Source organism: Rattus norvegicus, chromosome 13 (assembly GCF_021556685.1).
Source record: "Rattus norvegicus strain SHRSP/BbbUtx chromosome 13, alternate assembly SHRSP_T2T, whole genome shotgun sequence".
In the NCBI taxonomy this organism is placed as follows: domain Eukaryota; kingdom Metazoa; phylum Chordata; class Mammalia; order Rodentia; family Muridae; genus Rattus; species Rattus norvegicus.
In genome coordinates this window covers 20,429,077-20,501,165 of record NC_141546.1, presented here as the reverse complement: position 1 = coordinate 20,501,165, position 72,089 = coordinate 20,429,077, and positions in this window count along the sequence as shown.

Sequence of the window (72,089 nt, the reverse complement as noted above, 5' to 3'; positions counted from 1 at the left end):
AAATATCACTATTTGCAGATGATATGATAATATATTTAAGTGATTCCAAAAATTCCCCCAGAGAACTACTAAGCCTGATAAATACCTTCAGCAAAGTGTCTGGGTATAAAATTAACTCAAATAAATCAGTAGCCTTCCTCTACAGAAAAGAGAAACAAGCCGAGAAAGAAATTAGGGAGATGACACCCTTCTTAATAGTCCCAAATAATGTAAAATACCTTGGTGTGACTTCAATCAAGCAATTGAAAGATCCGTATGATAAGAACTTCAAGCCTCTGAAAAAAGAAATTTAAGAAGATCTCAGAAGATAGAAAGATCTTCCATGCTCGTGGATTGGCAGGTTTAATATAGTAAAAATGGCCATTTTACCAAAAGCGATCTACAGATTCAATGCAATCCTCATCAAAATACCAATCCAATTCTTTAGAGAGTTAGATGGAACAATTTGCAAATTCATCTGGAATAACAAAAAACCCAGGATAGCTAAAACTATCCTCAACAATAAAAGGACATCTGGGGGAATAACCATCCCTGTACTCAAGCAGTATTCCAGAGTAATAGTGATAAAAACTGCATGGCATTAGTACAGAGATAGACAGATAGACCAATGGAATAGAAGTGAACACCCAGAAATGAACCCACACACATATGGTCACTTGATTTTTGACAAAGGGCCCAAAACCATACAATGAAACAAAGATAGCCTTTTCAGCAAATGGTGCTGATTCAACTGGAGGTCAGCATGTAGAAGAATGCAGATTGATCCATGTTTATCACCCTGTACAAAGCTTAAGTCCATGTGGATCAAGGACATCCATATCAAACCAGATACACTCAAACTAATAGCAGAAAGAGTGGGGAAGCATCTCGAAAACATGGGGACTCGAGAAAATTTCCTGAACGAACCACCAATGGCTTATTCTCTAAGATCAAGGAATGACAAATGGGATCTCATAAAACTGCAAAGCTTCCATAAGGCAAAGGACACTGTTGTTAGGACAAACTGGCAACAAAGATTGGGAAAAGTTTAGGACAAAGATTGGGAAAAGATAGTTACCAATCCTATAACAGATAGATGGCTTATATCCAAAATATACAAATAACTCAAGAAGTTAGACCACAGGGAGACAAATAAACCTATTAAAAATAGGGTTCAGAGCTATACAAAGAATTCACAGATGAGGAATGCTGAATGGCTGAGAAACACTTAAAGAAATGTTCAACATCTGTAGTCATAAAGGAAATGCAAATCAAATCAACCCTGAGATTTCACCTCACACCAGTGAGAATGGCTAAGATCAAAAACTCAGGTGACAGCAAATGCTGGGAAGGAGGTAGAGAAAGAGGAACACTCCTCCATTGTTGGTGGGATTGCAGACTGGTACAACCATTCTGGAAATGAGTCTGGAGGTTCCTCAGAAAATTGGACATTGAACTACTTGATGACCCAGCTATATCTCTCTTGGGCATATACCCAAAAGATGCCCCAACATATAACAAAGAGATATGCTCCACTATGTTCATAACAACCTAGTTTATAATAGCCAGAAGCTGGAAAGAACCCAGATGCCCTTTAACAGAGGAATGGATACAGAAAATATTGTACATCTACACAATGGAATATTACTCAGCTATCAAAAACAATGACTTTATGAAATTCATACGCAAATGGATGGAACTGGAAAATATCATCCTGAGTGAGGTAACCCAATCACAGAAAAACACACATGGTATGCACTCATTGATAAGTGGCTATTAGCCCAAATGCTTGGATTACCCTAGATGCACAAAACACATGAAACTCAAGAAGGATGATCAAAATGTGAATGCTTCACTCTTTTTTTAAAAGGGGAACAAGAATACCCTTGGCTGGGAATAGGGAGGCAAAGTTTAGAACAGAGGCAGAAGGAACACCCATTCAGAGCCTGCCCCACATGTGGCCCATACATATACAGCCACCAAACTAGATAAGATGGATGAAGCAAAGAAGTGCAGGCCAACAGGAACTGGATATAGATCTCTCCTGAGAGACACACCCAGAATACAACAAATAAATAGGCAAATGCCAGCAGCAATCCACTGAACTGAGAACGGGACCCCCATTGAAGGAATCAGAGAAAGGATTGGAAGAGCTTGAAGGGGCTCAAGACTCCCTATGTACAACAATGCCAACTAACCAGAGCTTCCAGGGACTAAGCCACTACCCATGGACTGACCCTAGGCTCCAACCTCATAGGAAGCAATGAATAGCCTAGTAAGAGCACCAGTGGAAGTGGAAGCCCTTGGTCCTGCCAAGACTGAACCCCTAGTGAACATGATTGTTGGGGGGAGGGTGGTAATGGGAGGATGATGGGGAGGGGAAGCCCATATAGAAGGCGAGGGGAATGTCTCAGCAGGATGTTGACCTGGAAACCGGGAAGGGGAATAACAATCGAACTGTAAATAAGAAATACTCAAGGTAATAAAGAAAAAAAAATGTTGTATTTAAAAAAAATCAGCCTATAGAACTATAAATAGATTGGACCAGAAAAGAAATTCCTTGTTCGCATAACAGTCAAAACACCAAATGCACAAAACAAAGAAAGAATTTTAAAAGCAGTAAGGGAAAAAGGTCAAGTAACATATAAAGCGGACCTATCAGAATCACACCAGACTTCTTAGCAAAGACTATGAAATTCCGAAGCTCCTGGGCAGATGTCAAACAGACCCTAAGAGAACACAAATGCCAACCCAGGCTACTATATCCAGCAAAACCCTCAACATAGATGGGGAAACCAATATATTCTATGACAAACCCAAGTTTACACAGTCTCTTTCCAGAAATACAGCCCTACAAAGGATAACAGATGGAAATCTCCAATGCAAGGAGGGAAACTACACCCTTTGAAAAGCAAGAAAGTAATCTTGTTTCAACAAACCCAAAGAAGAAATCCATAGACCACAGGAAGCTCAAAAAGAAGGACGACCAAAGTGCGGATGCTTCAGTCCTTCTTAGATGGGAGAACAAAAATATTCATAGGAGGTGATACAGAGGCAAAATTTGGAGCAGAGACTGAAGGAATGACTATTCATAGACTGTTCCAATTGGGGATTCAGCTGATACACATCCAGTCACTAAACCAAGTTACTATTGGGGATGCCAAGAGGTGCATGAGGACGGGAGCCTGATACAGCTTTCACTTGAGAGTTTCTTTCAGAGCATGACAAAAACAGAGGCAGACTCTCATAGCCAACCATTGAACTAAACATGATATCCCCATTGGAGGAGTTAGAGAAAGAATTGAAAGAGCTGCAGGGGTTAGCAACCCCATTAGAACAACAATACCAACCAACCAGAGCTCTCAATCTTTGGAAGTTGATGATGAAAGGGAACTTGGTCAGAGAGTGGATTTGGAAATGAACAGTGTAGGATCAGGAATCAGATGTTAGTAGCCCAGAGGATAAAGGCCCAGGAAAGTGAACAGAATTTGATGGGGGAAGAGTGGTGTGTGTGTGTGTGTGTGTGTGTGTGTGTGTGTGTGTGTGTGTGTAAGAGTGGTGTGTGTGTGTGTGTGTGTGTGTGTGTGTGTGTGTGTGTGTGTGTGTAGGGCTCAGGCTCCCAGGGGTTCTTCACTGCCATCTCTAGCCCAATTCGGTGAGGTGGAGAGAGTACTCAGGCAGTGAGGGGGAACAACTTTCAACTCCCCCAGAAGCCAGTCTTCTTTCTTTCTGCTGCTGCATGCAGCTTCAGTTGCTCAGGCTGGGCTGAGCCAGCAGGAGACTGAGACTGACTAGCCAATTAGGGGTGCTGGTGAGCTTAAGGCTGTGATTTCTGGAGAACAGACTCTCCCATGACTGAACTGTCTTGAGCCTATGTAACCTGTGGAGGAGGGGCTTGGGCATTGCTCTATGTGACTGGTTTGTCTCAAACTGTCTACAGGGGTTTGTGGTGCAACTAGTGAGGCCCTGATCTGGGAGGCCTGCCATCACTTTTAGGGTTTCTTGGGTATTAGACTTATCTTGACCAGGAATCAGGGTACCTTTAACTGCCCCCTAACCACACAGGTGTGGAAACATCTCTAAGGGGTTCTAGACACCTGGGGTGTGAAAGGTTTCAGGTACACTACAAGAGTGACTCTAGCTGAGACTCCTAGCAGCGGCAGATATTGAGCCTGAAATGATCACCTCCGGTACTTAGGCAGGTCTCCCAGTAGATGAATTAGATACTAACCCACCCATAAAACTTTGACCTAAAATGTGTCCTGCCTACAAGAAATAGAGAGACAAAGATGTCACAGAAACAGAGTGAATGGCCAAAGAATGATTGGCCCAATTTGAGATCCATTCTATGGGCAAGAACCAATTCATGACACTATTAATGATAGCCTGTTATTTTTGCAATAATAGCTTTTCATAACTGTCCTTTGAAAGGGTCTACCCAACATTTAATGGAAACTGATGCAGAGACAAACATTAGACATTGTCCAGGATGTCTTGTGGTAGAGTTGAAAAGATTGAATAACCTGGAGGGGATAGTATATCCACAGGAAAACCATAAGAGTCAACTAACTAGAACTTTGGAGTTTCCCAGAGATTGAGTCACCAACCAACCAAAGTGCATACAAGGGCTGGACCTAGGCCTCTGCACATATGTAGTAGATGTGTGGCTTGGTGTTCCTGTGGCTCTCACAACTAATCTGAGGCCTTACTCTGATTCTATGGCCTACATATGAATTGGGCTCCCCAGTGGGGTCATGTTGTTTAGCCTTAATCAGAAAGAATGTACCTAGTCTCACAGTGCCTTGAAGTGCCAGGATTCCTTTTTTTTTTTTCAGTTAAAAACAATACCAAGTCCCTCTTAAATTCTTGCCAAAACACTTCTAGACAACAAAAGACAATAATTATTGCTTAGTCAATTATTTAGGCAAAGTTTGTGAAGATTTAAAATACCCTTAATTCTTCAGTCCCTACCAAGAAATTTCTGTCAAGGACTATCCTCTACTTGGAGAGGGGTTCTGAGGAAGGTATGTTCCGGAGCTGTTAAAAGAATAACTCAAAGTCAAAACTTGGGTAAAACCTGAGAGACTACGTTCTGCATGAGATAACTTTCTCTGGAGATCTCCAGATAGCTCCTACAAATAACACAGCTCTTGAAGATCAAACCTAGTCTTTTATTCACTTATCAACTCAGTCATTTATCCCATGTTCTTCTTTGATTATTCCACAAATCACCATTACCTATTCCCAGGCTCCATATTCTCAGGAAAAAGACAGCAAGTACATTTTTCTGTCATTTTTTTAAACACTGAAAATAAATTCAGACATTAGCCTTTCTTGCTAGCTGCCTGGCATCTTGCCCTAAGATGCCTATTTATACCATTTCGAGCAACTGTCAACACTCATGGAGGCCCATGCCTTGCTTTCTCTGCTTCAGGGGCAGGAACCATGTAACAATGTCTTTTGCATGGCCATGCAAGACTCAGAAAATTGCCACTTACTTGAATTCCCCAGGAAAAAGGGGCTTTCTGTACCAATGTTCTTCTGTGTATAAAGGGCTCACCTGTGAAACTGTCAATAATTCCTATGGAAGAAACACCTGCCAACATGGAGGCCCCTGCTGTGAAGACCTTAAACACCTTGGCTCTTTTTGCCCTGTTGGATATTTTAGACAGTTGTGGGGGAAACATCACAGTAATTGTACATCCAACCCCTACCACAATGGGTCGGTATGCCTGGGTAGAATCAGTGGTTATTCTTGTTCCTTGTCCCTAGATACCAAGGCAGGCCTTGTGACTTGGAAGGGGTTGAATATGATTCTGATACCTGTATGAATGAGGTTTTATGTCTCAATGAGATAGGAAGACACACATGTGTCTGTCCTCAAGAGTATTCTAATGTAAAATGTGAGTCAGAAATCAATGAATATGGATCCCAGTTGATTATATATATATATATATATATATATATATATATATATATATATATATATATATATATGTCAGGACAGTCTTCAGGTTCATGTCTGTGACTATGTAACCAAATCCCTAGGCAAACACTGTGAACTCAATGTTGATAATATACTAGTAAGTGATATAGTCTCAATATAGTCTATACACATATAGAAAAAAACATCTACTACTATGACTACCTAGTAGTGAATTTACTGGGACATAGTGTGAGACTTGGATGCTTCTTTGTTATTCAACACATTTTCCCAATGATAAAACAGATGAAGAAACTGTTGACAGTTATTTTTGTCACTGTGGACTGGGATACACAGTTTCCCTGTGTGAGACAGACATAACTGAATTCAGTAGCAATCCTTGTCAATTTGGGTGTCGGGAGAGTTCTGAACTGTCTTCAGAAGATCGATAGGGATACATTTCAGGCCTATCTTCCTCCTTTAACTACCTTGGGTCCTCCATCTATGATTCTGTCTATCAGTCTGATTAACAGACAGGAGCCTAGCATAACAGTTCTCTGAGAGGCTCTGCCTAGCAGTTGACTGAAACAGATACAGAGAGCCACAGCCAAACAAAATGGATCTTGGCAAGTTTTATGGAAGATTTGGGGGAAAACTGAGAAACTCAGGGGAGGATAGGGATGCTTCTAGACAAAAAGAATCAACTAAACTGGATGTGTTGGGACTTCCAGAGACTGAGTCACCAACCAATACATAAGTTGCAGATAAGCAGCTTTGTTTTCAGACAAGACTCTAATAACTGGAGCAGGGGCTTTCCTTGACTCTGTTGCCTGCCTGTGGAACCTGTTCCCCTAACTGGTTGCCTTGCCAATTCTTATTGGGAGAGAATGTGCCTAGTTCTTTACTGACTTGAAGTACCAGGGTGGGTTGTTACCCAGAGGGAGACCTCCTCCTTCTCAGAGATGAAGGGAAGGGATAGTTGGGGGTATAGCCATGTGGGGAGGGAACTGGTTAGAGAGTGAGGTTTGAGCTTATGATGTAAATAAATAAATAAATAAATAAATAAATAAATAAATAAATAAATAGCATTATATAGAGTATAGTCTAACATTAATATTTCCAAACATGAAGATATTTGATTTGGCCTCTTCCATTTACTAGTCTTTAAATTTTTCTTATTATTTTTATGTTCTGGAAGTTAGCAATTAGTTTAATGCATATTAAATGATTTATTCATATGTTATCTTAGAAAACTGTGGAGATTTATTCTGTAGTAATCAGTTTTGACTTAGTTTCATTTAAAATTTAACAGATGCAATCTCTAAACCAGAGCAGAGTATCCATACTCACAAAGCCCAAATCAACCTGAAAACAGCTGAAACAGATGTTTGAGTAGTACCATGAAAGGAAAGCAGGATCAAAAGCCAACATCTAGCTCTTTCACACTGATAGGCAAATATGTGAGAATTAATTGAATACTAAAAGATTCTAAATGATTTGTAAAATGCAAAATAGACTTGTTTGTAAGATTTACTTTATTGTGAAACAAGTTATAATTGTCTGTGACTATGTTTTAAATGCCAAAATTGTTTATTATTATCAGTACCACAATATTTTTGGGGTTAATTCAAATAACTCAAATGTAGCCTAAGAATTAATACATATGTGTTAAATTTAAAAGTAAAATTTTTTGAAATGCAGCTTATAATTTTCTAAATATCTAAAGAATTTAGAAAGGAAAGTGGACAATGTTTAATGAAACAAAAATAAAATGTATATAAAAATGACTCATATTTTATAATTAAGTATTACATTTACCAATAAGAATGGTTATAATTATAATAGTTTCATTTTTATTCCTTAAAAATTTATTATATGACTATATCAATTGATATATTCTCTACTCTCCAATACTACAGAGTATTTCTGATATCACAGTGATGATTGTGCAAAGAAAATGGATGGATTTTCTGCAAGTCAAACTTGGGAAGATCACATATAAAAATTGAACACCCAGAAATAAATTTCATTTAAGGTACTTTCAAAAGGTAATTTGTTTTTGAAAATGTATTCTTTCGGCACTCCCTTATGCCCAACCTCTGATAATACACAAATCTAGACAGACAAAACTCCTTCCAGAATCAGCCATATAGATTTCAACCTAGCCATCGGCATTTTCTCATTTAATTTACAATGCTCACAATTCTATGTCCTCCCGGCCTGCCAAAAAGGAACAACAATATGGCATCTTACAAGTGACAAAAATTTACCTAGCTGTCATTGATCCACTTTAACTGGAAATGTAATCCTTAGCAGTAGTAATCTTCCATCTAGGACTCTCCATCTCAAATATTCCTGCCTTTACTACACAATTTGGATAGCTTTCCTCCAATGCTCAGCCTTGCTTCACGTTCCTGATGATATCTGAGCTAGTTTGTACTCATGTGGCAATTACTAGAGTGTGGATAAATAGCAGAAGTTCGTTACTCTCAGTTCAAAGTCTAGAAGACTAAGGCTGAGGTGCATTCTCAGCCAGGTTTGCTAAAAGCATTTTCTGCTTTGTACATGGTTTTTTTTGCATTGTGTTCACAAGTCAGAAGATAGAAAGGAATGTGGCAAACTATCTCTTATTAAGCTAGTAATACCGTCATGAAGGTTCCCACACACTCACATGGTTGCTTTCAGTGGCCTCACTTCTTAATGGCACATTCATGACTAGCATTTTCTTATATGATTTGACAGTATAGACATCTTATACATAACATTGAGTTTTGCTTTTTTTCTTCAACTACACAAAAATTATCTGATGCTTTTATTATTTGAATATCGATACTTTACCATAAACCACCAAATATATTGTTATCATAGGAATAAAAGTTTTGTTTTTAAAAATAGACAAAAATTTCATTTTAATTTTCACACACACACGCACACAGTGGATTAAGAAAATAATTACCCAGTATTATTTTTTATCCCACAGCTTATCTTTATTTTTTCCTAAATAACAGCCATAAATTCTTTACTTTTTCATCTTTGTGCATTTTTAATGGTAGTCCCATCTTATCTATATTTGTGGTTTGCATTTGGATTCTTCTGTCCATCTTGTTTTATAGGTGCTGACAGGGGTGATATTGCTTAGTTAATTTAATGCTTTTGCTACAGCACTTTTTCCTTTTATAGAGGCAGAAAGAAACAAACATTTTTCAGTGTAACAGTTGATAGTAGAACAAAATACCTCACAAAAAAGCTAAAATTGAAGCAGATACTATATCAAGAGGAGAATCATATCAAATTGTTGAATATTCTCCACAAATTATCACTGCATTTAATCATACTGAATTGTTTTATACTGTATTGGTTTGATCTGTGATGCCCTGAAGTTTATAATGTACAGCTAGGAGAATGTTTCATTAAGTTATGAGTTTTTGTCAGTAAAACCCTACAGTGCCCTTCTGCACCAATGTGTTCTGCCATGTATGTGCACACACCTATAAATATGTATAGTAGGTTAAATCATCAGAGAATCAAGTCTATATTCCTCAATGCGGTTCCTCATTTCTCTTAGCATATATAGCTGACCGATGCAAAATTTAAATTTGACTTAAACATACATATTCAACCCACTAAGTAGTCTCTGAAATAATTTATTCTATCTAGGCATATCTGATCAGAAATTAGGAGTGTAACTTCTCAATATGAGTATTATTTCCCTCTACCAGTTGACATCCCTTTTAAGGGTAAGATTAATTCTGACCACATGGTAAAAATTTAGATCATCACTTATGTAAAAAGCTTTTCCACATCTGAGCTACAATTTTTTTTAATGACTATATATTAATATAGCTTAACCTATGCTGCCCTGTGGCATCATCACCAATATCTTTAGTATTTTCTTGAGCTGTTTGCTAAAGAGAAAGTTTTAGGGAGGTCAGGGACAATGTTCTTTTCATTCTTTGACTTTATATTCTTTTTTTCTTTCTTTTGTTTCTTATTGTTGCTTGTTTTTAATTTTTTAAACAGGGCTTCTTTGTCTAGTTTTTGCTGTTCTGGAACTTGTTTTGAAGAACAGGCTATCATTAAAGTAACAGAAATCTAACTGGGTCTGCTTCTTGAGTGCTAGAATTAAAAGTTTGTGCCACCAGTGCCTGGCTTGAATCCATAGTCTTAAACATTGTGTTGCACATATTTTTTTCTGATATGAGACAGTTATGCCTAAAGCTCAGACAATTTTTACTTTATTCTTAATTTAGGATGTTACATTCAATTTATCCGCAATATATGTAAATATCCTTGAAGAAACTCATGAACATTGTATTCTGGCATTTCTAGATATGTAAATAATTTTGGATGTGTCATCTAAGTACTCTTGACTGAATGTTTGTTTAGAGGCTTGGGGGTAAAAGGTATTAACTTAAGTATTGGGGGATGGGAACAGTTGGAGGAATGATACTTGGGATTAGCTAGAGGGATGATAGTGAATGAGAGAAAGTGATGTAATACGATTTTAGTTAAATTTCTATTTTAAAAATAAAACTCAGGTAGTACTGTGTTCAATTTTCTAAGGAACTGCCAGAATGATTTCCAGAGTAGGTGCAACACCTTTCAACCTTACCAACAATGGAGGAGTGTTCCTCTTTCTCCAAATCCTAAGGAGCATCTGCTGTTACCTGAGGTTTTGATTTTAGCCATTCTGAATTGTGTAAGGTGGAATCTCGGCATTGTTTTGATTTGAATTTCCATGATGCCTAAGGAGTTTGAACATTTATATAGGGGATTCACAGCCATTTTGTATTCCTCAGTTGAGAACTCTTTGTTTAGTTCTATACCACATTTTTAATAGGGGTATTGGTTCTCTGGAGCCTAACTTCTTAAGTTCTCTGTAGATATTGAATATTAGCCCTCTATACCACTCCTGTGCATATACCCAAAAGATTCTCCTACATATAACAAGCAAACATGCTCCACTATGTTCATAGTAGTCTTAGAAAAGCTGGAACGAAAGTAGATACCCTTCAACAGAGTAATGGATACAGAAAAATATGGTACATTTACACAATGGAGTACTACGCAGCTATCAAAAACAAAGACTTCATGAAATTCTTAGTTAAATGGATAGAGCTAGAAAATACCATCCAGAGTGACATAACCCAATCACAAAAGAATTCACATGGTAAGCACTCATTGATAAGTGGACATTAGCTTAAAACCTCAGAATACCCAAGATACAAATTCACAGACCACAGGAAACTTAAAAAGGATGAACAAATTTGCATACCACACTTCTGAAGTTAGACTCCAGAGAGACAAATAACCCTATTAAAAATGGGGTACATAGCTAAAAAAAATTCTCAGCTGAGGAATAGCAAATGGTCAAAAAGCACCTAAAGAAATGTTCAACATCTTTAGTCATCAGAGAAATGCAAATCAAAACAACCCTGAGATTCTACCTCACACCAGTCAGAATGGCTAAGATCAAAAACTCAGATGACAGCAGATGCTGTTGAGGATGTGGAGAAAGAGAAAGACTCCTCCATTGTTGGTGGGATTGCAAACTCGTGCAACCTCTCTGGAATTTCAGTCTCTAGGTTGCTCAGAAATTTGGACATTCCACTACCTGAGGACACAGTTGTAACTCTCCTGGGCATATAACCAAAAGATGCTCCAACATACAACAAAGACACGTGCTCCACTATGTTCACAGCAGCCTTATTTATAATAGCCAGAAGCTGGAAAGAACCCAGATGCCCTTCAACAGAGGAATGGATTAAAAAAATATGATACATCTACACAATGGAGTACAATTCAGCTCTCAAAAACAATGACTTTATGAAATTCATAGGCAAATGGAATGAACTAGGAAATATCATCCTGAGTGAGGTAACCCAATCACAGAAAACACACTTGGTATGCACTTATTGATAAGTGGATATTAGCCAAAAAGCTCGAATTACCCAAGACGCAATCCACAGACCATGGGAAGCTCAAGACAAAGTATGACAAAAATGTGGATGCTCCCATTTCTTTTTAAAAGGGGGAAAAAATCCATAGGAGCACATATGGAGCAAAGTTTAGAGTAGCGACTGAAGGAACAGCCAATCAGAGCTTCCCCACATGTGGCCCATATATATGTGTGTGTGTGTGTGTGTGTGTGTGTGTGTGTGTGTGTGTGTGTGTGTGTGTGTGTAGTTAATGATGAAAGGGACTGGAAATATATCTCTCCTGAGTGACATATCCAGAGCATTTCCAATAGAGAGATCAATGCTAGCAGCAAACCGATGAACTGAGAACAGGCCCCATTTTGGGGGGAATTAGAGGAAGGATTGAAAGAGATGAAGGGGCTTTCAACCCCATAAGAACAACAATGCCAACCAAAAAGAGCTTCTAGGGGCTAAACCATTACCAAAAGACTATGGACTGACCCAGGGCTCCAACTGCATATGTAGCAGAGAATAGCCTTGTTGGGACACCAGTGGAAGGGAAAGCCCTTGGTCCTGCCAAAGTTGGACCCCCAGTGTAGGAGAATGGCAGAGGGGTGTGTAAGGTGGGAGGGGGACTGTATGGGGGAGGGGGAGGTGATAGGGGTTCTTACAGGCAGGAAACTGGGAAAGGGAATAACATTAGAAATATAAATAAATATATCAAATAAAACAAATAAAATTTCTAAATAAATAAATAAATAAAAGTAAGAATTAAAAAAAAAGACAAGAAGGGGTAAAATTAATTAAGGGAGGAAATACAGGACAAAGTGTGTAACAGCGTCTGAATAAAAGGCCATCCAGAGACTGCCCAACCTGGGGATCCATCCCATACACAGAGCCCAAACCCAGACACTACTGGGGATGCCAAGAGGTGCATGCTGACAGAAGCCTGATATAGCTGTCTCCTGAGAGGCTCTGTCAGAGTGTGACAAATACAGAAGCAAATGCTCACAGCCAACTATTGGACTGAGCATGGGGTCCTTAATGGAGGTGCTAGAGAAAGGTCTGAAGGAGCTGAAGAGCTTACAACCCACAGGAAAAACAATTTCAAGCAACCATATCCACACAGCTCCCAGGGACTAAACCACCAACCAAAGAGTAGACAAAGAGACCCATGGCTCCAGCCCCACATGTAGCATACGATGGCCTTGTCAGACATCAATGGAAGGAGAGGTCCTTAGTCCTGGAAAAGCTCGAAACCCCAGTTAGAGAAATGCCTGGGTGTTGAGGCAGGAGTGGATGTGTGTGTGTGTGGGGGGGACACTCTCATAGAATCAGGGGGAGGGAACATGGGGTAGGGACTTTCCAGATGAGAGACAGCAAGGGCTACACAGAGAAACCCAGTCTTATAAAAACCAGACAAAACCAACAACAACAAAACAGAACAGAACAAAAAAAATCTTGGGTTCTCATAAAAAAAAATACTCAGAATTTTCATTTTATTTTAAATAGATTCCAGTGTCATCTTCAAAAGGAAATTATCACCCTATTTCTGTGTTGATTCTTTACTTCCAGTTTTTAAAATTAATAAATGATACCCAAACTCAAATTAATAAATGTTATTACGTTTCTATCCTCTCTTTTCTTCAATACTTCTGAGAGCTGGCCCCAGGCTTCAGGTAAGGTTCATTTCTGTGGCTTTAGCTCTTCAGTTTACATTGCCTACTCACTTTGCTTTCTTGTCTCTAGTGAATATAATTTAGATCTATAGATAGCAAACAATGAAATAATAGATAATGGTAATCTCCAAATATGCACACTCAACATGGTTTTACCTAAAAGGTAACTCACTACTCCCGGACAGTATGGGCACAGAAAGACAGCCATTGCTGCATGCATGGAACTTACTTTCTTTGAATTTCCTTCATGTAAAACATTAATGAACAATATACATTGTGCAGCTTACAACTGAGAAAATGATTTCATGATATTTTTCTTTCTTTTCTTTGCAACAAATTGTTAAAAAAGATAACAAAACCTACAGAATGTTTGATTCCCTCTGCTTTTATCATTCTCTATGCATTTGTTCAAGCAGATGTTTCTTTTTATCTGCAATACTCAGTCCCTTATAGTTATTACCCCTTTTTAAGACTCTATTGGTTTTCTTCTTTTCTGCACTCAGAAAGATTCTAACTTTTAAATTAATTTAGCAACTTCACACCTATGATCAGCTGTTGATAAAAGTGGCTCAAATCAAATGTGAGTTGCCAGATGCTACTTTTCTAAAATGTATATTGTTCTTTTTCACATACACACTGAATTTTTTAAATACACCCATCTAGTTTCTTTGTGAAACACATAATCAAAAATGTAGTTGCCAGAATTTAGCCAATGATTTCAGTGATATAAAATCCTATGGGTACTTCTCAAGAGTTATTTTTTAACCTGTGTTTTCTACATAATCTCCTGCATGCTGTATCTATCAATCTGACTACTTCTCCAAAGGTCCTTTAACTCACAATATCATCCCTAACAGAAATGTTTGTATGTGTTCATTTCTGGCTTATCAATTCTTTCATAATCTTACTTATACCATGAATGGTTCATCAGTTTCACTGTCTTCAGAAACCATGAGGTAATTGCCCCTCAAAAATATTCTCCTAGGCTTGTAATCACCTGTCTATGATCCTAAGCTATACTAGATTGAGTTTTTTTTAAAGAGCAACAGATAAAACAGTGTTATGAAAGATGACTCAGCTTGATCCCATATGCAAATCTTTAAAATGAAAATTGAATCTAACTATATTCTAGGTCATAACATTAAAAATCTTTGGGAAATGAATATTTATCAGAGTAAAAGTTCCATCCTCTTTTTCAACATATATACTTGGTAATATATCTTAATTTATACTATAAATAATCCCAAAGTAGATTTTTTTTAAAATAAGGTCACCCTACCACTTTTCTCTATTTTTTTCTGGGTAAATTATTATGGCTTTCATTATGCCTGGACTGCACTTAAGTGTCTTTTTTTCCCTGGGTGCATTTCTCTTAGCTGTACACATTTCAATCCAAGCAAGTCTCATAGTTTTTTTCTGATGTAATTGCATGTTGATAATATTGTTGAGGCATGATTCTTGAAATTGTTCTATGTCTGTAAGAAGTATTATATTATTAAGCTTTTTACAACATCTATGTAAGCAGATTTTGACTGAACATTGAATGTCTTTATGAACTTATTTCAATCCTTGGATTATATTTTCCAATAATTCAAAAATTTTTGAAATTTGATGAATTATGTAAAGATCACAAATGGTCGTTTCCTTAACACTAAATTATTTTAGTTACTATTTGTAAAACAATGGGGGTACAAACCTGCTTCCTTAGACCTGAGATTAGATTAGTTAAAGAGGATATACGGTATCTATTACTCCTAATCTAGATTTCAAGGTATCTTTCTTTGAAGTGCTTCCTTAACATATTGGTGTATTTGTAAACTGATATTTTTGCCCAAATGTGCAGATTTTTATGATATTTCTTATTAATATATAGTTTGTTTCTTATTTCTTCCATGAATAATGATGAAAATTCAGTATTTTCTCATTTGTATTTCACTTTTATGGATTAACACATATTTTCATAAAAATACTACTTGTATGAGAACATCTGCAGGACTTGGAATAGTCCACTAGTAAATAACATGCTGGTGACTATATCGGATCGGCTGTTCAATCACAGATTCGGTTACACATTTTAGCATTAGAATTCAAACAATAGTATCAATCTCTTCATGAGAAATCTTTTCTCAAATCATAATAAATCATCTGTATAGACCTGTATGAACACCTTTAAAACTGATATCATCTAAAGATACAGTTATATTGATTTATTTAGTGGTGCGTGTGTGTGTGTATGTGTGTGTGTGTGTGTGTGTGTGTGTGTGTGTGTGTCTGTAGGACCTCAATGATCATTTATAGTTTAATCAGTTTTTAATCATAAAAACTATTCAAAATGTAAAAGCAACTGTTAGTTTTAGGGACATGCACAACCAGGCAGAAAGGAATAGTAGTCTATAGGCTGAAGCTGTCAATCTATTCTAGAAGGTAATCTGTTATGTATATTTCATTAATATTTCTTTCAAAGGCAAAGAATATATTTAGATTTATTTCAAGTCATAAAACTTAACACACCATTGCTATGAAATGCAGCATGTAATTTTGTACTAGATTCTACTTACAAAAGTCTGCTTAGATGGTAATAATGAAGCAGTTAATGAAATTTGAAATAAATTATAAATTACATAAATATAAACAAGTGTTAAGTTTTCTGTTTTTGAAATTTTTTCCTTTAATTTGGAGGATAATATTTTTGTTTTTGATCAATACATTTTGTTCTATGAGATGATGTCGCACCCAACCTCAACCAGCAAGGAAGACACAACCAGCGAAGATCTTCTTCAAGCAGTTTTACTCAGGAAACTTGATACAATCTTCTGACCCTGGGGAATCCCCGCACCACACTTAAATAGCTAGCGCTGGCCAATCCTAGCAAGCCACATGGGGATAGCGGATAGGTTGTATCTATGTGGAAGTGACCAGGCCAAGCAGGAACAGTCAAATAAGGACTTGTTTTTCTCAAGGAGCAGAAGGCGGAAACCGGAGCCATCTCCAAGGCCCGGGACCTCGCATCTCCCTACAGTTCCCCCTTTTTGTTTTATTGGCACCCAGATGACACTGGCATATACTGAGCGCGACAACCCCCCTTGTCTTAGGATCGTCCCTTCGTGTACCCTTCATAGGATTACCTTGTCATCCTCAAGGCTCCATGTCTTAGGTGAGAAGGGAAGTTGCCCGTCACTGAGTAGGGTCACTCAATATGCTCAGGGACAATGGAATATGCCAGTGGAAACAGGGCCCAGTAGAGTAAGGGTGGCTATATATCTTATATGACTGTTAGCCACGGCTAACAACCCTGAGATTTCACCTCACACCAGTGAGAATGGCTAAGATCAAAAACTCAGGTGACAGCAGATGCTGGCGAGGATGTGGAGAAAGAGGAACACTCCTCCATTGTTGGTGGGATTGCAGACTGGTAAAACCATTCTGGAAATCAGTCTGGAGGTTCCTCAGAAAATTGGACATTGAACTGCCTGAGGATCCAGCTATACCTCTCTTGGGCATATACCCAAAAGATGCCTCAACATATAAAAGAGACACGTGCTCCACTATGTTCATAGCAGCCTTATTTATAATAGCCAGAAATTGGAAAGAACCCAGATGCCCTTCAACAGAGGAATGGATACAGAAAATGTGGTACATCTACACAATGGAATATTACTCAGCTATCAAAAACAACGACTTTATGAAATTCGTAGGCAAATGGTTGGATAAGTGGCTATTAGCCCAAATGCTTGAATTACCCTAGATGCCTAGAGCAAATGAAACTCAAGACGGATGATCAAAATGTGAATGCTTCACTCCTTCTTTAAATGAGGAAAAAGAATACCCTTGGCAGGGAAGGGAGAATCAAAGATTAAAACAGAGACTGAAGGAACACCCATTCAGAGCCTGCCCCACATGTGGCCCATACATATAGAGCCACCCAATTAGACAAGATGGATGAAGCAAAGAAGTGCAGACCGACAGGAGCTGGATGTAGATCGCTCCTGAGAGACACAGCCAGAATACAGCAAATACAGAGGCGAATGCCAGCAGCAAACCACTGAACTGAGAATAGCTCCCCCGTTGAAGGAATTAGAGAAAGAACTGGAAGAGCTTGAAGGGGCTCGAGACCCCAAAAGTACAACAATGTCAAGCAACCAGAGCTTCCAGGGACTAAGCCACTACCTAAAGACTATACATGGACTGACCCTGGACTCTGACCCCATAGGTAGCAATGAATATCCTAGTAAGAGCACCAGTGGAAGGGGAAGCCCTGGGTCCTGCTAAGACTGAACCCCCAGTGAACTAGCCTAAGGGGGGAGGGCGGCAATGGGGGGAGGGTTGGGAGGGGAACACCCATAAGGAAGGGGAGGGGGGAGGGGGATGTTTGCCCGGAAACCGGGAAAGGGAATAAGACTTGAAATGTATATAAGAAATACTCAAGTTGATAAAAAAAAGAAAATTCTGCCCTAAAAAAAATGTTAATTTGTGACTTTTATGGGTTAAAGTTTAGTTTCATATGTTTTCATATCTGCATTTAAAGAAATACCTCAGTTTAAGTTTCAGCTATGTTTGCAAGTCAAGCAAGGATAAAGTCACTTTTGCAGCCTGAATGGTTTTTGACTCCTCTGGAATTCCTCATGCCTGGTCTCCATTTGAATTTAGCTCAAGTGTATAGACTGTTATTTGCTACCAATTGCTATTACTGTAGATGAGATATTTTCCACTCTAATGGAAATATGCAGTTTAGTTATTGAGGGCAAATACTTTTTAATATTCTTATACCTCATCATGTACTATCAAGATAGCATATCTTAGGTTTGCCTCTGTTCAATTCTTCATTTAAGGAATATCTGTTCGAGTTGCTGACTTTGAGCTTCATAAAAATATATATATTAAGTGAATTTTGCCTTACAATTCAGACAGAATTTCCAACAACATCTGAAATGATCATGAACTGCCATTTTGTACCCTATAGTTATGGAAGCCACACCCTAAGTACTGATTATTATAAAAACCAAAATATAGATGAACTCTGAAACATGTTGGAAATGCTCTATGTTCTGCCATATCAAATTCTTTTCTTTTTTTTTTTTTCTTTTTTTTCGGAGCTGGGGACCGAACCCAGGGCCTTGCGCTTGCTAGGCAAGCGCTCTACCACTGAGCTAAATCCCCAACCCAATATCAAATTCTTAAACAAGATTTAATGCTTTATGCAAAAACAAAAATGTGTATTCAGCTCATTCGTGTGGAGCTGTTTGTCCTTGGTAAATGATAAATTTTTATGTATTCAAAAAAAAAAAGGAAAGAAAAAGAAAAAGCACGACAGGAGAATCAATTAAAACAGGGCTGAAAACACTCTATTTAAGTGTAGAACTCAATTTACAAGGTTAAGAGAAATGGATAATGATTGACTAAAATATTAATAAGGAAGAAATAAGAAATTTAAAATTTCTAGCACAAACAACAATGTAAAAATAAATGAGATTGTAGTAAGAACTTGGAAAATATTAACTCAACTAAAATTCAAGTTATTATAACATAAAAAATAAAAGAAAAGGACCAATAGTAAAAAAGGCTAGAACTGATGGGAGGCCAGGGAATTATGCTGCTTATTGGCTTTCTTCTAATGACTTGCTCATTCTGCAGTCTTATAGCACACAGGACTACAATTGAAGGTGTAGTGTCACCCACAGTAGGTGGATCTTCTCATATCTATCACCAACTAAAAAATGCTCTTCATGTTTGATCAGAATCCAGTCTGGTATGGGAATTTTCTCAAATGAGATTTCGTATTCCCAAATTGTTCTGTCTTGGGACAAGTTGACAAGGAAACACTGTGCATCAACTATCTGCACTGATATTAAAATTTACCAACCTAATCCTAGACAGTTCACTATGGTGCATCATCATCACAATCCTAAAATATGACCTGGAAAGTTTTTTTTTTTATTAACTTGAGTATTTCTTATATACATTTCAAGTGTTATTCCCTTTCCTGGTATCCGGGCAAACATCTCCCTCCCCCCTCCCCTTCCTTATGGGTGTTCCCCTCCCAACCCCCCCCCATTGCCGCCCTCCCCCCACCAGTCTAGTTCACTGGGGGTTCAGTCTTAGCAGGACCCAGGGCTTCCCCTTCCACTGGTGCTCTTACTAGGATATGCATTGCTACTTATGAGGTCAGAGTCCAGGTTCAGTCCATGTATAGTCTTTGGGTAGAAGCTTAGTCCCTGGAAGCTCTGGTTGCTTGGCATTGTTGTACATATGGAGTCTCGAGCCCCTTCAAGCTCTTCCAGTTCTTTCTCTGATTCCTTCAACGGGGGTCCTATTCTCAGTTCAGTGGTTTGCTGCTGGCATTCGCCTCTGTATTTGCTGTATTCTGGCTGTGTCTCTTAGGAGCGATCTACATCCGGCTCCTGTCGGTCTGCACTTCTTGCTTCATCCATCTTGTCTAATTGGGTGGCTGTATATGTATGGGCCACATGTGGGGCAGACTCTGAATGGGTGTTCCTTCAGTCTCTGTTTTAATCTTTGCCTCTCTCTTCCCTGCCAAAGGTATTCTTGTTCCCCTTTTAAAGAAGGAGTGAAGCATTCACATTTTGATCATCCGTCTTGAGTTTCATTTGCTCTAGGCATCTAGGGTAATTCAAGCATTTGGGCACTTGTCAATGAGTGCATACCATATATGTCTTTCTGTGATTGGGTTAGCTCACTCAGGATGATATTTTCCAGTTCCAACCATTTGCCTACGAATTTCATAAACTCGTTGTTTTTGATAGCTGAGTAATATTCCATTTTGTAGATGTACCACATTTTCTGTATCCATTCCTCTGTTGAAGGGCATCTGGGTTCTTTCCAGCTTCTGGCTATTATAAATAAGGCTGCAATGAACATAGTGGAGCACGTGTCTTTTTTATATGTTGGGGCATCTTTTGGGTATATGCCCAAGAGAGGTATAGCTGGATCCTCAGGCAGTTCAATGTCCAACCTTCTGAGGATTCTCCAGACTGATTTCCAGAATGGTTGTACCAGTCTGCAATCCCACCAACAATGGAGGAGTGTTCCTCTTTCTCCACATCCTCTCCAGCATCTGCTGTCACCTGAGTTTTTGATCTTAGCCATTCTCACTGGTGTGAGGTGAAATCTCAGGGTTGTTTTGATCTGCATTTCCCTTATGACTAAAGATGTTGAACATTTCTTTAGGTGTTTCTCAGCCATTCGGCATTCCTCAGCTGTGAATTCTTTGTTTAGCTCTGAACCCCATTTTTTAATAGGGTTATTTGTTTCCCTGCGGTCTAACTTCTTGAGTTCTTTGTATATTTTGGATATAAGGCCTCTATCTGTTGTAGGATTGGTAAAGATCTTTTCCCAATCTGTTGGTTGCCGTTTTGTCCTAACCACAGTGTCCTTTGCCTTACAGAAGCTTTGCAGTTTTATGAGATCCCATTTGTCGATTCTTGATCTTAGAGCATAAGCCATTGGTGTTTTGTTCAGGAAATTTTTTCCAGTGCCCATGTGTTCCAGATGCTTCCCTAGTTTTTCTTCTATTAGTTTGAGTGTGTCTGGTTTGATGTAGAGGTCCTTGATCCACTTGGACTTAAGCTTTGTACAGGGTGATAAGCATGGGTCGATCTGCATTCTTCTACATGTTGACCTCCAGTTGAACCAGCACCATTTGCTGAAAATGCTATCTTTTTTCCATTGGATGGTTTTGGCTCCTTTGTCAAAAATCAAGTGACCATAGGTGTGTGGGTTCATTTCTGGGTCTTCAATTCTATTCCATTGGTCTATCTGTCTGTCTCTGTACCAATACCATGCAGTTTTTATCACAATTGCTCTGTAATACTGCTTGAGTTCAGGGATAGTGATTCCCCCTGAAGTCCTTTTATTGTTGAGGATAGCTTTAGCTATCCTGGGTTTTTTGTTATTCCAGATGAATTTGCAAATTGTTCTGTCTAACTCTTTGAAGAATTGGATTGGTATTTTGATGGGGATTGCATTGAATCTGTAGATTGCTTTTGGTAAAATGGCCATTTTTACTATATTAATCCTGCCAATCCATGAGCATGGGAGATCTTTCCATCTTCTGAGGTCTTCTTCATTTTCCTTCTTCACTGTCTTGTAGTTCTTATTGTACAGATCTTTTACTTGCTTGGTTAAAGTCACACCGAGGTACTTTATATTATTTGGGTCTATTATGAAGGGTATTGTTTCCCTAATTTCTTTCTCGGCTTGTTTCTCTTTTGTGTAGAGGAAGGCTACTGATTTATTTGAGTTAATTTTATACCCAGCCAATTTGCTGAAGTTGTTTATCAGCTTTAGTAGTTCTCTGGTGGAACTTTTGGGATCACTTAAATACACTATCATATCATCTGCAAACAGTGATATTTTGACTTCTTCTTTTCCGATCTGTATCCCCTTGACCTCCTTTTGTTGTCTGATTGCTCTGGCTAGAACTTCAAGAACTATATTGAATAAGTAGGGAGAGAGTGGGCAGCCTTGTCTAGTCCCTGATTTTAGTGGGATTGCTTCAAGTTTCTCTCCATTTAGTTTAATGTTAGCAACTGGTTTGCTGTATATGACTTTTAATATGTTCAGGTATGGGCTTGAATTCCTATTCTCTCCAGGACTTTTATCATGAAGGGGTGTTGAATTTTGTCAAATGATTTCTCAGCGTCTAATGAAATGATCATGTGGTTTTGTTCTTTCACTTTGTTTATATAATGGATCACGTTGATGGTTTTCCGTATATTAAACCATCCCTGCATGCCTGGGATGAAGCCTACTTGGTTATGGTGGATGATTGTTTTGATGTGCTCTTGGATTCGGTTTGCCAGAATTTTGTTGAGTATTTTTGCATCGATATTCATAAGGGAAATTGGTCTGAAGTTCTCTTTCTTTGTTGTGTCTTTGTGTGGTTTAGGTATAAGAGTAATTGTGGCTTCGTAGAAGGTATTCGGTAGTGATCCATCTGTTTCAATTTTGTGGAATCGTTTGGATAATATTGGTATGAGGTCTTCTATGAAGGTTAGGTAGAATTCTGCACTAATCCCGTCTGGACCTGAGCTCTTTTTGGTTGGGAGACCTTTAATGACTGCTTCTATTTCCTTAGGAGTTATGGGGTTGTTTAACTGGTTTATCTGTTCCTGATTTAACTTCGGTACCTGGTATTTGTCTAGGAAATTATCCATTTCCTGAAGATTTTCAAGTTTTGTTGAATATAGGTTTTTATAGTAAGATCTGATGATTTTTTGAATTTCCTCTGAATCTGTTGTTATGTCTCCCTTTTCATTTCTGATTTTGTTAATTTGGATGCACTCTCTGTGTCCTCTCCTTAGTCTGGCTAAGGGTTTATCTATCTTGTTGATTTTCTCAAAGAACCAACTTTTGGTTCTGTTTATTATTTCTATGGTCCTTTTTGTTTCTACTCGGTTGATTTCCACTCTGAGTTTGATTATTTCCTGCCTTCTACTCCTCCTGGGTGTATGTGCTTCTTTTTGTTCTAGAGCTTTTAGGTGTGCTGTCAAGCTGCTGACATATGCTCTTTCCTGTTTCTTTCTGCAGGCACTCAGCGCTATGAGTTTTCCTCTTAGCACAGCTTTCATTGTGTCCCACAAGTTTGGGTATGTTGTACCTTCATTTTCATTAAATTCTAAAAAGTTTTTAATTTCTTTCTTTATTTCTTCCTTGACAACAGGTTATCATTGAGTAGAACATTGTTCAATTTCCAAGTATATGTGGGCATTCTTCCTTGATTGTTATTGAAGACCAGTTTTCGGCCGCGGTGGTGGCCCGATAGCACGCATGGGATTATTTCTATCTTTCTGTACCTGTTGAGGCCCGTTTTTTGACCAATTGTATGGTCAATTTTGGAGAAAGTACCATGAGGAGCTGAGAAGAAGGTATATCCTTTTGCTTTAGGATAGAATGTTCTATAAATATCCGTTAAGTCCATTTGGCTCATGACTTCTCTTAGTCTGTCTACATCTCTGTTCAATTTCTGTTTCCATGATCTGTCCATTGATGAGAGTTGGGTGTTGAAATCTCCCACTATTATTGTGTGAGGTGCAATGTGTGTTTTGTGCTTTAGTAAGGTTTCTTTTATGTATGTAGGTGCCCTTGTATTTGGGGCATAGATATTTACGATTGAGAGTTCATCTTGGTGGATTTTTCCTTTGATGAATATGAAGTGTCCTTCCTTATCTTTTTTGATGACTTTTAATTGAAAATTGATTTTATTTGATATTAGAATTGCTACTCCAGCTTGCTTCTTCTGACCATTTGCTTGGAAATTTGTTTTCCAGCCTTTCACTCTGAGGTAATGTCTGTCTTTGTCTCTGAGGTGTGTTTCCTGTAGGCAGCAGAATGCAGGGTCCTTGTTGCGTATCCAGTTTGTTAATCTATGTCTTTTTATTGGGGAGTTGAGGTCATTGATGTTGAGAGATATTAAGGAATAGTGATTATTGCTTCCCGTTATATTCATATTTGGATGTGAGGTTATGTTTGTGTGCTTTCATTCTCTTTGTTTTGTTGCCAAGACGATTAGTTTCTTGCTTCTTCTAGGGTATAGCTTGCCTCCTTATGTTGGGCTTTACCATTTATTATCATTTGTATTGCTGGATTTTTAGAAAGATATTGTGTAAATTTGGTTTTGTCATGGAATATCTTGGTTTCTCCATCTATGTTAATTGAGAGTTTTGCAGGATACAGTAACCTGGGCTGGCATTTGTGTTCTCTTAGGGTCTGTATGACATCAGTCCAGGATCTTCTGGCCTTCATAGTTTCTGGCAAGAAGTCTGGTGTGATTCTGATAGTTCTGCCTTTATATGTTACTTGACCTTTTTCCCTTACTGCTTTTAATATTCTTTCTTTATTTTGTTTGTTTGGTGTTTTGACTATTATGTGACGGGAGGTGTTTCTTTTCTGGTCCAATCTATTTGGAGTTCTGTAGGCTTCTTTTATGCCTATGGGTATCTCTTTTTTTAGATTAGGGAAGTTTTCTTCTATGATTTTGTTGAAGATATTTACTGGTCCTTTGAGCTGGGAGTCTTCACTCTCTTCTATACCTATTATCCTTAGGTTTGATCTTCTCATTGAGTCCTGGATTTCCTGTATGTTTTGGACCAGTAGCTTTTTCCGCTTTACATTATCTTTGACAGTTGAGTCAATGATTTCTATGGAATATTCTGCTCCTGAGATTCTCTCTTCCATCTCTTGTATTCTGTTGGTGAAGCTTGTATCTACAGCTCCTTGTCTCTTCTTTTGGTTTTCTATATCCAGGGTTGTTTCCATGTCTTCTTTCTTGATTGCTTCTATTTCCATTTTTAATTCCTTCAACTGTTTGATTGTGTTTTCCTGGAATTCTTTCAGGGATTTTTGAGATTCCTCTCTGTAGGCTTCTATTTGTTTATTAATGTTTTCCTGTGTTTCCCTAAGGGAGTTCTTCACATCTTTCTTGAAGTCCTCCAGCATCATGATCAAATATGATTTAGAAACTAGATCTTGCTTTTCTGGTGTGTTTGGATATTCCATGTTTGTTTTGGTGGGTGAATTGGGCTCCGATGATGCCAAGTAGTCTTGGTTTCTGTTGCTTGGGTTCCTGCCCTTGCCTCTCTCCATCAGATTATCTCTAGTGTTACTTTGTTCTGCTATTTCTGACAGTGGCTAGACTGTCCTATAAGCCTGTGTGTCAGGAGTGCTGTAGACCTGTTTTCCTGTTTTCTTTCAGCCAGTTATGGGAACAGAGTGTTCTGCTTTCGGGCGTGTAGTTTTTCCTCTCTACAGGTCTTCAGGTGTTCCTGTGGGCCTGTGTCTTGAGTTCACCAGGCAGCTTTCTTGCAGCAGAAAAGTTGGTCTTACCTGTGGTCCCGAGGCTCAAGTTCGCTCGTGGGGTGCTGCCCTCGGGCTCTCTGCGGCGGCAGCAACCAGGAATACCTGTGCCGCCTCTTCCGGGAGCTTCAGTGCACCAGGGTTCCAGATGGCCTTTAGTGTTTTTTTTCTCTGGCGTCCGAGATGTATGTACAGAGATCAGTCTCTTCTGGTTTCCCAGGCTTGTCTGCCTCTCTGAAGGTTTAGCTCTCCCTCCCACGGGATTTGGGTGCAGAGAACTGTTTATCCGGTCTGTTTCCTTCAGGTTCTGGCAGTGTCTCTGGCAGGGGTCCTGTCGCTCCTGGGCCCTCCCCCACGGGAGCCCAGAGGCCTTATACAGTTTCCTCTTGGGCCAAGGATGTGGGCAGGGGTGAGCAGTGTTGGTGGTCTCTTCCGCTCTGCAGCCTCAGGAGTGCCCACCTGACCAGGCGGTTGGGTCTCTCTCTCACAGGGTCTGGGAGCAGAGAGCTGCTGCGGGCCGGTATCTGAGGGTGTGGGACTTCCGGTAAACACAGAACATGCCCGGTCCTAGAGGAATTCTGCTTCCCTGTGTCCCAAGCTCACCAGGCAGCTTTCTTGCAGCAGAAAAGTTGGTCTTACCTGTGGTCCCGAGGCTCAAGTTCGCTCGTGGGGTGCTGCCCACGGGCTCTCTACAGCGGCAGCAACCAGGAAGACCTGTGCCTCCCCTTCCGGGAGCTTCAGTGCACCAGGGTTCCAGATGGTCTTTGGCTTTTTCCTCTGGCGTCCGAGATGTGTGTGCAGAGAGCAGTCTCTTCTGGTTTCCCAGGCTTGTCTGCCTCTCTGAAGGTTTAGCTCTCCCTCCCACGGGATTTGGGTGCAGAGAACTGTTTATCCGGTCTGTTTCCTTCAGGGTCCAGCGGTCGAAAGTTTTGAAAGAGAGAAAAAAGAGAAAAATTACAGTAAAATATGTAAGAATTAGATTCCTGAAATTGATGAGACATTATGACTATGTATAAAAATAGAGTTACTTTCCTGGACACAGTTTGTATTCCACTTTCTAATTATGTGTCTCTTAATGCTTCTTATTACATATGTAACCCAATTATATTCTTATTCAATATAGCATTTCAACATTGTGTTACCTGAAAAATTATGAACCAATTAATATTGCACAATAGAGTTAAACAGTTCCCACATATCTCAATGTTATTTTTTATGAAATATAATGTGTTATAAAATGTTGATAATTTATTTGAAAAGAAAAGCACATTCCAATGCTGGCTATTATTATTTGCAGTTAAGCTGTTATGTGTTCATAACACACTTACAGGTCAGCCTTCAAAAGATATACATAAAATATGTTAGTATATATGTTATGCTTTAACAATGCTTTAGAGACACCACTGAGAACTCTGCTCATATTTCTGACTCAAGAGGAAAACTGCTAGCACCATCTTGGCCCCCTGCACACAGGGACATAGGAGCAGTAGGTCCAGGGCCCTTCTGGTTGCTGCCATCACAGAGAGTTGAAAGCAAGCCCGAAGGAGCGACTACATGCCCAAGACCAGAGGTAAGACCAACTTTTCTGCTCCAAGTGACCTTCCTGGTAGACCCAGGACACACAAAGGCAGAAATCCTCTGGGACCCGGCACTTCTGGTTTCTAGCTGGCACCTGAACCTCAATGATCCTGGCCCACAGCTCCCAGCTCCCAAACCCCGTGGGAGAGAGAGCTGATCACCAGAAGTCTAAGCAATCCTGAGACTGCAAGCCAGGAGAGACTGGCATTTCTGCCCACATTTGCCCACATCCATGGCCCAAGAGGAAACTGCATAGTACCTCGGGACACAGGAATATAGGAACAGTCAAGCTGCAGGAGCCCCCCAAGGTCCAAACTGCACCTGGATCTGAACCGAACTGGTCAAACAGCTCCCTGCACCCAAATCCCGTGGGTGGAGGGAAGAGCTAGACCTTCAGAAGGGCAGACACTCGTGTTAAACCAGAGGAGACTACTCTCTGCCCACATTCCTGACTCAAGAAGAAAACACCTTGTGTCCACTATGTACAAGGACATAGGAGAAGGAGGTTACTGCCCACAGGGAGAGTTGAAAGCCAGTGGACAGGAACGTCTTTACACCTAAGAGCAGAACACTCTGTTCCCATAATTGGCTGAAAGAAAACAGGAAAAGAGGTCTACAGCAGTACTGACACAAGTGTATAGGATAGTCAAGCCACTGTCAGAAAAAGCAGGATAAGCTAACACTAGAGGCAACCTGATGATGAGAGGCAAGCGGGGGAACCCAAGCAATAGGAAAAAAAAAAACCCACTTGTATCAGCAGAGCCCAATTCTTCCACCAAAGCAAACAATGGATATCCAAATACACCAAAAAAGCAAGATCTAGATTTAAAATCACATTTTATCATGATGATGGAAGACTTTAAGAAGATAAAAACATACAGGACAATACAAGTAAACAACTAGAAGCCCTTAAAGAGTAAACACAAAAATCCCTTAAAGAACTACTGGGAAAAAAAAAACAGGAGAAGGAATTAAACAAAAACATCTGGGAGTTAAAAATGGAAATAGAAACAACTAAAGAAAGCACAAAGGAAGACAACCCTGGAGATAGAAAAACTAGGGAAGAAATCAGGAGACATAGAGGAGAGCATCACCAACAAAATAGAAGAGATAGAATAGAGAATGTCAGGAGAAGATGATTCCATAGAAAACATCAATACAGCTGTCAAAGATAATGTAAAACAGAAAAAGCTCTTAGCTCAAAACATAGAGAAAATCCAGGACACAATGAGAAGATCAAACCTAAGGATAATTGGTATAGAAGAGAGTGAGGAGTCCCAGCTCAAAGGACCAGCAAATATCTTCAACAAAATCATAGAAGAAAACTTCCCTAACCTAAAGAAAGAGATGCCTGTAAACATACAATAATTCCAAATAGATTGGACAAGAAATGAAATGCTTCCCATCACTTAATATTCAAAACACGAAATGCACAAAATAAAGAAAGAATATTAAAAGCAGTAAAGGAAAAAGGTCAAGTGACATATAAAGGCAGACCTATCAGAATCACACCAGACTTCTCACCAGAGACTATGAAAGCCAGAAGATCCTGGACAGATGTCATACAGACCCTAAGAGAACACAAATTCCAGCCCAGATTACTGTAATCAGCAAAGCTGTCAATTAACATAGATGGAGAAACCAAGATATTCCATGACAAAACCAAATTTACACAATATCTTTCTACAAATCCAGCACTACAAACGATAATAAATGGTAAAGCCCAACATAAGGAGGCAAACTACACCCTAGAAAAAGAAAGAAACTAATCATCTTGGCAAAAAAACAAAGAGAAGAAAAGGACACAAACATAATCTCACATCCATATATGAATATAACAGGAAGAAATAGTCACTATTCCTTAATATCTCTCAATATCAATTGTTTCAACTCCCCAATAAAAAGATGTAGTTTAACAAACTTGATAGGCAATGAGGACCCTGCATTCTGCTGCCTACAGGATACACACCTCAGAGACAAAGACAGACACTACCTCAGAGTTAAAGGCTGGATAACAACTTTCCAAGCAAATGGTCTGGAGAAGCAAGCTGGGGTAGCCATTCTAATATCGAATAAATTTGATTTTCAACTAAAAGTCATCAAAAAAGATAAGGAAGGACACTTTATATTCATCAAAGGAAAAATTCACCAAGATGAACTCTCAATCCTAAATATCTATGCTCCAAATACAAGGGCACCTACATACATAAAAGAAACCTTACTAAAGCTCAAAGCACACATTGCACCTCAAACAATAACGGTAGGAGATTTCAACACCCCACCCTTTTCAATGGACAAATTATGGAAATAGAAATTAAACAGAGACATAGAAGAGCTAACAGAAGTTATGAACCAAATGGACTTAACAGATATTTATAGAACATTGAATCCTAAAACAAAAGAATATAGCTTCTGCTCACACCTCATGTTACTTTCTCTAAAATTGCCCATATACTCAGTCACAAAACAGGCCTCAACAGATACAGAAAGATAGAAATAATCTCATGGATCCTATAAAACTACCATGGGCTAAAGCTGGTCTTCAATAACAATAAGGAAAGAATGCCCACATATACATGGAAGTTGAACAATGCTATATTCAATGATAACCTGGTCAAAGAACAAATAAAGAATGAAATGAGAGACGTTTTAGAATTTAATGAAAATGAATGTACAATATACCCAAACTTATGCGACAAAATGAAAGCTGTGCTAAGAGAAAAACTCATATCTCTGAGTGCCTGCAGAAAGAAACAGGAGAGACCATTTATCAGCAGCTTGACAGCACACCTAAAAGCTCTAGAACAAAAAGGAACAAATATACTTAGGAGTAGAAGGCAGGAAATAATCAAACTCAGAGCTGAAATGAACCAAGTAGAAACAAAAATGACTATAGAAAGAATCAACATAACCAAACCTGGTTCTTTGAGAAAATCAACAAGATGGATAAACCCTTAGCCAGACTAACCAGAGGGCACAGAGAATGAGTCCTAACTAACAAAACCAGAAATGAAAAAGGAGACATAACAACAGAATCAGAGGAAATTTAAAAAGTCAGTATAGGCTACCATAAAAGCCTATATTCAACAAAACTTGAAAATCTCCAGGAAAAGGACAATTTTCTAGACAAATACCAGGTACCAAATTTAAATCAGGAACAAAGAAACCATTTATCAACACCGTAAGTCCTAAAGAAACAGAAGCAGTCATTAAAAGTCTTCCAACCAAAAAGAGCCCAGGACCAGGTGGATTTAGTGCAGAATTCTATCACACCTCCACAGAAGACTTCATAACAATACTGTCCAAACTATTCAACAAAATTGAAACAGACGGAGCATTACTGAATTCCTTCTACGAAGCCACAATTACTTTTATACCTAAACCACACAAAGAACCAACAAAGAAAGAGAATTTCAGAACAATTTCCCTTATGAATATCGACGCAAAAATACTCAATAAAATTCTTGCAAAGCAAATCCAAGAACACATCAAAACCATCATCCATCATGATCAAGTAGTCTCATTCCAGGTATTCAGGAATGGTTTAATAAATGGAAAACCACCAACGTAATCCAATATATAAACAAACTGAAAGATAGAAATCACATGAGCATTTCATTAGATGCTGAAAAAGCATTTGACAAAATTCAACACTCATTCATGATAAAAATCCTGGAAAGAAAAGGAATTCATACCTAAATATACTAAAAGCCATATGAAGCAAACCAGTAGCTAAAATTAAACCAAATGGAGAGAAACTTGTAGCAATCACACTAAAATGGGACTAGACAAAGCTGCCCATTCTCTCCCTACTTATTCAATATAGTTCTCAAAATCCTAGCCAGTATAATCAGATAACAAAAGGAGGTCAAAAGGGTGCAGTTAGGGGTTGGGGATTTAGCTCAGTGATAGAGCGCTTACCTAGGAAGTGCAAGGCCCTGGGTTCGGTCCCCAGCTCCGAAAAAAGAACCAAAAAAAAGGGGGTGCAGATTAGAAAGGAAGAAGTCAAAATATCACTGTTTGCAGGTGATTTGAAAGTATATATAAATGACCCAAAAATTCCAACAGACAACTGCTAAAACTGATAAACAACTTCAGCAAAGTGGCTGGGTATAAAATTAACTCAAACAAATTAGTAGCCTTCCTTTACACAAAATATAAACAAGCTGAGAAAGAAATTAGGGAAATGACACCCTTAATAATAGTCCCAAATAATATAAAATACCTCGGTGTGACTTTAACCAAGCAAGTGAAAGATCTGTATGAAAAGAACTTCAAGTATCTGAAGAAAGAAATTGAATAAGATCTCACAAGATGGAAAGATCTCTCATGCTCATGGATTGTCAGGCTTAATATAGTAAAAGTAGCCATTTTACCAAAAGCGATGTAAAGATTCAATGGAATCACCATCAAAATTCCAATCCAAGGGAGAGAGAGCTCATCGCCTGGACAGGTGGGCACTCCTGAGACTGCAGAGTGGGAGAGACCACCAATACTGCCCACCCTTGCCCATATCCCTGGCCCAAGAGGAAACTGTATACAGCCTCTGGGAACCGGAAGATAGGGGCATTGGAGCTGCAGGTCCCCCGCAGTCCAGACACCACCCGGACCTGAAGGGACTCAGTCAACAGTTCTCTGCACTCATATCCCGTGGGAGGGAGAGCTAAACCTTCAGAGGAGCAGACATGCCTGGGAAGCCAGAAGAGACTACACTCTGCCCATATTTCTGACTCCAGAGGAAAACACCTAATGCCTTCTGGAACCCCAGTGCACGGGGGCTCCAGGGAAAGGTGGCACAAGCCCTCCTGGTTGCCTCCCTCATGTAGAGCTCAAAAACAGCCCCCCATGAGCAAACTTAAGCCGGGGACCACAGGTAAGACCAACTTTTCTGCTCCAAGCGACCTGCACGATGGTCTCAAGACACAGAGGGAAAATTCCTCTGGGATCGGACATTCCAGTTTTTAGCTGGAGCCCCAACCTCGCTGATTCCCGCATGCAGCTCACAGATCCCCAACACCTTGGGAGAGAGAGCTCACCGCCCATACAGGTGGTCACTCCTGAGACTGCAGAGCGGGAGAGACCACCAATACTACCCACCCCTGCCCACATCCCTGGCACAAGAGGAAACTGAATACAGCCTCTGGGAACCGGAAGATAGGGGCACTGTTGCTGCAGGTCCCCTGCTCTCCAGAAACCACAAGGACTTGAAGGGACACAGTCCACAGTTTTCTGCACCCAAATCCCGTGGGAGGGAGAGCTAAACCTTCAGAGGGGGCAGACATGCCTGGGAAGCCAGAAAAGACTACACTCTGCCCACATTTCTGACTCCAGAGGAAAATACCTAACAGCATCTGAGACCCCAGTGCACAGGGGCTCCCGAAAAGGCTGCACAGGCCCTCCTGCTTGCTGCCCTCACAGAGAGCTCAAAAGCAGCCCCCCGTGAGCAAACTTAAGCCGTGGGACCGGTAAGACCAAATTTCTGCTCCAAGCAACCTGCCTGATGGACTCAGGACACAGGCCCACAGGAACAGCTGAAGACCAGTAGACATTAAAGACTACATGCCCTAAAGCAGAACACTCTGTTCCCATAACTGCCTGAGAGACAACAGAAAACCAGGTCAACAGCACTCCTGACACACAGGCCTACAGGATGGTCTAGCCACTGTAAGAAATAGCAGAAAAAGGTAACACCAGAGACAACCAGATGGCGAGAGGAAAGCACAGGAACCCAAGCAACAGAAACCAAGAATACATGCCATCATCGGAGCCCAATTCTCCCACCAAAGCAAACAATGAATATCCAAACACACCAGAAAAGCAAGATCTAGATTTAAAATCATATTTGATCATGATGCTGGAGGATTTCAAGAAAGACATTAAGAACGCCCTTAGAGAAACGCAGGAAAACATAAACAAACAAGTAGAAGCCTATAGAGACGAATCACAAAAATCCCTGAAAGAATTCCAGGAAAACACAATCAAACAGTTGAAGGAAGCAAAAATGGAAATAGAAGCAATAAAGAAAGGACACAGGGAAACAACCCTGGATATGGAAAACCAAAGGAAGAGACAAGGAGTCGTAGATACAGTCATCACCAAGAGAATACAGGAGATAGAAGAGAGAATCTCAGGAGCAGAAGATTCCATAGAAATCATCAACACAACGATCAAAGATATTGTAAAACGGAAAAAGCTACTGGTCCAAAACACACAGGAAACCCAGGACTCAATGAAAAGATCAAATATAGGGATGAGGATTTAGCTCAGTGGTAGAGGGCTTGCCTAGCAAGCACAAGGCCCTCGGTTCAGTCCCCAGCTCCGAAAACCTCCAACAGCACACCTAAAAGCTCTAGAACAAAAAGAAGCAAATATACCCAGGAGGAGGAGAAGGCAGGAATTAATCAAACTCAGAGCTGAAATAAACCAAGTAGAAACAAAAAAGACCCTAGAAAGAATCAACATAACCAAAAGTTGGTTCTTTGAGAAAATTAACAAGATAGATAAACCCTTAGCCAGACTAACAAGATGACACAGAGAGTCTGCAAGAATTTAAAAAAAATCAGAAATGAAAAGGGAGACATAACTACAGAATCAGAGGAAATTAAAAAAACATCAGATCCTACTACAAAAGCCTATACTCCACAAAACTTGAAAATCTGCAGGAAATGGACAATTTCCTAGACAGATAACAGGTACCGAAGTTAAATCAGGAACAGATAAACCATTTAAATAACCCCATAACTCCTAACGAAATATAAGCAGTCATTAAATGTCTCCCAACCTAAAAGAGCCCAGGTCCAGAAGGGTTCAGTACAGAATTCTATCAGACCTTCGTAGAAGACCTCACACCAATAATATCTAAACTATTCCACAAAATTGAAACTGATGGTGTGCTACCGAATTCCTTCTATGAGGCCACAATTGCTCTTATACCTAAACCACACAAAGACCCAACAAACAAAGAAAACTTCAGACCAATTTCCCTTATGAATATTGAGGCAAAAATACTCAATAAAATTCTGGCAAACCGAATCCAAGAGCACATCAAAACAATCATCGACCATAATCAAGCAGGCTTCATCCCAGGCATGCAGGGATGGCTTATTATAAGGAAAACCATCATCATAATCCATTATACAAACAAACTGAAAGAAGAAAACCACATGATCATTTCATTAAATGCTGAGATAGCATTTGACAAAATTCAACACCCCTTCATGATAAAAGTCCTGGAAAGAATAGAAATTCAAGGCCCATATGTAAACATAGTAAAAGGCATATACAGCAAACCAGTCACTTACTTTAAACTAAATGGAGAGAAACTTGAAGCAATCCCACTAAAATCAGGGACTACACAAGGCTGCCCATTATCTCCCTACTTATTCAATAGAATTGTTGAATTTCTAGCCAGAGCAATCAGACAACAAAAGGAGAGCAAAAGGATACAGATTGGAAAAGAATAATTCAAAATATCATTATTTGCACATGATATGATACTATATTTAAGTGATCCCAAAAATTCTACCAGAGAACTACTAATGCTGATAAACAACTTCAGCAAAGTGGCTGGGTATAAAATTAACTCAAATAAATCAGTACCCTTCCTCTACACAAAAGAGAAACAAGCCGAGAAAGAAATTAGGGAAACGACACCCTTCATGATAGTCCCAAATAATGTAAAATACCTCGGTATGACTTTAATCAAGCAAGTAAAATATCTGTACAATAAGAACTTCAAGTCTCTGAAGAAAGAAATTGATGATCTCAGAAAATGGAAAGATCTCCCATGCTCATGGATTGGCAGGATTCATATAGTAAAAATGGCCATTTTACCAAAAGCAATCTATAGATTCAATGCAATCCCCATCAAAATACCAATCCAATTCTTCAGAGAGTTAGACAGAACAATTTGCATATTCATCTGGAATAACACAAAACCCAGGATAGCTAAAACTATCCTCAACCAGAAAGGGACTTCTGGGGGAATCACTATCCCTGAACTCAAGCAGTATTACAGAGCAGTAGTGATAAAAAGTGCATGGTATTGGTACAGAGATAGACAGATAGGCCAGTGGAATAGAATTGAAGACCCAGAAATGAACCCACACACCTATGGTCACTTGATTTTTGACAAAGGTGCCAATCTATCCAATGCAAAAAGGATAGCATTTTCAGCAAATGGTGCTGGTTCACCTGGAGGTCAGCATGTAGAAGAATGCAGATCGATCCATGCTTATCACCTCGTACAAAGCTTAAGTCCAAGTGGATCAAGGACTTCCACATCAAACCAGATACACTCAAACTAACAGAAGAAAAAGTGGGGAAGCATCTTGATCACATGGGCACTGGAGAAAAGTTCCTGAACAAAACACCATTGGCTTATGCTCTAAGATCAAGTATTGACAAGTGGGACCTCATAAAGCTACAAAGCTTCTGTAAGGCAAAGGTCACTGTCATTACGACAAAATGGCCACCAACAGATTGGGAATAGATCTTTACCAATACTACAACTTATAGAGGGCTTATATCCAAAATATATAAAGAACACATGAAGTTAGACTGAAGAGACACAAATAACCCTATTAAAAATGGGGTTCAGAGCTAAACAAAGAATTCACAGCTGAGGCATATCGAATGGCTGAGAAGCACCTAAAGAAATGTTCAACATCTTTAGTCATAGGGGAAATGCAAATAAAAACAATGCTGAGATTTCACCTCATACCTGTCAGAATGGCTAAGATCAAAATCTCCAGGGAGAGCAGGTACTGGCAAGGATGTGGAGAAAGAGAAAGACTCCTCCATTGTTGGTTGGATTGCAGACTGGTACAACCATTCAGAAAATCAGTCTGGAGGTTCCTCAGAAAATTGGACATTGCACTTCCTGAGGAACCAGATATACCACTCTTGGGCATATACCCAAAAATGCTCCAAAATACAACAAAGACACATGCTCCACTAAGTTCATAGCAGCCTTATTTAGAATAGCCAGAAGCCGGAAAGAACCCAAATGACCTTCAATGGAGGAAAGAGTACTGAAATACACAATGGTGTACTACTCTGCTATCAAAAACAATGACTTCATGAAATTTATAGTCAAATGAATGGAACTGGAAAACATCATCCTGAGTGAGGTAACCCAAGCACAGAAAAACGCACTAGGTATGTGCTCATTGATAAGTGGATATTAGCCCAAATTCTCGAATTACCCTAGATTCACAGACCACGTGAAACTCAAAAAGGATGACAAAAATGCTGATGCTTCACTCCTTCTTTAAAGAGGGAACAAGAATATCCATAGGAGGGGATTTGTAGGCAAAATTTAGAACAAAGATTGGAGGAACGGCCATGCCCCACATGTGGCCCATACATATACAGCCACCCAACTAGATAAAATGGATGAAACAATGAAGTGCAGGTTGACAGGAACCGGATGTAGATCTCTCCTGAGAGACACAGCCAGAATACAGCAAAAACAAAGGCAAATGCCAGCAGCAAACCACTGAACTGAGAATGAGACCCCGGTTGAAGGAATCAGAGAAAGAACTTAAAGAGCTGAAGATACTTGAGACCCCATGTCTCAACAATGCCAACAAACCACAGCTTCCAGAGACTAAGTCAGTACCCAAAGACTATACATGAACTGACCCTGGGCTCAAAATTAATAGGCAACAATGAATAGCCTAGTAGGGGCAATAGTGGAAGGTGAAGCCCTTGGTCCTGTGAAGGCTTGAACCCTAGTGAACAGGATTGTTGGGCGAAGGGCAGTAATGTTGGTTGAATGGGGAGGGGAACACCCACATAGAAGGGGAGGTGGAGGGGGTAGGGGGATGTTGGCCTGTAAACCTGAAATGGGAATAACATTTGAAATGTAAATAAGAAGTACCCAACTTAATCAAGATGGAAGAAAGAAAAAGAAATATGGAGAGAGACTAGGTAGGCAGATGGACTTATAAAAAGTGGGAGAGAAATAAGCAACAGTGGAAGAAGCAAGTGACTCAAAGACACATATACACGGATGAGACTGTCTATGAAATGACTTAACTTAAAATTCGTAAACCTATAGCTGTGTGCTCACTTCTAGATCACAGATTCTATTTGACTGATCCACAAGATTATTTGTATGTTGGTAACTTGATTTCCTGTTTGCTTGGCTGATCATTTCTTAACTGTTTTGTTTTGTCCTTACAATGGCTGAGAACTAGGGAACCTCTGACACCCATAAAAAAAGAAAAAAAAACAATGCTTTAAAATATTTTTGTGCATGTGTTGTGTGTGTGTGTTGGTATTTGTGCGTGATGCACACATTCTACTGTGTAGAATCAGGGAATAAATTCATGTGCCTTCTCTATTATACTAAACCCTATTGCCCTAACTTATGGTCTCTCTCACTGTCTCTCAGTATTGTTTGAGCTAGGTTGGTTAGACAGCAACCTCCTGGGATTGATCTGACTCTGGAATTCATGCTGATGTTATAGAAATACTTTTTATTTTGATACTCTACTGTTGTATCTAGATGATGCTTCTTGAGTAAGTGTGTTTACCCATAGATTCATCTCTGCTTTCTTCATTTTATTAGTTGATTGAGAATTTTTCATAATATATATTGATCATGTTCATGTCTCTCACCCAATTCCTTTCAGATTCAACCCCCTTTCATCCCTTCTCAACACCGTTTCCTCTTTGTTTAAATGTAATTTAGGTTGCCCATAAACTCTTGGGAATGTGGCCTTCAGTGGGAGTGTGGACATGTAGTCAAACTATCAAGAAACTCCCTTAAAGAGAACAGACTTTCTTCTAAAAGCTATCAGTTGCCAATAGCTCCTTAGGAGTGGAACTTTATGTCTTTTTCCCCATCTATGCTACTATTTAGTCTTATTTGAACTTATACAGGACTTGTTTCTGCCATCAGAAATGCTGCAGCATATATATTCAGCTACTATCCTGTGTCAAAAATCAGTTTCCTTGTAGTCACCTCCCACCTCTTTTACAATATTTCAGCCCCATCTTTCTCAATGATCCCTGAGCCTTAGGAGATCAGATGTTGAGATGGATATCCCATTTGCAGTTGAGAATTCTTTAGTCTTATATTCTGAGGAACTTGGCACTGTTTTCTCTATATTAATTATCACCCAACAAGAAAAGAAGCTTCCCTGATAAACATTGAGAGATGCTCTTAATCAATGGGTCTAGCAATAAAGTCTAAAGAAATAAATGAACATTATACCCATTTATCAGAGTAGTAGTAGTAAGTTCTTCATTATGGCTTATGAACTGTGTAGTCATAGGCTCATTGTTTAGAATGTAGATTCTAGATAATGATGTTAAATGTGGGTTTTATATTGTTCATTGTGACTTGAACCCAATCAGAAAGTGGTTGATTACTCTTTGTTGGTCATGCTATAAACCCATCAGTGAGCATGCCAAGCCAATTCTCTGCAATACTTTGCATAAGAGGTTGGAATTTTACAACCAGCTTAGACTGATGTCTATTTTATAACTCCAGTGCTTTTCACAGCATTTCTATCACTAGGAGGAAAGTTTCAGGTAAGCACCAGTTACAAACGACTCAAATGTGTGATGTCTTTAGCTTTAAGGTGTTTCAGGTATGTTCTGTGAGGTACCCAAAAGCACTGGCAATAGCCTGAAATGTATTGGAGTCTAGGGCTCCTCAGTGGCAAACAACTCCAAACAGGTAACTCATTCTTCGTTCTGGGACTTGATTCATTATCCACCAGTGTTTAGTAGCAGTCATCTCGTTATACAATAGCTATGTACATATAGATATACATGTGTGTGAATATATTTCAGGAAGATTCCACAGTGGTGGAGTTCCATAGCACTATTTTAATGGTAGTTATCTCTTCCTAGATATTTCCCTTTACACTGCCATCCCATTCTGTTCCCCATTTACTCCTTCATGTTTCATTATTGCCATTTCATCATTGTAACTGAATGATATTTCCACTGACAGAAAGCCCACCTCATGATGCTTTAATGCTTTTCTTACATCTATGGTTATTCCAAAAAAGTACAATTATGTGATGATTCAAAGGTAGTCACAGCAAATGACAGAGAACATACAGGCTTTCTCAGGCCAGACCTGGGTTATCTCACTCCGAAAATTGCTTCAAGCTCCGTCAATTTACCTCAGGTTTAAAATTTATTTTCTTAATAGCTGAATAATATTTCACTGCAAAAAGTGCACCAAATTTTCATTTTCTACTCATCAGTTTATAAACATCTAGGCTGTTTTCATTTCTGGCAATTTTTTTATTTAATAAAGCAGAAATAAACAGCTGTCTCTAGAAGAGGATATGGAGTCCTTGCAGTATATCCTCAAGCATTGGATCATATGATAGACCTATTTTGGGTCCATGATCCATACCGATTGCCGGGCTGCTGCAGTTTGCACACCCACCAGCAGTGAATAACTGATCTCCTTTCCTCATATTCGTTTCAGCATTTGTCCTAACTTATTTTTAATCTTTACCATTTTGACAGGGGTAAGATAGAAATCTCAAAGTAGTTTTAATTTGCATTTCTCTGGTGGCTACAGATATTGAACATTTTAAAAATGTTTCTAAGTCATTTGCATTTCACTTTATTTAGCTCTTTGCCCCATTTTAAAATTGAATTTTTTCGATGTTTAGGTTTTTGATTCTTTGTATATTCTAGATACTAACTTTTCTCTGACCAAAGCACAGCCAGTAAAGATCATTCCTGCTTTGTAAGCTGCCTCTTCACTCAAATGGTCATTTTAGTGCATGATGTTGCAGTTACTAATGTTTAGTCCTTGCATCTATGCTACAGAGGTTGAGTTCTAGAAGTGCTTTTCTGGAAGAGTGCATTCAAATCTACGCAAGTACTATTTAGTATACACTTGAAACCTTAACTGGAGCCCTAAGACAAGGGGAGAAGATAATCGGAATATATTTAAGAAAGAAAGTTGAAGATTCACCACACACCCACATACATAAAGATTTGTGCAATGAAAGCATTAAGACATATGCCAGAAGGTAGAAAGTTCTATTATTAGGAATTGGCAAAATTAATACTGCAAAAATGACAATTTCATCAAATCAATCTACAGATTCAAAGCAAACCCTCTCAATAATCACTGATATTTCTACACAGAAATTGAAAAGGTAATTGTATTTTTTATATGGAAATGCAAAACATTCAGATCCAGAGGCAAAATGATCCTGAGGAAAAAAAGAACTACCAGAATTATCACTTTTCAGGATTCAGTATAAACTACAGGACTAAATCAATGCAAACATGGCATTAAAATAAAATAAACACATTATCAAGTAGTAAAGGATTGTGGACCCATATATAAGCCTGCTCTCCCACAACTGCCTGAATATTTTACAAAGGATCCAAAAATATTCCAGGGAGAAAGGTCATTATCAATAAATATTGTTGATTCAACTGAATGGATACATGTAGAAAATAATATTCAAACCTTATCTTTCATAATAAGCTAAACTGAATTTCCTTTTTAATAAAATAATATATTTTATTAGTTTTTTACTTATATTTCAAACATCACATTTCCTGATTTCCCATCCATAAACCCCCATCCCATCACTGCTCTACCTTCTTCTAAGTGGTTGTTCCCCCACCAATTAAACCAATCCCTTCTAACACCCCATCCTGACATTCCCCTATATTGGGTGGTATCAAGCACTGGCAGGACCAAGGACTTCTCCCACTCGTGCCCAACAAGGCCATTCTCTGCTACATACACAGTTAGAGCCATGGGTCTGTCTATGTGTACTATTTAGGTAGTGGTTTAGTCCCTGGGAGCTCTGGATGGTTGTTACATCTTGCAATCAGCAATGTTGTTTGGGTATGGTGGCTGTATGTGTGTGGGCTAGATCCCCAGGTGGGGCAGTCTCTGGATAGCCTTTCCTTTAGTCTCTGCTCCAAACTTTGTCTCTACATGCGCTCCTATGAATATTTTGTTCCCAATTCTAATAAGGACTGAAGCATCTGCCCTTTGATGATCCTTCTTGTTGAGCTTTAAGAAGTCTGTGGACCTTGGATACCATGTGGTCATAGTACTTTGGGTTATTTGAGCTTTGGGGCTAATATCCCCATAACAATAAGGTCATCCTCTGTGTGATTTTTTGTGATTGGGTTACCTCACTCAGGATGATTTTTTCTAGTTCCATCCATTTGCTTATGAATTTCCTGAAGTCGTTGGTTTCGATAGCTGAATAGTACCCAATTGTATAAAGGTACCACATTTTCTGTATCCATTCCTCAGTAGAGGGACATCTGGGTTCTTTCCAGATTTTGGCTATTATAAATAAGGCTGCTATGAATATAGTGGAGCATGTGTCCTTGTTATATATGGGACATTTTTGAGTATATGACCAGGAGTGTTATATCTGGGACCATGGGTAATACTATGTCCCATGTTCTGAGGAAACTGCAGAATGATTATTGGATTTTTTTTAAAATTACATGTTAATTGCTATGACCTTTCCTAGTTTCTGGTCACTATTCCCTCCCCCTTCCTACTTCATCTATGAGAGTGTTCCCACCCAAACATTCATATATTCCTGCCTGTCTTTCCTGACAGTCACCTACATTGAGGGTTCCTCCTTTGGGAGGACCAAGTTGTTGTTGTTGTTGTTGTTGTTTGATATTGTTGTTCTTATGGGGTTGCAAAGCCCTTCAGCTCCTTCAGTCCTTTCTAAAACTTCCCCAATGGGGACCCCATTCACAGTTCAGTGGTTGCTTGTGAACATTTGCCTCTGAATTTGTCATGGTCTGGCAGAGCTTCTCAGGAGACAGCTATCTCAGGCTCCTCTCAGCAGGCACTTCTTGAAATCAGCAATGTTGTTTGGGTTTGGTGATTGTATGTATCCCCAGGTGGGCAGGTGGTACTCCATACTCTGTCTCCATTTCTCCTCCTACAAATATTATTATTTCCCCCTTATAAGAAGGACTGAAGCATCCCTACTTTGGTCATCCTTCTTCTTGAGCTTCATATGTTCTGTGGATCGTATCTTGGAAAATTTGAGCTTGTTTGCTTCTATGCACTTAACAATGAGTGCAAACCATGGTTGTTTTTTTGTTTTTGTTTTTGTGTGTGTGTGTGTGTGTGTGTGTGTGTGTGTGTGCAAGAGAGAGAGAGAGAGAGAGAGAGAGAGAGAGAGAGAGAGAGATTGGGTTACCTCATGTAGGATGATATTTTTCTAGTTCCATCTATTTGCCTATGAATTTCATGAAGTCATTGGTTTTGACAGTTGGATAGCAATCCATTGTATAGATGTACCACATTTTCTGCAACCATTCCTTGGTTGAGGGACATCAGGGTTCTTTCCAGCTTTTGGATATTATAAATGAGGCTGCTATGTACATAGTGGAGCATATGTCCTTGTTATATGTTGGAGGATCTTTTGGATATATTCTCAGGAGTGGTATAGCTGGTTCCTCCAGTAATACTATGTCTAGTATTCTGAGGAATATGCAGAGTGATTGCCAGATTTCTTTTAAGCTTGTAATCTCAACAACAATGGAGAAGTTTTGCTCATTCTCTACATCCTTGCCAGCATCTGTTGTCAGTTGAGATTTATTTTTTGCCATTGCTTGCTTCTCTAGCTTTTTTTTTCATAATGTACTTATGAAACTAGTACTTATCTCCTCCCACCTCCCCTTTTTCTATGAGAGTGTTCCCCCACAACCACCCACACATTCCTGCCTTTCTTCCCTGACAGTCCCCTATACTGGGTGATCCAGCTTTGGGAGGACCAAGTGCTTTGCCTCTCATTGGTGCCCAATAAAGCCATCCTGTGCTACATATGCAGTTGGAACCATGGTTCTGTCCATATGTACTTTTTGGGTAGTGGTTTAGGTCCTAGGAGTTCTTGTTGGTTGGCATTTTTGCTCCTATATGCTTTCAAGCCCCTTCAGCTCCAAACCTTTTTCTACCCTCTGCAATGGGACCCCATCTGGGTTCTTTCAAGCTTCCGGCTATTATAAATAAGGCTGCTGTGAACTTAGTGGAATATGTGTCCTTGTTATACATTGGAACATCTTTTGGGTATATGCCCAGGAGTGGTATAGCTGGGTCCTCAGGTAGTACTATGTCCAATTTTCTGGGTAACCTCCAGACTGATTTTCAGAGTGGTTGTACCAGCTTCCAACAACAATGGAGGAGTGTTCCTCTTTCTCCACTTCCTTGGCAGTTTCTGTGGTCACCTGCGTTTTTTTATCTTAGCTATTTTGACAGGTGTGTGGTGGAATCTCAGGCATGTTTTGACATGAATTTTCCTCATGATTAAGGATGTTGAACATTTCTTTAGGGACTTCTATGTCATTTGATATTCCTCAGTTGAGAATTCTTTGTTTAGCTCTGTACCCCATTTTTATTAGGGTTATTTGATTCTCTGCAATCTAACTTCTTCATTTCTAAACTGAATTTCAAAATAATCAAAATCCTCAAAACAGGAACTGATATTCTAAGTGTGATATAGATGAAAGAGGAAAATACTATATAAATTTATTAGATAGAGTGAGCAAGAGAGATGAATCAGAGGTTAAGAAATCTTGCTGCTCTTTAGAGCATCCAGTTTCATTTCCATGAAACCACAGAGCACCTCATAACTGATTATAATTCTTGTTCTAGGGTATCTAACTGTTGAGAGGAAGATCAATTCATCTTTCTCAGAAACTGTGATGAAAAGACAAAGAAGAAACTAGTTCTGTGTCTGTGACCTGAGCCGGTCTTGGCCTGGCCCATTCTGGTGCTTGGGACAAGACCATAAAGAAGTTGAGGTTTTGGTTCCTGGAAACTTGTCTTATTCCCACGAAGAGACTGGATTTATCATTCTCAAAGCCACTTTGGGCTAGATCTGGAGTTCTCTTAAAATATCGTTTGTTGCCTTTCCTCATTCCTTGATTAGCATCCTGCTAACTTTGTCCCATTGTTTCATAGCTTTCTACTGAATTTGTCCTATTGTCACAAAATAATATGTAATATACTGTACTTTAATTAAGCTTTTTTTGCGTAAGACATAACATGAGGAAGACTTTCTGAGGTCAGTCTTACTGTATTCTGTTTTATTATCTCCTGATTATCCTGCTTAGCACCTCTCTTCAATCTTTCCTGCACATGTTGTAGACAAAATAAATTTCTGTGTTAGTGTTCACATCCCTACATTGGAAGTCTTTCCTGGGTATAAAATGTGGCTTGTTCAGGCTTTTCATTCCCCATTGTTAGGAGTCTTTGCTAGAATTACTCTCATAGATTTCTGGGAGACTCCATTGCCCTAGATTTTCTAGCTTGTTCCAGAGATTCCCCCACTGATTCCAGTTCTGTTTCCCAGTATTCTCTCCCACTGTCCTCTGCTCACTGGATCCCTTCTGTTCCTTAGCTTTATCATTATAAAATCAATGGGAAATTGACTATGTAGCATTTGAGATATGGATTCTACTATTTAACGCAGTGAATGTGAGGATCATTTATGTTGTAATTCTCTTTTATTTATTGGTTATTTTCTTTATTTACATTTCAAATGTTATCCCCTTTCCCAATTTCCCCGCTCTAAACCCCCTATTCCATCCCCCTTCCCTGCTTCTATGATGGAGGTCTCCACCCACCCATCCACTCCTGTCTCACTGCCCTAGAATTCCCCTACATTGGGGCATTGGATCTTTACAGAATCAAGACCCTCTCCTTCCATCAATGCTAGATAAGGCAATCTTCTGTTACATATGCAACTAGAACAATGGATCTCTCCATGTGTACTCTTTGATGGTTTAGTCCCAGAGAGCTCTGTGGTGTAGGGTCTGGATGGTTGATGTTGTTATTCTTCCTATGGCGTTGCAAACTCTTCAGCTGCTTCAGTCCTTCCCCTAGATCCTTCATTGTGGTTCCAGTGTTTAGTAAGATGTTTGGCTGAGAACATCCACATCTGTATTGGTTAGGCTTTAGCAGAGCCTCTCACGGGACAGTCTTACCAGGCTCTGTCAGCAAGCACTTCTTGGCATCAGCAATAGTGTCTGGGTTTGTTGTCTTCAGATGGAACGGATCCATAGATGAATCAGTCACTGGACGGCCTTTCCTTTAGTCTCTTCTCTATTCTTTGTCCCTTAATTTCTTTTAGATAGTAACAATTCTGGGTTAATATTTTGGATATGGGTGGGTGGCCCCATCCTTCAACCAGGGGCCATGCCTAACCTCTGGATATGGTCCCTAAAATTCTCTGTCTTTTTTGTTGGGTATTTCAGGTAGTGTCATCCCTGTTGGGGCCTATGAGCCTTTTGCTATCCTGGCATCTGGAATTTTCTATCGGCTACCCCCAGTTCCCTATCCCTCACTGCTATACCCCGCCATTCAATTTCCTAATTCTCTGTACTTTTCCTGGGCATGTACTCAAAAGATGCCCCAACATATAACAAGGGCACATGCTCCACTATGTTCACAGCAGTCTTATTTATAATAACCAGAAGCTGGAAACAACCCACATATCCCTCAATAGAGGAATGAATGCAGAAAATGTACATTTACACAATGAAGTACTACTCAGCTGTTAAAAAGAATGATTTCATGAAATTTGCAGGCAAATGGATGCAACTACAAAATATCACCCAGTCACAAAAGAACACACATGGTATGTACTCACTGATAAGTGGACATTTTGCGAAAAGCTCAGAATACCCACGATACATCTCAAGACCATTTGGAAGTTCAAGAAAAAGGAAGACCTAAGTATGGATGCTTCTTCAGTCCTACTTAGAAGGGGTAACAAAATAATCATGGGAGGTAGGGGAGACAGAGGCATGGGGAAAGAAGAAGGGGGCAGGATAAAGTGTATGAGGAGATGGGGGAGAAGCAAAGGGGGTCAGGAAATATGTTGTAATTTTCATAGGCTATTCATATGATTACTTAATAACTTGTCATTGTATGATGATTGTATCATAGCACATTTATCCTTTTAAGGGATTACGGGTATTTAGATTAGTAGTTCCACATTTTCACAACCATCTGTAATGTCTCCAAAAATAAAAGGAATTTTAATATTTTTTTCACATATTAAAATGTTGCAGCCATTTTGTATATGAACTTGCATTTCCTTAAGGCATTTCTTCATTTATATGTCTTTTCAAATTGCCTGTTCAGGCTGTTTGTATGTTTTAATGAAATATTTAAGTGTTGAGTTTTGAAAGTTTTAGGTAACTCAAATATATATCTCGGAAATATTTCTTTAAGTATTTCTATCTTTTAATTTCATTCTCTTTACATTTTTCTTATTAGAACATAAAGATCCTTGTTGCTGCCTGGTATGCTATTTTGGTGGTTATGGATTTTTGTGTTGCAGTGAAGTCCTTTTCCATTCAGTTTTTACTGGCAATTGTGTTATAAATGGGTATTTTTCTTTTTGAGGGCTTTTCTTGTATTTTCTGAGATTAATATGATTTTTCTTCTTTACTGTCTTACTTTGGAGGTTAATTAAAAACAGCGCAGGATAAAGTTCACTTTGTTTTGATACATCATGCTTTGTATATAGTGGCCCATCTGCTGAGATAAAACAAACAAACAAGCAAACAGAAAAAAACAAAACCGGTCTTGGGGATTTGCATGATTTACAGTAATAAGAATAGTTTGCTGTGGTTTTTCTTTTTCTTAATGTTATTGTTTTGTTATTATTTTTAGTATTGAAGTATCTCAGTACCAGCAAGTTGTCTCAGTGGGTAAAGGACTTGAACTTTTTCTTACAGAATCCGGGAGATTTGAGTTCAATCCCAGAACCCAGATGCAGGCACAAGGAAAGAATAGACTTTACTGAATTATCCTCTACTACCACAGTTGCTAGAGTATGCATTCAACACTCTACATCCTCTATGAACAGAAACATATGCACATGCATACACATGTGCATACACAGATGTGTGTGCATTTGCACACACACACACAAACACACACACACACACACACACACACACACAAAGCACCCACATGTGTTATAATAATAAATATTGTAAAACCTCCCCATTTTCAGTTTTCTGTATAGTATTAGAATTGTTTCCTCTGTTAATATATGCAATAATTCCCAAATAAAAATTCAATTTTAAGGATTTTATAGTTGTTGCTGTTTACTATATATTTTAGGTTCAAAATTGGGTGTAGCCCTGTGATGAATATGTATTTCGGTCTCTTTCAAAAATTTGACCAGTCTCAGCTACAGCTAAAATATTTATAGTAAAAGAGTGTTACCTCTCTCCCTTATTTCTCTTCATCAAAAATTTATTTATATTTTAATAAAAGTTACAAACTCCGATATTCATAGATTGTTATTTGGTAGCTTTTATAACATGTTGTTATTAACTAAAGGAGCCTGTGGACCCTAAGACACTGAGTCTCCCTCTGAATAGATTAATGAGCAGGGGCCATAATGTGAAAAGTGAGCACAGCATATGGGTGTTATAAATAGTCATGACTGTTAATTATGTGACTACTATGGATTTCTTTTTCATTTGGCTTAAAACACGGGAATACATAGGGACTAAATGCCTCACATTTGCTTTAAGCTCTTGTGTAGCTTGTCATGGAGTCACATAGTAGTAACATTGCTGTTCTCACAGCATTGTCTACTCTTGTTTACAGGAGACATCTCAAAGATATTCAACACTTCTAATTCTTCCCACAGGATTGCTTGGCTGATTGTTAGAGCTTCTTAGGCTGACTGTTCCCAGGTGGAAATTTTCTGGGTGCCATTTATCCTTTGCATTGCTCTTATCTGGATATTGTTTTCTCTTATTTAATAAAATAAATGGACTCCTTCTGATCTTCCCTGCAGTAACCCATTATTTTTTATGGTTTGTGTTTTGTTTTTGTTTTTTAGTAGTTAAAGTTGACTTTCATTGTGTGTACCAGGTGGTCAGATTTCCAACAACTGAAAATGAAAATCTTTTGGATTGATGTGGCAGTGAAAAGTCTAGTTTATTTATACTTTTCTTCTTTCTCTTCCAAAATAAATTGTGTGTATACTCTGAGATGAATTTTCTTGTATTTAATTTCTTACTAACAAAACCCTTCTTTTCCTGAAATCATTCCTTCAAGTACAGTTTTAAAAAACTGTTCTTCACCTTTAAATATAGGACAATAAAAATGCTTCCAAGATTGATGGGTATCATATTACATTCCAGAGAAGAAATTTTATTGTCTTCTCAAGGAATGCCTACTGAAGAAACACATAGTTATTTTCTAGTGAAAACTAACTTGAAACTACCAAAACAGAGTAACCACCATTTATTTTTTGACATTCATTTACTATGTATGTGTATAGGAATAGAGTCCTCTTAATACTTGTTTTTAATAAGATCAGGAGTTCTGGTAAACTACTTGAGAGACATATAAAATATTCATAGTAAAATGAATGTTTGTGAATCATATTTATATGAATTCATAGGAATCATATGATATGTGATATATTTCATATTTATAACAAGAATTTTAAGATGAAGAATTATCAGACATATAAAATTCATATTGACTTGTGAATTCCTTCCACAGCAAACAGTCATGTAAAGAACCAATTTAGGGAAGTCCCACACCCGCGGATCCTGGCCCGCAGCAGCTCTCTGCTCCCAGACACCATGAGAGAGAGACCCAACCGCCTGGTCAGGTGGGCACTCCTGAGGCTGCAGAGCGGAAGAGACCACCAACACTGCTCACCCCTGCCCACATCCCTGGCCCAAGAGGAAACTGTATAAGGCCTCTGGGCTCCCGTGGGGGAGGGCCCAGGAGCGACAGGACCCCTGCCAGAGACACTGCCAGAACCTGAAGGAAACAGACCAGATAAACAGTTCTCTGTACCCAAATCCCATGGGAGGGAGAGCTAAACCTTCAGAGAGGCAGACAAGCCTGGGAAACCAGAAGAGACTGCTCTCTGCACACACATCTCGGACGCCAGAGGAAAAAGCCAAAGACCATCTGGAACCCTAGTGCACTGAAGCTCCCGGAAGGGGTGGCACAGGTCTTCCTGTTTGCTGCCGCTGCAGAGAGCCCGTGGGCAGCACCCCACGAGCGAACTTGAGCCTCAGGACCATAGGTAAGACCAACTTTTCTGCTGCAAGAAAGCTGCCTGGTGAACTCAAGACACAGGCCCACAGGAACAGCTGAAGACCTGTAGAGAGGAAAAACTACACGCCCGAAAGCAGAACACTCTGTCCCCATAACTGACTGAAAGAGAGGAAAACAGGTCTACAGCACTCCTGACACACAGGCTTATAGGACAGTCTAGCCACTGTCAGAAATTGCAGAACAAAGTAACACTAGAGATAATCTGATGGCGAGAGGCAAGCGCAGGAACCCAAGCAACAGAAACCAACACTACATGGCATCATTGGAGCCCAATTCTCCCATCAAAACAAACATGGAATATCCAAACACACCAGAAAAGCAAGATCTAGTTTCAAAATCATTTTTGATCATGATGCTGGAGGACTTCAAGAAAGACGTGAAGAACTCCCTTAGAGAACAAGTAGAAGCCTACAGAGAGGAATCGCAAAAATGCGTGAAAGAATTCCAGGAAGACATAAATAAACAAGTAGAAGCCCATAGAGAGGAGACACAAAAATCCCTGAAAGAATTCCAGGAAAACACAATCAAACAGTTGAAGGAATTAAAAATGGAAATAGAAGCAATCAAGAAAGAACACATGGAAACAACCCTGGATATAGAAAACCAAAAGTAGAGACAAGGAGCTGTAGATACAAGCTTCATCAACAGAATACAAGAGATGGAAGAGAGAATCTCAGGAGCAGAAGATTTCATAGAAATCATTGACTCAACTGTCAAAGATAATGTAAAGCGGAAAAAGCTACTGGTCCAAAACATACAGGAAATCCAGGACTCAATGAGAATATCAAACCTAAGGATAATAGGCATAGAAGAGAGTGAAGACTCCCAGCTCAAAGGACCAGTAAATATCTTCAACAAAATCATACAAGAAAACTTCCCTAACCTAAAAAAAGAGATACCCATAGACATACAAGAAGCCTACAGAACTCCAAATAGATTGGACCAGAAAAGAAACACCTCCCGTCACATAATTGTCAAAACACCAAACAGACAAAATAAAGAAAGAATATTAAAAGCAGTAAGGGAAAAAGGTCAAGTAACATATAAAGGGAGACCCATTAGAATCACACCAGACTTCTCCCCAGAAACTATGAAGGCCAGAAGATCCTGGACTGATGTCATACAGACCCTAAGAGAACACAAATGCCAGCCCAGGTTACTGTATCCAGCAAAACTCTCAATTAACATTGATGGAGAAACCAAGATATTCCATGACAAAATCAAATTTACACAATATCTTTCTACAAATCCAGCACTACAAAGGATAATAAATGGTAAAGCCGAACATACGGAGGCAGGCTATACCCTAGAAGAAGCAAGAAACTAATCGTCTTGGCAACAAAACAAAGAGAATGAAAGCACACAAACATAACCTCACATCCAAATATGAATATAACGGGAAGCAATAATCACTATTCCTTAATATCTCTCAATATCAATGGCCTCAACTCCCCAATAAAAAGACATAGATTAACAAACTGGATACACAACGAGGACCCTGCATTATGCTGTGTACAGGAAACAAACCTCAGGGACAAAGACAGACACTACCTCAGAGTGAAAGGCTGGAAAACAACTTTCCAAGCAAATGGTCAGAAGAAGCAAGCTGGAGTAGCCGTTCTAATATCAAATAAAATCAATTTCCAACTAAAAGTCATCAAGAAAGATAAGGAAGGACACTTCATATTCATCAAAGGAAAAATCCACCAAGATGAACTCTCAATCCTAAATATCTATGCCCCAAATACAAGGGCACCTACATACGTGAAAGAAACCTTACTAAAGCTCAAAACACACATTGCACCTCACACAATAATAGTGAGAGATTTCAACACCCCACTCTCTTCAATGGACAGATCATGGAAACAGAAATTAAACAGTGATGTCGACAGACTAAGAGAAGTCATGAGCCAAATGGACTTAACGGATATTTATAGAACATTCTATCCTAAAGCAAAAGGATACACTTTCTTCTCAGCTCCTCATGGTACTTTCTCCAAAATTGACCATATAATTGGTCAAAAAACAGGCCTCAACAGGTACAGAAAGATAGAAATAATCCAATGCGTGCTATTGGACAACCATGGCCTAAAACTGGTCTTCAATAACAATAAGGGAAGAATGCCAACATATACGTGGAAATTGAACAATGCTCTACTCAATGATAACCTGGTCAAGGAAGAAATAAAGAAAGAAATTAAAAACTTTTTAGAATTTAATGGAAATGAAGGTACAACATACCCAAACTTATGGGACACAATGAAAGCTGTGCTAAGAGGAAAACTCAGAGCGCTGAGTGCCTGCAGAAAGAAACAGGAAAGAGCATAGGTCAGCAGCTTGACAGCACACCTAAAAGCTCTAGAACGAAAAGAAGCAAATACACCCAGGAGGAGTAGAATGTAGGAAATAATCAAACTCAGAGCTGAAATCAACCAAGTAGAAACAAAAAGGATCATAGAAAGAATCAACAGAACCAAAAGTTGTTTCTTTGAGAAAATCAACAATATAGATAAAACCTTAGGGGGCTGGAGAGATAGCTCAGTGGTTAAGAGCACCGAATGCTCTTCCTGAGGTCCTGAGTTCAAATCCCAGCAACCACATGGTGGCTCACAACCATCTGTAATGAGATCTGATGCCCTCTTCTGATGTGTCTGAAGACAGCTACTGTGTACTCAGATATAATAAATAAATAAAATATTTAAAAAAAAAAAACCTTAGCCAGACTAACGAGAGGACACAGAGAGTGCGTCCAAATTAACAAAATCAGAAATGAAAAGGGAGACATAACTACAGATTCAGAGGAAATTCAAAAAATCATCAGATCTTACTATAAAAACCTATATTCAACAAAACTTGAAAATCTTCAGGAAATGGACAATTTCCTAGACAGATACCAGGTATCGAAGTTAAATCAGGAACAGATAAACCAGTTAAACAACCCCATAACTCCTAAGGAAATAGAAGCAGTCATTAAAGGTCTCCCAACCAAAAAGAGCCCAGGTCCAGACGGGTTTAGTGCAGAATTCTATCAAACCTTCATAGAAGACCTCATACCAATATTATCCAAACTATTCCACAAAATTGAAACAGATGGAGCCCTACCGAATTCCTTCTACGAAGCCACAATTACTCTTATACCTAAACCACACAAAGACCCAACAAAGAAAGAGAACTTCAGACCAATTTCCCTTATGAATATCGACGCAAAAATACTGAATAAAATTCTGGCAAACCGAATTCAAGTGCACATCAAAACAATCATCCACCATGATCAAGTAGGCTTCATCCCAGGCATGCAGGGATGGTTTAATATACGGAAAACCATCAACGTGATCCATTATATAAACAAACTGAAAGAACAGAACCACATGATCATTTCATTAGATGCTGAGAAAGCATTTGACAAAATTCAACACCCCTTCATGATAAAAGTCCTGGAAAGAATAGGAATTCAAGGCCCATACCTAAACATAGTAAAAGCCATATACAGCAAACCAGTTGCTAACATTAAACTAAATGGAGAGAAACTTGAAGCAATCCCACTAAAATCAGGGACTAGACAAGGCTGCCCACTCTCTCCCTACTTATTCAATATAGTTCTTGAAGTTCTAGCCAGAGCAATCAGACAACAAAAGGAGATCAAGGGGATACAGATCGGAAAAGAAGAGGTCAAAATATCACTATTTGCAGACGACATGATAGTATATTTAAGTGATCCCAAAAGTTCCACCAGAGAACTAGTAAAGCTGATAAACAACTTCAGCAAATTGGCTGGGTATAAAAATAACTCAAATAAATCAGTTGCCTTCCTCTATACCAAAGAGAAGGAAGCCGAGAAAGAAATTAGGGAAACGGCACCCTTCATAATAGATCCAAATAATATAAAGTACCTCGGTGTGACTTTAACCAAGCAAGTAAAAGATCTGTACAATAAGAACTTCAAGACACTGAGGAAAGAAATTGAAGAAGACCTCAGAAGATGGAAAGATCTCCCATGCTCATGGATTGGCAGGATTAATATAGTAAAAATGGCCATTTTACCAAAAGCAATCTACAGATTCAATGCAATCCCCATCAAAATACCAATCCAATTCTTCAAAGATTTAGACAGAACAATTTGCAAATTCATCTGGAATAACAAAAAACCCAGGTTAGCTAAAGCTATCCTCAACAAAAAAAAGGACTTCAGGGGGAATCACTATCCCTGAACTCAAGCAGTATTACAGAGCAATAGTGATAAAAACTGCATGGTATTGGTACAGAGACAGACAGATAGACCAATGGAATAGAATTGAAGACCCAGAAATGAACCCACACACCTATGGTAACTTGATTTTTGACAAAGGAGCCAAAACCATCCAATGGAAAAAAGATAGCATTTTCAGCAAATGGTGCTGGTTCAACTGGAGGGCAACATGTAGAAGAATGCAGATCGATCCATCCTTATCACCCTGTACAAAGCTTAAGTCCAAGTGGATCAAGGACCTCCACATCAAACCAGACACACTCAAACTAATAGAAGAAAAACTAGGGAAGCATCTGGATCACATGGGCACTGGAAAAAATTTCCTGAACAAAACACCAATGCCTTATGCTCTAAGATCAAGAATCGACAAATGGGATCTCATAAAACTGCAAAGCTTCTTTAAGGCAAAGGACACTGTGGTTAGGACAAAACGGCAACCAACAGATTGGGAAAAGATCTTTACCAATCCTACAACAGATAGAGGCCTTATATCCAAAATATACAAAGAACTCAAGAAGTTAGACCGCAGCGAAACAAATAACCCTATTAAAAAATGGGGTTCAGAGCTAAACAAAGAATTCACAGCTGAGGAATGCCGAATGGCTGAGAAACACCTAAAGAAATGTTCAACATCTTTAGTCATAAGGGAAATGCAAATCAAAACAACCCTGAGATTTCACCTCACACCAGTGAGAATGGCTAAGATCAAAAACTCAGGTGACAGCAGATGCTGGCGAGGATGTGGAGAAAGAGGAACACTCCTCCATTTTTGGTGGGATTGCAGACTGGTAAAACCATTCTGGAAATCAGTCTGGAGGTTCCTCAGAAAATTGGACATTGAACTGCCTGAGGATCCAGCTATACCTCTCTTGGGCATATACCCAAAAGATGCCTCAGCATATAAAAGAGACACGTGCTCCACTATGTTCATCGCAGCCTTATTTATAATAGCCAGAAAATGGAAAGAACCCAGATGCCCTTCAACAGAGGAATGGATACAGAAAATTGGTACATCTACACAATGAAATATTACTCAGCTATCAAAAACAACGAGTTTATGAAATTCGTAGGCAAATGGTTGGAACTGGAAAATATCATCCTGAGTGAGCTAACCCAATCACAGAAAGACATACATGGTATGCACTCATTGATAAGTGGCTATTAGCCCAAATGCTTGAATTACCCTAGATCCCTAGAACAAACAAAACTCAAGACGGATGATCAAAATGTGAATGCTTCACTCCTTCTTTAAATGAGGAAAAAGAATACCCTTGGCAGGGAAGGGAGAGGCAAAGATTAAAACAGAGACTTAAGGAACACCCATTCAGAGCCTGCCCCACATGTGGCCCATACATATACAGCCACCCAATTAGACAAGATGGATGAAGCAAAGAAGTGCAGACCGACAGCAGCCGGATGTAGATCGCTCCTGAGAGACACAGCCAGAATACAGCAAATACAGAGGCGAATGCCAGCAGCAAACCACTTAACTGAGAATAGGTCCCCCGTTGAAGGAATCAGAGAAAGAACTGGAAGAGCTTGAAGGGGCTCGAGACCCCAAAAGTACAACAATGTCAAGCAACCAGAGCTTCCAGGGACTAAGCCACTACCTAAAGAGTATACATGGACTGACCTTGGACTCTGACCCCATAGGTAGCAATGAATATCCTAGTAAGAGCACCAGTGGAAGGGGAAGCCCTGGGTCCCGCTAAGACTGAACCCCCAGTGAACTAGACTATGGGGGGAGGGCGGCAATGGGGGGAGGTTTGGGAGGGGAACACCCATAAGGAAGGGGAGGGGGGAGGGGGATGTTTGCCCGGAAACTGGGAAAGGGAATAACACTTGAAATGTATATAAGAAATACTCAAGTTAATAAAAAACAAAAACAAAAAAAAAAAAAGAACCAATTTAAAGTGTGTATTTCCTACTGTGTCCTAACACTCACATTTGTAGTAGGATGATACAAGTATATATCAACAAAATTGTATGGTTACATTCATTTCAATAGGGTATGCTAAACCATTTTGTGTATAGCGTCTCACTTACTGTGAATATTTTTGAAACATTCTTCTGTCTAGCTTTTTTTTTTCTGGATACCTACATTGCTGCATGTAGAAAAGTATAACAATTTACAAGAAACATAATTTACCTTGCATGAATAATCCAAAAAAAAATCCCACAGTGAAAACATGGCAAAAATGAATACCATTCACAAGTACATGGCTTTTGTGCTGTTTTCTTCCTTTTCTTTAAAAGATGTGGGTAGCACTCTTTTGTTATTTATGATGTAAAACAATTCATCAAAAAAAGATTGTCTTGAATGTCACACTTGTCTAATACTACATTTTTTTCTGTCCCTAATTCTAGTTAGCTTTAACTGTCAAAATGATACAGTTTTGTATCATCTTAAAAAATATTAACTGAGAATCAGATTGCTCTATGGGTGTATCTGTTAAATATTGCCTGATTATTAGTTGAAATTCCAGTCCATTGTAGGTTGTGCCATGGATAGGCAGGTGGTCTGAGCTGTATAAGAATGCAAACCGAGCATCAATAGATGAACAGTCAGCATTCCTTCACGGTTTTTAACACAAGCTACTGCCTTGATTCCCTGGTCATATTTCTCTCAGTGATAGACTCTAACCTGGAAGCAGAAGCAAATATACCCCTTCCTCCCCTAAGATGCTGTTGTTCATGGTATTTGTCAGGAAAATGGAAGGGAAACTGGAATAGCTTTTAAGTGGACAATGTAACTATTCTAACTCTGGTTTAAATGAGATCACCAAAGCACTGATGACAAAAATGACTTCCAAGAGTTAAGATAATAATTTCCACTCCCTATTGTTTAAAAAAAATGAAAGCATCTTTATTTTCAAGTACAATCTGCCATAGATTTCAGTCAGACAATCATACTGACTTGGGGTGTCCTGGCATTCTCAGAGGTCGTTTGATTTTGCTTTGTTGTGTGTTTTCATGCCATTTCAAAGACCAGTATTAATTCTCTTAAGGTTTTATAATAGCAAAACAGGAAGACTAAGGTATACTTGCAGTCAACTGGTGTATGGAAACACCTTATTCTATGGTAAGTCTCCGGTAGCTTATAGCTTACGTGGGTTAGATTGATAACATTTCCTGAATTAAAGAACTTAATTGATAAAACTGAAAAACCAACAGATTTGCTCTTGGAGATGTCCTAAAATATCTTTTTGATATCATTCTAATTCATAGAAAGCAAGAGAGACTGGTGGAAATAATTCAAATACCAAGATATGCCTGGAGTTTCTTCTATCTATCATAATAGTGGTTCTATCCTAGGACAACACAGTAGCTAATGAACTGGCATCTAAATGTAAAGCTTGAAGTTACATAGCCTTTATGTAGTTATGACCTTAATATGAAAAACAAGACTACGTCTCTGATAACAATGCCCATTCTTACTCATGGTACCATGAAAGTGCTTTATACACATATGTTTGTAAAATAGCATTAAGTCTTTGAAAAATATCTGAGGAACTATAAATAGCATGCGATTCTTCAGTGTTTCATAGTGATATATGTGCAAGCATGAACCAAATTCCACATAGGTTTAGCTTTAAAACTTATGATTCATCTGCCCATATTGCAGCATATTTTCTATATTAATTTGTTCTTTTGTTTTTCAAGATGGTTGTTTACTCAGTTTTGATGGTGACTACCTTAAGCTTTGCTCTGGCTTTCAATTTTGGCTATTCAGAAATTTTATTTTGTCAGTATGTGTAGAATTAATTGAACCTAAGAATGAAATTGGACAAATAAACTCACAAAGATTTATGTAGAAATAAGAATGCCAACTTATAAATTTGTAATGATTAATATAAGTCAAATAGTTCAAGAAACTCATGCTGGTTGATCAATGAAGTTCATCTATGTAGTAAATTATGCAAAGGTATGTGGGTAGAATAAGGTATTTGGACCCAATTGAATCAGAGCGTAGGAGGTAATAGATTGGGTTTAATGAGTATGATACAAGTGATTTTATTACAGGATCCCACTTATTTTTGGAAGCATAAGTTTGAGTCTCTGTGACAATAAATCTATCCTGTGAAGTAAAAGAGGGACATTTCATCTTGATTCAAATCTGATACAAACTGAAAAGGAAGTTCTTTGTTAGGAAAGGGAACATTTTCAAGTTTAACTTGTAAACAGAATTAAATTATTTAACTCTAGAAAAATGTTCAAGACAGTGAGATCTTGGAGAGGGGATAAGTAAAACACAAGAGAAAAGTAACTGCAAGGGTCAATAGAGAAGAACACAATAGGCATTTTCTGAAGTATTTAAGGTCTCTGATCAAAGGGGCATTGATCTCATTTGGATTAGTCAAGACAGGAAGAGTAATGAGATGAAAGAAGGACTTTCCTGATCTTGTGTATTAGAGAGTTTGGGTGGAGGAGTTTCTCTAACACTGCTGCTACTTCAGAAGATTCTCTTGCAGATCATCTTAATAAATGACAAAGCACTGGTTATTGTTATACTTGTCATTGCTTTACATATCTCATTTGCTCTTGGACATTGAAATAAAATCTCAGAAACAGGAACTGTGAGCTCAAAGGTAAATGGTTCCTATTTGTTCTTAGCCTCCTTCCTGGATGAATCTTCTTTGACTCACCAACACCTAGAAAGGTGAGTGGAAAAGGATGAAGAGTCAACAATTTACAGTGATGCAACAGAAAATGTACCAAAATCTAGATTTTATAAAAATCTTTATTCTGAAACAACAAAATTCAATCATCCAAGAGATTTATAATTGTTTTAGCAATTGTTTCAGTATTTTGCAAGACCTAATTCTTTCTTTAAAAAAATAAAACTGATTTTATTGATTATTCTATTATGGGATTCATATACACAATAATCATGTTAGACAATGGATCTCACATAATGCTGTAACTTTCTAAGTATGATATAAAGGATAAATTGAAGCAATTCACAGTGTTATATACCTTTTTCAATAACATGTGTATAATTTTTCCCCATTCTGAAAGCATCATTAATTTAGTAAGTATGGTTGCTGTAGATACAACCAAATACAGTCAAATATAGATACACTGGGCTACAATGCAGAATGCTTGGGTAAAATTTCCCTGGAGGTCATAGTTTTATGAATGGTATTTGATGCTTAATAGAGATCCACAGGAAGTACAATCTGGTTTTGAAAAATTTATTTTGTTTATGAGTATGTGTTGAGGGTGTGTGTATATTAGTTTATGAGTACAACATGTACGCTGTTGCCTAGTGAGAGGAAGGGGGTCTCAGAGTCCCTGGAACTGGTGTGCAGACAATTTTTTGGGACCTGATATCTTTATTACTGAATGTAGGAACTTTTCAGGAATAAGTAGTCTTAACTATGAGCCATCTCTCTAACTCCAAAAGTTCAGTCTGTTTTATTTTTTACAGAGCTGTTGCCATCCAAGAACAGTCAATGTATATGAAGCTTATGCAAAAAGTATTGAATTAGACTTAAGTAATGATACAGGTTCATTAAGAAGTCATGGACTATTTAGAAATTTAGAGAATGATGCAAGTTATTTAGAAAATACCCATTAGCACATACTAATTCTCTAAAAGATTTGGGACTTCATCCCAGACTCTGCTATGAGATCATCTTCTGTCTTAAGACATTTTGACCCCTGATAATACCATGATGTAAGAGTGATCTGAGATTCCAGGATATCCTGGGAAGCAAGAAAGAGGGACCCAAGACTACCAACTGATTAGATTATGCTGAAGATTAGCCTACCCACTGAAACTACAGGTCTCATTCTTATATTTTTTGGTCCCTTCCAGGTAAATTCCAGGATAATCCCAATAACTGTATCTAGACCATTAAGGTCTCAAAGCAGTTTTTCTCACATTCACAGATCCAGAAATACTGGAAGAAGTTATTCACAGTTATTCAGAATCCAGGAGCTCACTTCAATCATTTCAGAATATTAGAATTATTATATGTGTATTATAAATCACAAATCTATGACTTAGTACACAGACACACACACACTCATATGTATATACACATACATACATACATACATACATACATACATACATACATACATACATACATGCATACATGTGGTCAAAGCTGCTGTGATGGATAAGAATAAAGACTTATTTTTTTTAAAAATCCACCACAATTACCCAAAAACAGAAAGAAGTCACCAACTGTTCTTCATTGTGTCCAAATCATTATGGACACTGGGACTACTTATAGGAAGATCCAGGTCAACATTAGACTTGAGGACTTTGGATTGATAGATACCTACCATGTGGATAGTGAATATTTAAACAACAGTCTTAAGGCATATTGCATATGGTTGTTGTGAGCATGCTTTCCAGAAGCTAAAAGTCATATGTTTTACAGTAAGTGATTTGATTTCAGGAAGAGGTTTCTGTGAAAGTTCTCTAGAAGGTGCGAAATGTTATATTAGAATAATGGTATATTCTTTGTGTTTCCTTAACATTGTCTGTTCGCTCAGCCTGACTTTGGAAGCTGAGAATGTTTGATAGCACTGTGGCTCCTGCCCAGGCTGAATATGTATCTACTCTGTGCACAGAGATTGTTTGCTTTGACCATGAACAGTCAACAACTTAGGCCTCAGGTAGAAGAACAGTATCAGAGCACTCTTCTGTCCTGGTGGGGAAGTAAAGTGTCTTGCTCTCCTGTATCTTTATTTTTTTAATTTTTATATTTTTTATTAGATATATTTCTTTCCTACATTTCAAACGTTATTCCTCTTCCCAGTTTCCTGTCCATAAGCCCCCATTCCCTCCCCTTCCCTCCCCCATATGGGTATTCCCCATATAGATCCCACTTATTGCCCCCCACCATGTTCCCCTGCACTGGGGGTCCAACCTTGGCAGGACCAAGTGTTTCCCCTTTCTCTGGTGCCTGGATATGGCTATTCTCTGCTACTTATGCAGTTGGAGCCCTGGGTCAGTCCATGTATAGTCTTTCCATGTGGTTTAGTCCCTGGAAACTCTGGTTGGTTGGCATTGTTGTTCTTATGGGGTGGCAAGCTCCCTCAACTCTTTTGATCCTTCCTCTAAATCTCCCAAGGGGGTCCTGTTCTCAGTTCAGTGATTTGCTGCTAGCACTAACCTCTGTATTAGACATGCTCTGGATGTGTCTCTCAGGAGAGATCTATATACACACATACATATGGGCCACATGTGGATCAGGCTCTGAATGGCCTTTCCTCGAGTCGCTGCTCTAAACTTTGCTTCCATATCACCTCCTATGGATATTTTTCTCCTTTTAAGAAGGAGTGGGACCCTACACATTTTGGTCATCTTTCTTTTTGAGTTTCCTGTGGTCTGTGGGTTGCATTTTATGTAATTTGAGCTTTTTGGCTAATATCCACTTATCAATGAGTGCATACATAACAAGTGTGTTTTTCTGTGATTGTGTAACCTCACTCAGGATGATATTTTCTAGTTCATTCCATTTGTCTATGAATTTTATGAAGTCATTGTTTTTTTTTTCTTGGTTATAAGCCGCTATGTTTATTAAAGGTTGAACAATATGCAGAGAACACTGAGTGTGCAACCTTCCTTGCCTTCATAATATCCACTGTGAGATCACGGTGAATGTAAAGAGTATTTCCACATCGCATACAACAGTTTCTGCACTGTGAAATCTTATGTATTTAGCAAGTCCTCAGCAAGTAAGGCTTTCTTTTTTTTTTTTTTTTTTGGTTTTTTTTTTTTTATTATTAACTTGAGTATTTCTTATATACATTTCAAGTGTTATTCCCTTTCCCGGTTTCCGGGCAAACATCCCCCTCCCCCCTCCCCTTCCTTATGGGTGTCCCCCTCCCAACCCTCCCCCCATTGCCGCCCTCCCCCCATAGTCTAGTTCACTGGGGGTTCAGTCTTAGCAGGACCCAGGGCTTCCCCTTCCACTGGTGCTCTTACTAGGATATTCATTGCTACCTATGGGGTCAGAGTCCAGGGTCAGTCCATGTATACTCTTTAGGTAGTGGCTTAGTCCCTGGAAGCTCTGGTTGCTTGACATTGTTGTACTTTTGGGGTCTCGAGCCCCTTCAAGCTCTTCCAGTTCTTTCTCTGATTCCTTCAACGGGGGACCTATTCTCAGTTCAGTGGTTTGCTGCTGGCATTCGCCTCTGTATTTGCTGTATTCTGGCTGTGTCTCTCAGGAGCGATCTACATCCGGCTCCTGTGGGACTGCACTTCTTTGCTTCATCCATCTTTTCCAATTGGGTGGCTGTATATGTATGGGCCACCTGTGGGGCAGGCTCTGAATGGGTGTTCCTTCAGTGTCTGTTTTAATCTTTGCCTCTCCCTTCCCAGCCAAGGGTATACTTTTTCCTCATTTAAAGAAGGAGTGAAGCATTCACATTTTGATCATCCGTCTTGAGTTACTATTGCTCTGTAATACTGCTTGAGTTCAGGGATAGTGATTCCCCCTGAAGTCCTTTTATTGTTGAGGATAGCTTTAGCTATCCTGGGTTTTTTGTTATTCCAGATGAATTTGCAAATTGTTCTGTCTAACTCTTTGAAGAATTGGATTGGTATTTTGATGGGGATTGCATTGAATCTGTAGATTGCTTTTGGTAAAATGGCCATTTTTACTATATTAATCCTGCCAATCCATGAGCATGGGAGATCTTTCCATCTTCTGAGGTCTTCTTCAATTTCTTTCCTCAGTGTCTTGAAGTTCTTATTGTACAGATCTTTTACTTGCTTGGTTAAAGTCACACCGAGGTACTTTATATTATTTGGGTCTATTATGAAGGGTGTCGTTTCCCTAATTTCTTTCTCGGCTTGTTTCTCTTTTGTATAGAGGAAGGCAACTGATTTATTTGAGTTAATTTTATACCCAGCCATTTTGCTGAAGTTGTTTATCAGCTTTACTAGTTCTCTGGTGGAACTTTTGGGATCACGTAAATATACTGTCATGTCATCTGCAAATAGTGATATTTTGACCTCTTCTTTTCCGATCTGTATCCCCTTGATCTCCTTTTGTTGTCTGATTGCTCTGGCTAGAACTTCAAGAACTATATTGAATAAGTAGGGAGAGAGTGGGCAGCCTTGTCTAGTCCCTGATTTTAGTGGGATTGCTTCAAGTTTCTCTCCATTTAGTTTAATGTTAGCAACTGGTTTGCTGTATATGGCTTTTACTATGTTTAGGTATGGGCCTTGAATTCCTATTCTTTCCAGGACTTTTATCATGAAGGGGTGTTGAATTTTGTCAAATGCTTTCTCAGCATCTAATGAAATGATCATGTGGTTCTGTTCTTTCAGTTTGTTTATATAATGGACCACGTTGATGGTTTTCCGTGTATTAAACCATCCCTGCATGCCTGGGATGAAGCCTACTTGATCATGGTGGATGATTGTTTTGATGTGCTCTTGAATTCGGTTTGCCAGAATTTTATTGAGTATTTTTGCATTGATATTCATAAGGGAAATTGGTCTGAAGTTCTCTTTCTTTGTTGTGTCTTTGTGTGGTTTAGGTATAAGAGTAATTGTGGCTTCGTAGAAGGAATTCGGTAGTGCTCCATCTGTTTCAATTTTGTGGAATAGTTTGGATAATATTGGTATGAGGTCTTCTATGAAGGTTTGATAGAATTCTGCACTAAACCCGTCTGGACCTGGGCTCTTTTTGGTTGGGAGACCTTTAATGACTGCTTCTATTTCCTTAGGAGTTATGGGGTTGTTTAACTGGTTTATCTGTTCCTGATTTAACTTCGATACCTGGTATCTGTCTAGGAAATTGTCCATTTCCTGAAGATTTTCAAGTTTTGTTGAATATAGGTTTTTATAGTAAGATCTGATGATTTTTTGAATTTCCTCTGAATCTGTAGTTATGTCTCCCTTTTCATTTCTGATTTTGTTAATTTGGACGCACTCTCTGTGTCCTCTCCTTAGTCTGGCTAAGGGTTTATCTATCTTGTTGATTTTCTCAAAGAACCAGCTTTTGGTTCTGTTGATTCTTTCTATGGTCCTTTTTGTTTCTACTTGGTTGATTTCAGCTCTGAGTTTGATTATTTCCTGCCTTCTACTCCTCCTGGGTGTATTTGCTTCTTTTTGTTCTAGAGCTTTTAGGTGTGCTGTCAAGCTGCTGACATATGCTCTTTCCTGTTTCTTTCTGCAGGCACTCAGCGCTATGAGTTTTCCAATTAGCACAGCTTTCATTGTGTCCCACAAGTTTGGGTATGTTGTACCTTCATTTTCATTAAATTCTAAAAAGTTTTTAATTTCTTTCTTTATTTCTTCCTTGACCAGGTTATCATTGAGTAGAACATTGTTCAATTTCCAAGTATATGTGGGCATTCTTCCTTGATTGTTATTGAAGACCAGTTTTCGGCCGCGGTGGTGGCCCGATAGCACGCATGGGATTATTTCTATCTTTCTGTACCTGTTGAGGCCCGTTTTTTGACCAATTGTATGGTCAATTTTGGAGAAAGTACCATGAGGAGCTAAGAAGAAGGTATATCCTTTTGCTTTAGGATAGAATGTTCTATAAATATCCGTTAAGTCCATTTGGTTCATGACTTCTCTTAGTCTGTCTACATCTCTGTTCAATTTCTGTTTCCATGATCTGTCCATTGATGAGAGTTGGGTGTTGAAATTTCCCACTATTATTGTGTGAGGTGCAATGTGTGTTTTGAGCTTTAGTAAGATTTCTTTTACATATGTAGGTGCCCTTGTATTTGGGGCAGAGATATTTAGGATTGAGAGTTCATCTTGGTGGATTTTTCCTTTGATGAATATGAAGTGTCCTTCCTTATCTTTTTTGATGACTTTTAGTTGGAAATTGATTTTATTTGATATTAGAATGGCTACTCCAGCTTGCTTCTTCGGACCATTTGCTTGGAAAGTTGTTTTCCAGCCTTTCACTCTGAGGTAGTGTCTGTCTTTGTCTCTGAGGTGTGTTTCCTGTAGGCAGCAGAATGCAGGGTCCTCGTTGTGTATCCAATTTGTTCATCTATGTCTTTTTATTGGGGAGTTGAGGCCATTGATTTTGAGAGATATTAAGGAATAGTGATTATTGCTTCCCGTTATATTCATATTTGGATGTGAGGTTATGTTTGTGTTCTTTCATTCCCTTTGTTTTGTTGCCAAGACGATTAGTTTCTTGCTTCTTCTAGGGTATAGCTTGCCTCCTTATGTTGGGCTTTACCATTTATTATCCTTTGTAGTGCTGGATTAGTGGAAAGATATTGTGTAAATTTGGTTTTGTCATGGAATATCTTGGTTTCTCCATCAATGTTAATTGAGAGTTTTGCTGGATACAGTAACCTGGGCTGGCATTTGTGTTCTCTTAGGGTCTGTATAACATCAGTCCAGGATCTTCTGGCCTTCATAGTTTCTGGCAAGAAGCCTGGTGTGATTCTGATAGGTCTCCCTTTATATGTTACTTGACTTTTTCCCTTACTACTTTTAATATTCTTTCTTTATTTTGTGCGTTTGGTGTTTTGACAATTATGTGACGGGAGGTGTTTCTTTTCTGGTCCAATCTATTTGGAGTTCTGTAGGCTTCTTGTATGTCTATGGGTATCTCTTTTTTTAGGTTAGGGAAGTTTTCTTCTATGATTTTGTTGAAGATATTTACTGGTCCTTTGAGCTGGGAGTCTTCACTCTCTTCTATACCTATTATCCTTAGGTTTGATCTTCTCATTGAGTCCTGGATTTCCTGTATGTTTTGGACCAGTAGCTTTTTCCACTTTACATTATCTTTGACAGTTGAGTCAATGATTTCTATGGAATCTTCTGCTCCTGAGATTCTCTCTTCCATCTCTTGTATTCTGTTGGTGAAGCTTGTATCTACAGCTCCTTGTCTCTTCTTTTGGTTTTCTATATCCAGGGTTGTTTCCATGTGTTCTTTCTTGATTGCTTCTATTTCCATTTTTAATTCCTTCAACTGTTTGATTGTGTTTTCCTGGAATTCTTTCAGGGATTTTTGTGTCTCCTCTCTATGGGCTTCTACTTGTTTATTTATGTTTTCCTGGAATTCTTTCACGCATTTTTGCGATTCCTCTCTGTAGGCTTCTACTTGTTCTCTAAGGGAGTTCTTCACGTCTTTCTTTTTTTTTTTTTTCTATTTTTCGGAGCTGGGGACCGAACCCAGGGCCTTGCGCTTGGTAGGCAAGCGCTCTACCACTGAGCTAAATCCCCAACCCCAAAATGGCTTTTCTTTCTTTTTTTTTCCCCCCTTTTTTTCCCGGAGCTGGGGACCGAACCCAGGGCCTTGTGCTTGCTAGGCAAGCGCTCTACCACTGAGCTAAATCCCCAACCCATCTTCACGTCTTTCTTGAAGTCCTCCAGCATCATGATCAAAAATGATTTTGGAACTAGATCTTGCTTTTCTGGTGTGTTTGGATATTCCATGTTTGTTTTGATGGGAGAATTGGGTTCCAATGGTGCCATGTAGTCTTGGTTTCTGTTGCTTGGGTTCCTGCGCTTGCCTCTCGCCATCAGATTATCTCTAGTGTTACTTTGTTCTGCAATTTCTGACAGTGGCTAGACTGTCCTATAAGCCTGTGTGTCAGGAGTGCTGTAGACCTGTTTTCCTCTCTTTCAGTCAGTTATGGGGACAGTTCTGTTCACCAGGCAGCTTTCTTGCAGCAGAAAAGTTGGTCTTACCTGTGGTCCCGAGGCTCAAGTTCGCTCGTGGGGTGCTACCCACGGGCTCTCTGCAGCGGCAGCAACCAGGAAGACCTGTGCAGCCGTTTCCGGGAGCTTCAGTGCACCAGGGTTCCAGATGGTCTTTGGCTTTTTCCTCTGGCGTCCGAGATGTGTGTGCAGAGAGCAGTCTCTTCTGGTTTCCCAGGCTTGTCTGCCTCTCTGAAGGTTCAGCTCTCCCTCCCACGGGATTTGGGTGCAGAGAACTGTTTATCTGGTCTGTTTCCTTCTCGTTCTGGTGGTGTCTCAGGCACAGGGGTCCTGCCGCTCCTGGGCCCTCCCCCACGGGAGCCCATAGGCCTTATACAGTTTCCTCTTGGGCCAGTGATGTGGGCAGGGGTGAGCAGTGTTGGTGGTCTCTTCCGCTCTGCAGCCTCAGGAGTGCCCACCTGACCAGGCGGTTGGGTCTCTCTCTCACAGGGTCTGGGGGCAGAGAGCTGCTGCGGGCCGGGATCCATGGGTGTGGGACTTCTGGTAAACACAGAACGTGCCCGGTTCTACAGGAATTCTGCTTCCGTGTGTCCCAACCTCACCAGGCAGCTTTCTTGCAGCAGAAAAGTTGGTCTTACCTGTGGTCCCGGGGCTCAAGTTCGCTCGTGGGGTGCTGCCCACGGGCTCTCTGCAGCGGCAGCAACCAGGAAGACCCAAGTAAGGCTTTCATATATGTGACGTCACAGTTCCAGTGTGGGCTTACATATTAGTCCTCTTTAATGACATTCCATTGACTCTCACATATTTCTCAAATTTGTGGGCATCTTGAGAACGAGAGAGCTTTCATGTTTTTCAAGCAAACTGGTTTGAAGGCTACCCCATGTTTCTTACATTATTATAGCTTCTCCAATGTAAATTCCATTATGATGATTAAGACGTGGAGAATTCTTGCAGGGCTTTCGACATTCTTTCCAACCAAATGGTTTCTGTCCAGACTGAATTACTAAGTGTTTTGTCAGTTGGTAAAACTTACTGTGTTTTCCCCACACCCTTGATACTTAGCAGAAACCTCTCTATCATGAGTCTGTATGTGGTGCTAGAGGTTTGAGGATGTTGTGTGATGGCTTCCCCACATGTGTTATGTTTGTAGGGCTTCCCACCTATGAGAGTCCTTACATCTTCAGCTAGGCTAGAAGAAACTGTGAAGTCTTTTCCACAGTATTTATATGCATAGGGTTTTATTCCAGTGTGAGTTCCAATGTGCTTATTAAGGAAAGACAGATTTCCAAAGTTTCCCACACCTTACATTCAAAAGGCTTTTCCCCCTTGAGTCATTACATCAGTAGGTAATACCTCCATATACTTTCCCACATGCCTTAGGTTCATAGGGCCTCTCTCCAGTGTGAGATCTTATTAGTTCAGTTAGACCTGAAGAAACAGTGAAGGCTTCCCCACAGTACTTTCATCATAAGATTTGTGTCCAGCGTGAAGACAAATGTGATTATTACAGCATGCAGAGCTTCTAAGACTTCCCACATGCCCTGCAATCAAAGGGTTTCCCCCCCATGAGTTTTTAAATGTTCCTTCAGTAGATAACACCTTTTATAGGCTTTGCCACATTCCCTACATTCATAAGGTTTCTCTGCAACATGAGTTCTTGTCCCGCGCGTGACTTTCCGCCGGCAAGAAGCACGCGGACATTTAGAAGTCCTTACTGTGACCAACTTTATTAATCTTAGAAGAGGAAAACGCCCTGCCGTGCCAACATGGCGCGCTTATAAAACCCTAGTGCGGCGCACCCACACCTGATTGGTTGTTACCCATGATCTCATAAGGCACGCCCCGGAGTGGGCAAAGACCTGGCACGAAGGCACTCTTGCACATGCGCACAGTTAACTTCCTGAAAGGGGGGCCGGCTGGCGCGGCGAAGGCTGGCGCCATCTTGTAATGGCGGAGGCTATCCTGGCCTTCCACGTGGGGCGCAGTGGAAGCCAGCGCCATCTAGTTGTGGCAAATGTTATTGCGGCCCTCTACAAGTTCTTACCTGCTTCCGTGGGCAGGAGGAGGAGCAAAAGGCCTTCCCACACTTACCACATGTGTAAGGTTTTTCTCTGGAATGTATTCTTAGCTGTTTATGAAGGAAGAAAGATACATGGGAGGCTCCCACATTTTACACTGATAGGGTTTGTCTCCAGTGGGAATTCTTAAACATTCAGTCATATTGGAAGAAATCATGAAGGATCTCCCACATAACTTACATATGTCCTGCATGTGTTCGTACATGTGTAGAAAGTCCTGAGTGCTTAGTAAAAGCTTCTCCACACTCCTTACATTTATAAGGTTTTCTCCAGTATGAATTCTGAAATGTCCAGTTAGATTTGAAGAAGTAGTGAAGGATTCGTGTATATTTTACATTCATACTTTCTCCCCAGTGTGAGTTCGCATGTGACTCTTAAGATTTGAAGAATACCCAAAGGCTTCCCGCAAATCTTACACTCCTCGGCTTTTATGGTGTACACTTGAATAGGCAGAGTTCCACTGTGGAGCATGTAAAATCTCCTGAAAATTGAGTCAATTCATAGAATTTTTCTCCATTATGGATTCTCATGTATGCCTTAAAATATGACTGATTAAGGGAGTCAGTGCATTCAACAGCGTTGTTCTGCAAGCCTGTTTTCTGGTGAGTAACATTTGGGATCATCTTAAAGTCCCCTACAAGCTGATCAACAGAGAAAGCTCGCGTCTCACACAGAGAGGGAAGTTGCTTCCACACTGCAGTCACTGGTGTTGAGTTTTCAGATTGTATATGCCTCTTAAAATACGAATGCTCTCTGAAGATATCTTTATGTTGACACAATCACAGAGTTCCCAAGCACTCTGGTTTCCTGCCGTTTGCACCACTTTGAAAGTTTGCTCCCTCAAAGCATCTTACATTTCCATTCTAAAGACAAACAAACAAACCCCATAATAACAAAATGAAGGTTCAGAACTGAGGAGTGTTGCAGGAGTAGAAAGCAGCAAGTCCTGCCCCATTTGTCAGGACAGAGGCAGGAGACTGAAGCAGGATGACTGAGTTCAAGGCCAGCCAGGCCACAGTACGAAAGCCTGATAAATATCTCTTAGGCAGTGGGCCCCCTTGCTCGCTGCCTTTCTCTTTTCCTCCAGACAGAGTGGGTCAACAGAAAGACCACCTAAAGCTTGTGGGAGGAATCCACAGCTCAGCAGAGGCAGAGTCCACATCCCCACTCCTAAGCCTAATCTCTTCTCCCAGTGCTCATCCGTGGTTATGGCAGTTTGCCAGTTTCATGAGGTGGGAGAATACTCGGGGACACATTTTAACATGTATCCAACAGCGAAAATATCATTCCCTTGTGGATCAAAAGAGAAGAAGAAAAAAAAAAAAAGAAAATGGTAAAGGTTTGGAGGCCTTTGTGGACAAAACAATAGCTGACGTGCCAAGTCATTGTTTTTGATAGCTGAGTAGTACTGCATTGTGTAGATGTACCACATTTTTGAATCCATTCCTCTGTTGAAGAGCATCTGGATTCTTACAGCTTCTGGCTATTATAAATAAGGCTGCTATGAACATAGTTCTCTCCTGTATCTTATTGCAGCCTGGGTATCATCTTACAGTTAAAGCTATTTCACTTCCTTCATGTTTTTGTGATTCTTTCTGTTTTCTTTAGCACTAGGTTCTGTTTTTTGGCCACTTATAATTACAGTAACAGATTATAAATATTAAGCTTGAGTTAGATGAATAAAAGTGGTAAATACATTTGTCACTGAGGTATTTGTGCTGTACAGTCTAAAGATTACAAAGCAATGCCCATTTCTCATCCTCTATGCTCTGCCTCTCAGATACCATAGCTCACACTGGTTGTTAGGTTTTAATTTCTCCCCTCCTACAGCCAGATTTTTGCCAACCATCCACCATATACAATATTAAGCTACAAGCTGTTCCCAGAAAATCTACTCAAAATAGCAGAGGAGCAGCTGCTCCTGTGATATTTTCAACAGGAAGAAACTTGTATCGCGTCACAGGCTGGGTTTGCATAGAAAGAGGCAAATGAAGCCCTTCATTTCAGATGAGATCACTGGCCCTTCACTCTCTGACTCCAATTCCTGCATGTGGGGAAGGGAGCAGGAAAATGGAAATATGGTTTTAGATAAACTATGCCTCGTTTTCTGTTTATTGGCATCTCATGTTTTTTGCAGCTGATATGTACACGTAGATTAACAAGAGATAATTTGAGGGTATGAATTAGCACTTGAGGAGAGAGGCCAGTTGAATCCAATTAGCATTTGTGACTCATTTATCTAACCTTACACTGGTTGGGAAGGGTTTTAAACACAAGGAGGTATCATTAAAATGCAACATGCTTCTTTTACTTTTCAAATTTAAAGGTTTTGAGAAATTCTGCAAGTGGGACTGAGTATCCTCAAACTTTTAAGTTTGCTATTAAAAGTTTCTTCTTGTCCCTTCCTCCTTGAATCTTTCCAGAAAGCATTTGACAGAACACTCTGCCTGTCAGTGCTGGAATGGAACAACTAGATATCAAAGATGCAATTAGTCTAATATTAGAGCATTAAGAACTCAAAATCATGACATCTGAGACCAGGAAGCTATGAACTAGCAATTAAGAAATGACTTCTCACTTACTATTTCCTGGAAAGAATGCATCTGTGTATTTCCTGTGTGTCAGTGTTTATTCACTATACAATTAGGGATCAGCTACATTCTTGAGTCCTTATCTTGATTCTAAACGAACTGAAATGTCTGGTAGGAAGAATATTGTTGTATAAGCCACAAACAGCACATATTCCTAACATTGTCTTGTGCCTCTGAAATCAAGCTGAGCTACAAATGGCCACACTCCACGTGACATGCTGGGGCAATCACAACAAGAATTATGTTATTAGGGATGTTACCTGGACATCAGGTATTACCACAGGAGTTCTGTAATGATTTCTCATTAATTATCACTCCTTGCTTATATTTCCAAGTGTTATTGCTCTGTCACACAGCACACTGTTGTGCAAACCATAGTGCTATCAATATTCCTGCATTTATTTAAGCGCCAATTGATTACAATGTGATTTGTCCCATGATACCTTCTCACTTCACTATGGGACTGAGATTCTGACTGAACATCACTTCTATTACGAATGGTCATGCAGTGAATTATACTGAGTAACTGCTGGGTTTTCAGGGCTCAGAGGAAAACAGCACTCGTTTAATTGAAAGAGAGAAAAGGAAGACTAAGATAAAGCGTGCAGGGCTGCTTTCTGCCAATAAAAACAGACTGTAAAGATTATGAGTTTCTAGGGACCAGTCATAATTTAGCTTGCCTCATGCAGTTTAGATAAGGAAGTGGTAGTCTGTGGGAGAAAAATGGATGGTCTCTGTTTTGGAGAAAAAGACTTTCCATGATCTTTCCCCCATTGATTTCTCTGCCTCCTTGCTTTCTTGACTAATACACAATTTAAGAAAATATGTACATGGATATAATTATATTGATAATTATTATCTCTTCTTAATATGTAACCTGCAGTTTTTTTCTGGTGCACCAAAACAGCAACATTTTATAGAACTAGGCAAAATGTAAGGCCTCATCTCATAATAACATAATAGCATTATATAGATTATTGGCATCTAAGAACAGTGGAGATGAACTAGTCCTCATTCTATCACACGTTAATTTGATGAAGCTTGACAAAAGTCATATCTAAGGTTATGTAGGTAGAGAATTGGCACTATGATACCCATTATAGAACTTGACTGTCAAGTGTTGACTTTTCTATATGAAAACCACTGGTGATTGCAGGATAGATCCATGTTCTTCCAGATAGAATTCATAAAGCTTTGAAGTCAATGCTACTGGAGAAGCCAGGAATTATATAAGATTCATCCTTGGAAGAAAGGTCACCAAACTAGGCAAAGTGGGAAGTGAGCCTAATTTGATTCATGATTCTGAAGCTTTTGAGTGGCACAATGCCACTTATTATTCTCTAAATGTGTCAAGGTAATCACCAAAATTACTTCTACCCCAGGGCCTAAAAGTCCCTCAGTACAGAGAACCCATGTTCTAAAATAGATGAGCTAGAAAACGAGTGCCTGATTGTGAAGCATCTTTGAGTCCCAGGCATTTAGGATCAATGAATAATCCACACCTTTTGGATTCCTGATTAAGAGTACTAAACTGAGAGCCAATGTGGTCTAATGGGGAAAGGAGCTTTCTT